This window comes from Solanum dulcamara, chromosome 8 (assembly GCF_947179165.1).
Source record: "Solanum dulcamara chromosome 8, daSolDulc1.2, whole genome shotgun sequence".
Taxonomy (NCBI): Eukaryota; Viridiplantae; Streptophyta; class Magnoliopsida; order Solanales; family Solanaceae; genus Solanum; species Solanum dulcamara.
In genome coordinates this window covers 74,914,892-74,976,775 of record NC_077244.1, presented here as the reverse complement: position 1 = coordinate 74,976,775, position 61,884 = coordinate 74,914,892, and the positions used below count along the sequence as shown (strand labels likewise).

Sequence of the window (61,884 nt, the reverse complement as noted above, 5' to 3'; positions counted from 1 at the left end):
GTATCCAATTAAAACACATACTTCTGTTCTAGATTTCAATTTTTCTGCCTTTCCTTTCAGCACATGTGTTGGACATCCCCAAATTCGAACGTGTTTCAAACTAAGTTTGTGCCCAGTCCACAATTCAATGGGTGTCACAGGTACAAACTTAGAAGGAACTAAGTGCAGAATATAATTTGCAGTTTCTAATGCATATCCCCAAAATGAATAAGGTAAATCAGAGTAACTCATCATAGATCTAACCATTTCTAAAAGAGTCCTGTTTTTTCTTTTTGCTACACTATTTTGTTGTGGCATTCTATGTGCAGACATTTGAGATGTAATTTCTTGTTCTGATAAGTAACTAATGAACTCATTTGAGAGATATTCGCCTCCACGATCAGATCGTAGTGACTTGATAAATTTCCCATGTCGTTTCTCCGTATTCGTCTTAAACTCTTTGAATTTCTCAAAGCATTCAGACTTACGACGCAACAAATAAATATATCCATACTTTGAGTAGTCATCAATGAAAGTCACGAAATACTTATATCCACCTCTCGCTTGAATGCTCATCAGACCACACAAATCAGAATGAATTAGCTCTAATTTATCATTAGCTCTATTTCCTTTTGAGGGGAAAGGTCTCTTAGTCATTTTTCCTTCTAAACAAGATTCACATGTTGGTAGTGCCTCCACTTTCAATGAACCTTGTTATGTCGGAAAAAGATGGTTTAAAATTAATTTTAACTTTTTAGAGAAAAAATTAATTTTAGAAAAGAGGAACCGCCACTTAATTTTTTAAAGAAATTAAGAAAACTTAATTTAAAAGACCCTAACAGATTTAGGTCTTAAAACTTCAGAAAAAAAGGTACGAGGTTCTTATTTCCACTTTGAGAAGGTGTTAAGCATTCAAAGTGGCCACTAACGCGCGGTTATCCGACGATTTAAAATATTATTTGACTAACTTTTAAAATATTAATTTAAAAGAAAATGAAGACTTTAAAATTATTTTTTAGAAAAAATGATCAACCTTCAACATTGAAAATAATATACATGTACATAATAAAAGTAAAAGTTTATCCAATGACTAAGTAAAGATAGAAAATCATTTAAAAAGTAAATTAACATGAATTGGTTTATTTTTAGGAGAATCTAATTAAGTTAAAATAAATTAAAATTAATATCTAAGCAAGCATAAATAACATGAGTAAATAAATTATTACAACCCGAATCAATTTAAATAAATGGTAAATAATACATAAAAATATGGCCTGACACTTAGTTTATGTATGTCTGGACTAAGTTGTTGGGTCATCTACGTTTTGGACCTTAATCCCAATTCCACTATATATCGAAGTTGTATATATATTGTATATCGAATTATATATACACTGTATATAATATATACAATATTATTTTTGTATATCGAACTATATACATATTGTATATCATCTGTTTGTTTCTTGTACCTGTTGTATATCAATGTATATCAGACTATATATACACTGTATATCAATGTATACCATATTGTTTTCTTATATATCGAACTGTATAGATACTATATATCAGTGTATACGATACTGTTTTCCACCTCTATTCCATGTATACAACCCAATATCAATATATTCAAATCATATATATTAGTTTCCTTGCCATGTATCAACTTTTCAGCAATTCGAGCAAAATGATGAAAGAGAGCAACTCCTTCTCTTTTTTTGAGATGAGAGAGCAAAGTTTATGATTTTCAGAGTAAAGTTAGAATTTTGTTGGGAAATTAAACACTCATGGAGTATTTGGACGCACTTTCGATAGTGACTCGATATTTATGCCTATGAGGCTCTAAAAAAATCTAAAAGAGTGGACTAGCTGCGTCTCCAAATAAAGCAACATATTCACAAAATAGTTATAGCATATAGCATACAAACAATTATTGCGCATTCTAAACAGATATGTGACATTTTTGTGCCAAAGGTAGGCCTAATGATTTGAAGGATGTATTACGTCATTTGAAATATTATATTGCACCAAAACTTATATTTATACAAATATTACGAATGAATTGAATGGGGATACATAAATTGAAAAAAAGGGATACAAATAATCAGTCTCACGCAAGGGAACAATTCTAACTAAGCCTTCGTGGAAAATCCTTCTTTCTTGACATCTCCGAATGCCAACGCCTTTTGGATGAAGTGTCATTTTGTGAAGATCCTTCTTTGACTAGACTAAGCTACAAAATAAACTCCCAGCCCCGAGGGACAATGGTTTGCCAATCCACGTATACAACCTTCAAATTTAAACATATAGGTATGATTGTCCATTTAGGCCGAGGTCCGTTTTGGACTTAAGGTGGTCTTTCTAATGGGCCCACTACGCCTTGGGTATTGGGTCGTCTTAGGCCAATGTACTAAATTAGGATTTTGGTTTCGCTCTATGCTAGGTGGACTAGAATGAGTTTTGAAAAGAGACTGGATACCCGAGTCGGATAAACTGCGGGCTGAATATAATAAACGGCGTTGGACGACCACGAACCAACTACCCGTTTATTAATTCAAGAAGTAATGATTATTTTCTGAAGGAACAGCCGCAGGTGACTACGTAACCGTCCTTAATCCTAATGCAAACTATTTGTCATTTGGCAAAATTTATTGTCATGAAGTGCAATAATTATAATTTGTAAAATTTAAGCAAATAAAAACAAATAAACATTATTACAAACATAGTCAAATAATCAAATCTAATGGTTAGAACCAATTAAATTCCCCAGCGGAGACGCTATTTCTGTTATGTCGGAAATAGACGGTTTAAAATTAATTTCAACTTTTTAGAGAAAAAATCAATTTTAGAAAAGAGGAGTCGCCACTTAATTTTTTTAAAGAAATTAAGAAAACTTAACTTAAAAGACCCTAACAAATTTAAGTCTTAAAAATTCAGAGAAAAAGGTACGAGGTTCTTATTTCCACTTTGAGAAGGTGTTAAGCATTCAAAGTGGCCGCTAACGCGCGGTTATCCAACGATTTGAAAATTTATTTAACTAACTTTTAAAAATATTAATTTAAAAGGAAGCGAAGACTTTAAAATTATTTATTTATTTTTTTAAGAAAAATGATCAAATTTAAACCTTTGAAAATAATATACATGTGTATAAAAAAAACGTAAAAAGTTTATTAAATGACTAAGCAAAGGTAGAAAATCATTTAAAGAGTAAATTAACATGAATTGGTTTATCTTTAGGGGAATCTAATTAAGTTAAAACAAATTAAAATTAATATCTAAGCGAGCTAAATAACATAAGTAAATAAATTATTACAACCCGAATCGATACAAATAAATAATAAATAACACATGAAAATATTGTCCGACACTTAGTTTCTCTACGCCTGAACTAAGTTGTTGGGTCATCTGCATTTTGGGCCTTAAGCACAATTCCATAGTATATCGCAGTTGTATATACACTGTAAATCGAACTGTATATACACTATATTATATATAGTGTATACAATATTATTTTTGTATATCAGACTGTTATACACTGTATACCACCTGTTTGTTCCCTGTATCTACTTTATATCATTGTATATCAGACTGTTATACACTGTATACCATGTTCGTTCCCTGCATCTATTGTATATCATTGTATATCAGACTGTATATACACTGTATATAGTGTTTGTTCCCTGTATCTGCTGTATATCATTGTATATCACTGTATATAAGATTGTATATACACTATATACAGTGTTTACAATATTATTTTCCGCATGTATTCTGTGTATACAACCCAATATTAATATTAAAATCATGAATATTACCTTGCTTTCCATGTATCAACTTTCCAACAATTTGCTCAAGATGATGGGAGACTCAAAACTCAACAATATGCAAGGATGGAGTCCAAATATGGACTCGAATTGATATCACATGCACCAAAATAAAATTACATAAGCATCTACTAATTTTAAACTAAACCAAGGAATATATCATGATACTAACAACATGCTAACTAGCTCAAATTTTTTAAAAAAATTAAATCAATTAGGCCATGAAAGTTCTAATTATATAACAACTTTAGGCATATTTTGTTATCTAAATCATGTTAAAAGAAAAAATTGAAAACATGAAAGTCTATATTGTCAAAGAAAGCTACTTGAAAAAATAATGGACAAAACTAAGAGCTTTCATGAAATAATCCTAACATATGATAGCTAATTAATTCTAACACATGCTAACTATAAGAAATTTCTATCATTAATCTAATTATTCTTAATAAATGCTAACTAAAAAAATGAGACTATAAATCAACTAAACATAAAACATGAAATAATTAAATAAAATAAAGCTAAAAAGAGATTTTACCTCTTTCCGGGCCGAGACTGAAGACGATGAGCGGAAGACAACTTCACCACCACCTAAGAGCTTGATGGAACTCCAATCTACAAAAAAAAAGATTAAAAATTTAGACTCGAACCTTCGTGGGTTCGATTTTATAAGAACAGTGTTCTTAGCCTAAATTTCGACTTCAATCTTCTATTTTCCTTGAAGAAAAATATAGATTGAAAGCTAGAAATTTTCACAACTTTTAGGCTGGGACAAGAGTCCAAAATCCTAGCCAAATTAAGAAAATTTCTAACTTTGGGGTGGTTAAAGAACCTCCCTCTTCTTCTCCTTCTTAATAAGAATATGAGCCTTTATATAGGCTCAAAAAACTTCAAATTTTCATACAATTTTCGATGTGGAGTTTGGAAATTTTTTATTTTTTTTTTAGAAAAAAACTAAAATTTGCAAAAATGTAAACTATAATTAAACTAACCTAACTAACATTATATTTAGTAAAAATAAAATCTTTTGAGGTGATTTTCGAATAACCATATAAATATTAATCAAATATATAGTTATATAGAAATATGTATATTATACTAAAATTTATAAAAAGATAAAAATAGTTAAGAATAATATGAAAAATATTTTTTGTTTTTTATAAGAGCTAATTATTTTAAAATGTTCGAATTCAAAGAAAACTCGATAGCTAATTTGCGTTGTGGATGGTCAAAATTGGGTGTCAACAATTCTCATGTTAAGATTACAGATACTAATCACTAAATTAAATTACTGACGAATTTAATTCAATGATTAATTTCCTTTAAAGTAATACTTAACTTATTTCATGTGCCAAATTCATAAATCTACCGATCGGATTTGCGAAAACTTATAAGCTTCTCATAAAAAGTTAAGGAAAAGACAAACCAGACATAGCAAGCTATGGGCGATACACAAGAAGCTCAAGTTTACCATGCGATAATTATTATACACGAATTAATTATTTCAATGGAATTTTTTTACCTTTCTATACTAATCACATATTATTAATACACATATTATATTTCATATAAAATAATTTTTAAAAATTTTCACAGTGTAATACATTTATTATTTAACATCACCAATCAAATATTATACTCCCCGTTTCATTATAGTTGTCATTTTAACTATTAAAAATCGTCCCCAAAAAATTATTATTTTAGAGATTCAAGACTTGAGCTGACAATTATTTTTAACAATATATACCTTTAACATTAAAGAAGTGGTTCTTTTATAACTTGGTAAACAATACCACATGTGCATTATTTTCCCTAATGGATATGAAAAAAATTAGAGGGATAGTTTAAATGGACGAAGGAAGTTTTAGTAATCGACCCTTAATAATATATGTGTTAAGAATTATTCTATTATATATATTTTCTAAATGTCGTGATCAAGGACAATTGATTTGTAATTCTTTTATAGTTTATATTATTTTATTTTAAAAAAAAATTGACTTATGAAATTTTTGAAAATTGTTATAAATTTATTGAATTGGTGGATAGTCCATTTGCTTGATACATGAACTACTTACATTCATGTATATATATATATTTTTTAGGTTCTATGAATCATTTTGGATAAGAATGTATCTATTAATTATGACATTTAACATAGTGACTTTTGGAGTGATTTCTCAATCTATAAATAGGGTTGTCATTTACCATTGTAAGGTACACTTGAAGACACTTGAATAGAAAAATCTTTTTATGATTTAGAAATAAATTTCAATCGATACCCGACAATAGAATAACGTCCGGTCACTAACACTGACTAGGAACCAAAGGCATATACTCCTACCGATTGAATATTCTCTGCTCCAGAAATCTTCTTAAATGAAAAAAGGTATAAAATTTTGGTAGCATGAGTTTGAGTATTATTTTCATTCTCCAGTGGTGAATGCAATGAGACTTGTTTTGGTTTGGCAATAGATCAAATCTTTGAATATGTCCAATGAATGATTGTCATGTCTAGTTAAATGATGAAGGTTATATGATAATCGTTGAAGAATTTAAAAGGTATTAAAGTGATTCTATTGAGTACCCCAATGATTGTGAGATTGTTTAACACAAAGAAAGATCAATTTTGATCTGATGAAATGATTAAAAAATATCATGTATTAGTGCAGTTGGTGCACATATCATGCAAATGCTAGAAGATTATTACATAATAAAAGCTATGTGAGAAGATTGTCATATTATCGTTCAAAGTTATGACAAGATACTAATAAAGAAAGTAACTCAACACATAAAAGATGTGTGATTTTCTTTGAGAAAAAGATACAAGTTTCAATAAAATTGAAATGTTCAATCTCCGAATTAGAAATTATTGATTATGCAGATGTTGGAATTGCATCAAGGACATATCTTCAGAGAATCATGAACATGACTTTATTTTATTCCAATGAATCCAAGGCAGAAATAATTGATTAAGCAGATGTAGGATATTCATCCGATCTGCATGAAGCTCATTCTTAAATAAGCTATTTGTTTACATGTGGAGGCACAATAATATCTCGACGTTCAATGAAACAAACACTACTAGCCACTTCTTCAAATCATGCATAGAAATAGTCATTCATGAAATAAGTCAAGAGTGTGTTTGGTTGATATTAATGATCTATCATATTCATGAAATCTGTGATTTTCCTTAAAAGGAATATTTCAATCACCATGTACGAAGATAATACAATATATATAACTTAATTGAAGAAGGATACATCAAAGGAGACTAGACAAAGTACATTTCATCAAAATTCTTCTTCACACATGATCTTCAATAAAATAGTGTGATAGAAGTTGAACAGATTTGTTCAAGTGATGATTTTGCAGACTTATTCATTAAGCTGTTGCCAATATAACATTTGAAAAGTTGCGATGTAAGATTGGAATGTATCGCCTCCAAAATATCAAATAAAGTTTTTATTAGGGGGAGTAAAATACGCGTTGTACTATTTTTCTTAATCATGGTTTTGTCCCAATTGAATTTCCTTGATAAGGTTTTTAATGAGGCAACACTTGAAGCGTATTCTGAGATGTGTATACTCTTTTTCCCTCACTAGACTTTTTTCCAATGAATTTTTTCTAGTAAGGTTTTAACGAGATACATTATCTATGGACATTCAAGGGAAAATGTTATAAATTCACTGTGTCCATTTGCTTGATAGATGAACTGCTTGCATTCATGTATACATATTTCATAGGTTCTTTGAATCATTTTGGATAAGAATGTATTATTAACTATGATATTTAACATGGTGACTTTTGGAATGATTTCTCATTCTCTAAATAGGATTGTCATTCTATAAATAGGATTATCATTAACTATTGTAAGATACACTTGAACAGAAGAAAAAATTTCCCTTCATCTATATTTCTTGTCTTATACTCTTTATACTTATATTGTTCTAAGCTTAATTTTTTTAAAAAAAATGCATAAAAAATCCAAAGATTTTTGCAAGAGCCTTTTTTTTTTAAAAAAAAGAAAATAATAATTAAATTTGGACCATCAAAGGTAACTAAGTAATGTCTTTAAAATTGATACTACTAAAACCTCGGATTATTCCAAAACCCAAAACCAGGTCTACTATTTCCTCCGCCGTCGCCGCCGTGCTCTTCCATTACAGCCGAAAAATGGACAAAGCCCAAAAGAAGAAGAAAAACCGAACTCCAGAAGTCCAATTCCGGTTAAACCTAGATAATTGCTCGAAAACCAAAGATCTTTCTACCGCAATCTCCTTATATGAATCTGCTCTTTCACAATCCTCAACGATTCGTTTTTCCAATAACCATTTCAACTCTTTTCTTTACATCTGCTCCAACTCTGTTTCAGACCCATCAACGAAAAATGCCGCTATTGAATTTGGGTTTCGAATCTTTGAACACATGGGTTCGTGTAAAATTACCCCCAATGAGGCAACTGTCACGGCTGTTGCTCGGTTGGCGGCAGCAACTGATGATGGTGATAAAGCATTTGAGTTGGCTAAAGGAGTGGGGAATTGTGGGAAGTTAAGGACTTATGGACCGGCTTTGTTTTGTTTTTGTAAGATGGGTGAGGCTGATCAGGCCTATCAAGTGGAAGAGCACATGAGGTCTCTTGGGTTGCAACTTGAGGAAGCCGAGCTTGCTGGGTTGTTAAAGGTGAGTTCTTTTTGTCTTTGTATTGTCCCAGTTATTGCTAATTAACTTATTGATGAGCACTTAGGTAACTTTTCAGTGCATTCGAGTTGCCAGCACTTTTTGCTGCCTCTGTTGGTTTTGCTATCTGTAAATATATCTGGATTAGGATGTTACTCTGTGCGTGGGGGAGGGGGCAAATTTGTACTACTTCTCAAATAAAATGCACCATGAATTTTGTTTGTGGGGAAGTCCAAATTTGTTAATTGATCAATAGTTCAATGAATTGCAATATATTGATTTTTATTTTATGCTTGTACATTTTTCTTCAAAGTATTCGATATTCGAAGGCATGGGCCCAAACTAGCAATGGTTAAACGTGATTCATATAGCTAATCCTGACTAGTTTTGCTAGTGCTTTGCATTTGTCCTAACTTTTGTTCTGTTGGTTTGCTATCTATTAAATATATCTCTGTGTTAGGTCGCACTTCTGTATGTAATTGGGGTGGACTGGCGTGGGGGTGAGGGTGTCGTTAGGTTGTACTCTACTTGAAGAATTCACCATGTATCGGTTTTGTGGAAGGATGAACCTATACACTGATTGATAGTTCATCAAGTTGTAATGTGCAGTTTTTTGTTTAACTTTTGAACTTTAACCTTCAAATTACTCAGCACAGTTATAAAATGGGCTAAATGGAGCGGAATAGTTATATAGGATTCATTATGATGACCAACTATTTGGGATTGAGGCATAATTGTTAATTGAACTTTTACTTTCTAGGTGAGTGTGGAGAAAGAAAGGGAAGATAAGGTTTATCAGTATTTACATAAACTGAGAATGTCAATCAGGAGCGTAAGTGACTCGACAGCAGAAATCATACAGAGTTGGTTTGGAGGGGAAGTGGCAACTAAGGTAGGGTTATCCAACTGGGATATAGATCAGGTGAAAGAAGCAATTTTACAAAATGGTGGAGGGTGGCATGGTCTTGGATGGCTTGGAAAGGGTAAGTGGCTTGCACAGAGGTCCCAAATAGCTCCAGATGGGAGGTGTCTAACTTGTGGAGAACAGTTAGCTTGTGTTGATATTGACAGAGCAGAGACAGAAAGATTTGCAGAGTCAGTTGCTTCTTTGGCTATGGAAAGGGAAGTCCATTCCAATTTTAAGGAATTTCAGGTGAGGAAGTTGTCTTTAGTTATTTCTTTGTATGTGATTTACCACAACTATTCTATTCAAACGCGACATATATACTGTGTCTCTCAAGTATTTTCTGAGTTTTTCTCCTAACTTCTCCTAGCATTGTTTAGGACTGGCTGGAAAAGCATTCAGATTATGATACTGTAGTGGATGCAGCAAATGTTGGGCTCTATCAGCAGAATTTTGCTGAGGGAGGCTTTAGCATTGACCAGGTTGATAATATTAAGCTTGCTATTTATTGCCTTTCATTTGTTTTTTCCATTTAATTTTGTTAAAGCAGCAATTTGACTCATGTTCCATCCTGTATTGCAATAGAGCAGCTTGTTGCTGTTGTGAATGAATTGCATAGCAGGAGCAACAAGTGGCCACTGGTTATATTACACAAAAAACGTGTTCGTTCACTGTTTGAGAATGCTGGGTACAGAGAGTTGCTTGAAGAGTGGATAAATGAAAATATACTTTATGGAACACCCTTTGGATCCAATGATGACTGGTAAAAACAGAAGACTGTTTTAACTTCTCTCTTTCTCCCTAACACTATTTTTTTTTAAAAATATTCTAATGATGCAAAGAAAAATTGAATATAGCGATGTTATATCAAATTGATTTCCTTTACCTTTATCACTTCACCTTTTACATTGATGAGATCTCTTGTAGTCATCATTTATCTTGCCTTTCTTTTAGCAACTGTGAGAATTTGAATCACTTTATTTCTTTCCTGTGAAGTGATAAAATGCATCTTTTCTTGTCCATGTGACTGGTCATATGATTTGAATGTTATTTTCCTGTAGCATTCCCAGCAACTCTATACTATGTTACATCGTGCAATATGATATAGGTACTGGCTTTATGCAGCAGTAAAACGTAAGTGTTTGCTCGTGACAAATGATGAAATGAGAGATCACATCTTTGAGCTCCTGGGTAGTAGCTTTTTTGCCAGATGGAAAGAAAGACATCAGGTTAAATTGCTTAAAAAGTTTATGCCAGATATCATTCCTCACAGTCAAGTTTTTATGCATTCTTGAAATATACTACTTTTTTGTAACTTCTGTTTTCATATGTTTCCTATGATTGAACTCTATCATTCAGATGATAGATTGATTGTGAAAATTGAAGAGATTTGGATGGTGAATTATATTTTACTTCTTCCTTTTGAACAATTCTATCAATTCATAAGTAATAAACTGTCTTTATAACCCTTGTGTTCTTGGATTGAAAATAATATGAAGATATTAATCTCAAACCACATTCAACGCCAGAAATGATTGGTTGTCTATAATTTCACAGACAAATAAAATGAATTAGAAAATATTTCATGGTTCCTTTCATTTCCTTTCCATCGAAAATGCTAAGTTTATGTAATTCATAATCAAATTAACAGGAATTCTTATGCTCCTCTATGTCCTATTACTAGACTAACTCAGCAAAAGAACTTTATTTGGTGGCATGATTAGGCTATATGAAGACACTCTATTTATTTAGCCAATTAATTTTGATCTATATTTTGCACGTAAAGTTGGCTCCGACACCACCGTTTTAATTTATTTTTTTATTTTTTCATGTAAAGTGGAGTATTAGCTATGGTCTTATGCTAGTCATGCTGCTGAGGTTCTTGTGAGTCACAATCCTCAAGCGTAATACATATAAACAAAATGTAGCATAATTTTACACATGTTTTTATAAAACATAACACATAATCTGAAACTTGCCAATCATGTAATAGTCGATAGTACTTGTTTCATTACTCAAATTTTGGACTCTTTCCTCAAGTTCCAATCAGTAGAAATCATACTCATGAAAAACAATTTACTCATATCTCAAATAATGTTAGACATTTACAAAATCATATTTTATAATCGTAGACATATCGCCCCCGTCTTATGCATGGTTTATACTCATCAAAGCTTTTAAATTCTTAATTCTTCTCACAACATGTATACATCATTTATACATCACACCTTTTAGCGAAAGGTCTAGTAACCAAATACTTGACCTTCAATGCTTGTGAATTTTAACTCCAATCTGACAAGCTATCATCAATTGTCCAACAAATCCAAGAAGAAAGCACAACAATTGGTAATTCATTTATCAAAGTTCATACGTTAATCCATAGAACCCATTCCAATATTGCGAATTAGAACTCAAGGTGTTTCTCAACTCCAAACTCGGATGTATTACTAACCCATGTTTGCAGTTATTTATATCCTTAGCCTTGTGTATTCTTGGAAATTGATATTTGATCTTGTTTGTAGCTCTTCCATGTGTGTTCTTACTGTCTCAATTCTCCATCCAATGCCCTAAAATGAAGAGCTTTAGCATATCATACCAGCTGTAGCAGTCTTAAGCAACTTGTTTGGTCATATTCTTTTCACTGGGTTATACCTCTTTTTCAGTTGGGTTGACCAAACTTTTAACTTTAGGTGAAAATGTCTCCAAGTACTAGGTTAATGTTTTAGCTGAGAGGTGGGATAAATGCTAGCCCACTAAGTTACACAGTTTTTTGATAACTGTAGAACTATAGTGTAGAAAGTTCACTTTAATGGCTGAAACAGGAGCAGTTTCAGAACTATTTTATCCATTTACTAACCAACGAATGACCATATGAATAAATGTTGGATAAGATCTTATCTATGTCATAAATACTTCAAAAATTGTTTCAGGCACTTATTCATCTATGTATTCATTACCTTTTAGGTGGGTGTGTCTCTAGGCTTTCTCTTTCTTTCATAATTTGTCTGCAGACTTTTTATGCACCCACCTCTTATAGTGCTTATAGTTAGTGGTAAATTGTTGCATGGTGTTTCAATTTTGGTAATTTCTTAGATGATGTTTCTTAATGATAAACGCAGAGAAAAGAAACAATTTTGACAAGTTGATGTGTCTTGGTAATATTGTAGGTCAAGTACACTTTTCTTAAAGGGGAGATTAAGCTTCTGATGCCACCCACATATTCTGCTGTCTTTCAGGTATACTCTGTCTTGCTCTCATTCCCTTTTAAACTGTGTTCTTTCCTTTTAAAGATGTTTCTTGTTCATAGTTGTCTATACAAATGACTGTCTATACTAATAATGATATCAGCATCTCGATTATGTCTCCAATTTTTCAGTAAATGTCAATATGCATTTTCTTGGTATTTTGGGAAAGAAAACAAATTGAGCATGCTGGGTTTCATCTAGACCACAACGTGATGGATGCTTGATCGAGTGGTTTGAAAGGGTTGCGTCCTGTAGATGAAGCTATGCAGTTTTATATTGTCTTTTTACCAAAAAAGAAAAAAAAATGATGTATTTTCCTTGTTGCTGATTAGTGAGTTGAAATGATCAAGATGTCTAATTATTGTTACCTCACAGAAGCGCATTAATACTTCTGTCTATTCTTGGGAGTTTGTTCTTTTTCCTCAACTTGCATCTTTTACACCATATTGGGTATCCCTTCACAAGTTTCTGCATGACATAACTTTAAATTGTTGAACTTATATTAAAAAATAGATCTATTATGACCTATTGATTAATTCCTAGTTTCATTTCCATCTGTAGTTTGACTTTTCCGTTAATGTAATAATTTGCTAGTATTGCAGTCTTCGGATATTTACATCTCATAATATTATACGTCTATCTCAGGAATCCAAGAATGGGTCGTGGCATGTGCCCCTGGCAGGCGAGGCGGTTGAGGCGTCTTCAAGGACTTGGCTCTGCATCACCAGACAAGCTTTATATGAATCCGACAACAAACAACATGCAAGCGTAGTAGAAGCTTCTCAAGTTAGTGAGGTTGATCAAATTGCAGCCTCATGCCATTTAGATAGTTTTACAAGTCAGAATGGCGGCTTAAAGACGTGTTCTAGTTTGGCTGGTAAGAGGAAAGTGAGGTCCCCCTCTCCATCTCCATCTCACTCCAGTCTACAATCTTGAAAATTTGAAGGTGATACCTTTTTCAGAACCTTACCAACTGCATGAATTACCCGTCACGTTGCTGAGCTTTTTAATTTTCTTTCTAAATTAATGAAATGGAGGAGATCTACTGGTTGGCGTGCTCCTCAAATGAACACATTAAGATTTGCAATGCTGCATAAGATTTGTGGTTCATTAATTTACTTGAGATGTCAAAGTTGAAACGTTAACAATATAATTGACCGCCACAAGATACATATATCTTCATCACCTGCACTCTTATTTCTTTTTCCCTGTGTTGGCAACTTGACATCCCAAGTTTTTCTATGTTGAAGTTAGTCGTCCGTCCATCGCTAGGTACTGGTGTTTGTGAAAAGGCTGCAGACAGACACATAAAGAAGAATACTGCTCGGAAAAGAATTTCTTGTGTGCTTTCAATTGAAATACAGAGTCTTCTATAGAACAGTTGTTTAATGTGTCCCTTAGGATACAACCAATTATAAGCAACAAAGAAGATTTGGTTTTTAATAACCATCCACATAGAAATGTAAATTGTTTTAATAGGAAATACAAATATCTTTTCTATTTTATTCACTTAAATACATATTTTGCCGCCCCAGGAATGTGAGTGTTGAGAAAATAGTCTCCCCAGTTGATGCTCTTGGGATTAAAATTGAACAAATCTGTTTCAATACCAGACTCCTTCGCTGCTCTGCGTAATTTTTCTGTGTTCATGTCATCATATCTGTGACAAAATTTCCAAAATTATTATACATAGCTTTCAAAATATAAAGGCGAGTTTAACTTGTATATACCAAATGTTGTATATAAATTAGATGTTATAGAGATAAGTAAGTTACTTACACTCCCTTGAAGAATAAATAGGGCCCGTAAAGATCTATCAACCGCATCACAAAATTGATTTTCCGGTGAAGCTCCAAATATTTGTCTTGAAAGAATTGGCAGAGTAGTGTGTTAACTATTTCTAACCCCTGTAAAACACGGGCCACTTCATGTTAATCATGTAATGAAGGAACATAATTCATTTATCGCTGTGTTTCGAACAAACCTTTAAAGGAAGCGTGTAACGAAGGGCCATGTATCTGTGAAAGCTATCCATGCTACTCAAAACATTAACTTTTCCAACAATGACTGGTTTTCCTTGCTTGTCAATCCATGGATGCTCTTTGAAGTAACGGAAGGCGCTATCCTGAGGACATGTGAATTTTACTGGATTTGAGACTGATGTTCCAACATGGTATATTATTTGACTCCCTCTTTGGTTTGCATGAGCCATCATTGTTACTATCATCGCATTCACCACCATATCTGCTGGAATCTGTGCATGCACATAAGCTTGCTTTACGATTTAAGATTTCATTGATACTACAACCATTGAACGTTGATGAGAAAATCGTTACTACTTACTACGTCAATAATGGATTCAGGATCGCCGGGGAAGCATGTGATTTTTCCTTTACCATATCCAAGGCATAAACTATCAATGGTTCTGTAGAATTAAGAACCATTTTTTGTGTAAATGTAAGAAACATTCAACAATATGCAATTCTTTTTAGTTATTATCCTATGTATGTATGTATGTATACCTTATGCCTTCAACCCAACCTGGGAAAGGTTCTTGAAAAGTACTAGTAACAATAGTAGGACGAACGATGACAAGAGGCACATCTTCTTTCAAGTCTATCAATATCATCTCTGCCAATGCCTTTGTGAATACATAGGGGTTTGGCCATCCATACTTCCTTGCTCTTCATATATAAATCTCACAATATATATTAGTAGTGGAAAATTCTCTTCTTGTCAGTATCATCAACACAAATTTACATATTTCTCATGTTGTGTCACCAGATTTAAAGTTTCTATAAAAATCTCATGTTAATACTGCAATAATAACTGTGTACATTTTATTTTAAAGTATATATATACAAAATTAAATATGTTGGGTTCACATGAACCTGTAACCAGGCCTTTACATCCCTCCTGTGTCTGTTATTTGGGGGAGGTGGGGATAAGGAGGAAGAATACGATAAAAATTATTTATATAAGGTGTTTATAATACCAAATCATACTAATTTACATGATATTAAGTCGTAAATTAATGTGAGAATGTGTAATATATAGCTATGGTTTAGTGACAAGACTGATATGTGTGAAGACGTGTGTCTTGTATTCGTTGGATTAATATAAATACGGGGTGCAAGTAAATTTATACCTTTGAAGGCCAAGCTTCTTCATGGCTGATGTTATAGATTTTTCAGAAGAACCCTCAAGTCTGAGCTGTTTCAATGTTTCCTCCATAACTTTCTTCTCTGTATCAATATCTAGTCCTAATGTACCATTCAAAGTCTCACCTAAATTATAGGGTGTTTCCAATATCAACCCTGTCTTTTCCCCTGATACATATGCTAAACAAATACAAAAAATGTCATTTTTGAAATCAACCATCAAGTTTAGTAATTAGAATTTAAAGATTTGGTAAAAAAAAAGAAAAAAGTAAATAATAATAATAATTAGAAGTGGAAGGTACCAATTACCAGTTGACACGTGAAGAAGAACCTTCAATTTACTACACTTTTTGGCAAAGTTGAGAACGTTTATAACTCCAAATGTATTGATTCCCAAGGCCACATCATATCTTTAAATTGAAACATTTGAAGAACAAATAAAACACACATCAATTCACATGTAATTTGCATTGGATTTAACTTATAATATATATATACATATATTTTAATGCATTATCAGACAAGTTGTACATCTTATTTAACTAATTTCACTTATTATGAACAACTATTCGTATCGTATTTGAATTTGGTAGTACAAACCTTTCATCGAAATTGGTAGTTGCAGCTATGTTAACAACAACATCTACTTCCCTCCACATTTCTTCCAGCAAATTAGAATCTCTGACCCCCAAGTTTTCAAGTGTTATATCACCAGGTAAAATCGTGGTCCTTTGTGAGATGAAAGTGTTCAGATTTGACCCATATTTTTCCCTTAGGAGCTTGAATAAGTCCTTTGATACAGCCTGTGAATTAAAAGATGTACATATAGGTAGTTTGTAAAAAATAAAATCTCCAAATTACTAGAGATATTACTATACCATTTGCCTTTAGTAATTGTACCATGTACAGTATACTAATGGACTTCATTACCTTTTTCATCTGTTTTTAATTGTATTTCTATTTTTCCGATTATTTCCAAAGACAAAGGAAGTAAAAATATATATATAAGGAACTGTGGGGACACAAATATCCTTCTCATATGACTTCAGTTTTTAAAAAATACATGCCTCGCTATACAGTACTTCAATTATTAAAGGGAAAAAAATTCCAAAAAAACTATTATATGTACGAAACAGTAGTTAAAAATAGATCTATTTTAAGGACAATTCATGCAATTTTTTTTGGGAAATTGACCTAAGGAATAACCAGGGTATTCCTTCTTATATTACTTTAGACAAAATCGTCTATTCACTATTTTTCTCAATTATTAATTAATTATTTTTCTAATATTTAAATTAACGAGTTCTAAAATATATCATAAAATAAAAATATACAATATTGCAAATTGATCCTAAAAGATATAGGACTCATATCACGTTTGATTACAAATTGATATTGTAATGTAATATGACTCTTCTTCAAAGTTCACAAGTTTTAATCTCTTGAAAATCGATCAGTATATAAATAGGTTAGCTAAAAATCATAAAAAGCAGAATCATAGAAAAAAATAAAGAGAATCAATTGGTTGGAGAGTTATAATTTCTAACCAAGAGTGTTCGAAGATAAAATAAATCTTCCTACTTATATTTTCATCAAGGAAAATTTCTTTGTTTTTCAGTATAAAGTAATCTATTAATAATATATCGCTGCAATTTTTTCATACAAATTATGTAATTATAATAATGTTTTGGTTTCATATTAATAACTACGTTTAGAAGTTTGGGACGTTAGTACTTGGTACTCTAAATTTGTTATATGTTCTTTAGAATTAGTTTTGTATGGAAAGTGACAAATAATTTTTGTAAAACCGATGTTAACTTTTTTTAAGAACAATTTTTTTTAGACTTAATATGTTCACCAAATTACATTTATTTATTATATTTAAGCGGTGTGAGGCTGAAATTTAAAATTACTAAAATATATATAGAAAAATAATATTTTGGTTAGTTTTTAAAACTGAAGTCCTCATATTTAGAGAGGAGCTAGAAGTTAATATACGTAATAAAATTAGAAAGTTTCCACATTTTACTTTATTCTTTAAATGGGAAAGGGCCTAAAATATCTTTGAACTATTGAAAATGGTACACAAATGTCTTCATCCATATATTGAGCCTAAAATGTCTTTGACATTCACCTTTAGATCTAAAAATAACCTTTTCTTTAACAAAAAAAGAGTATTTTAGGTCCAATAGATGAATGAGAGTATTTTTGTACTATTTTCAATAGTTCGAAGGCATTTTAGGCCCTTTTCCGTAATTAAAATTCTGTTAAATAAATTTTGATTTATAATTAATTTTAAATAATTAAATTATAACCAATAGATGGCCGACAGGTGTTTAAAAAAAATCAAATTATTTAATTAAAAAATTTTTAAGTAAATTTTGATTTATAATTAATTTTCAATAATTAAATTATAACCAATAGATGACCGATACGTTTAAAATAATTATTTAAATTATTTAATTAAAATTCTTTAAATAAATTTTAATTTATAATTAATTTTAAATAATTAAATTGTAACCAATAGATGGCCACCACATGTTTAGAAAAATTATTTAATTAAAAAAAATTTAAATAAATTTTGATTTATAATTAATTTTGAATAATTAAATTATAACCAATAGATGGTCGCCACGTGTTAAAAAAATTATTCAAATTATTTAATTAAAATTCTGTTAAATAAATTTTAATTTTTAAATAATTAAATTGTAACCAATAGATGGCTGTCACGTGTTTTAAAAAATTGTTCAAATTAATTAATTAAAATTTTGTTAAATAAATTTTAATTTATAATTAATTTTAAATAATTAAATTGTAACCAATAGATGGCAGCCACGTGTTTTAAAAAATTATTCAAATTAATTAATTAAAATTTTGTTAAATAAATTTTAATTTATAATTAATTTTAAATAATTAAATTGTAACCAATAGATGACCACCATGTGTTTAAAATACTATTCAAATTATTTAATTAAAATTCTGTTAAAAGAGCCTAAAATGCCTCTCATTCATCTATTGGGCCTAAAATACCCTTTTCTATTAAAGGAAAAGGTCAATTTTGGATCTAAAGATGGATGTTAAGGACATTTTAGGCCCAATGAATGAATGAAGGACATTTTTGTACCTTTTCCAATATTTCAAGAGCATTTTAGGCTCCTAATATCTAGAAAGGGGTTTTGTAGAGGTTAATATACTTAATGTTGTTTGTCTCTTTTACCTTTTGAAAATAGTTTTCACTTCTGCCATGTATTTCCTTATTTGAACTATATTGGAAGTTTAAATATTTAAGATTTTAAAATTACTATTTTTACCTTGTATAAATTTTACTTAAATTATGATAAATAAATAAAAGAATTTAAAAATAAAGAGGTTCTTGTTTTTAATAACTTTTTAACTTTCATATATGAAATTCTTATCTTTTAGATAGGTATAGCATTTATTTTTACTGTCAAGTTATCAATTGTTATTTTCTAATAATTTTGTTTTTCTTATACATAAATTTATTGATTGACGTGAGACATACGTACAAAGCACGTAGACTAAACACACACACACACATACACACACACACACATATATATATATATATATATATATATATATATATATATATATATTTATGTCATAGTAAATCATCTCATCAAGTGTAAACTGAATATCTGATAAATATTATTAATAAATTTTAAATGGTGTTAATTTAATGATTTTGAAATTATGTTATACAATAAATTGTTACATTTGTATGGTCGTAAATTATTTCATCTTTATTTTTTCGAAAACCTAATGTGAGGGGGCTCATTGGGATGTCCATAATTGAAGTGTTTTTCTTCATCTATCATGTTTTCTTTACTCTAAAAAGTTATAACATTTGCAAATATCAACGACATTCAAAGTAATAAAGCTATAACAAAAGGGTATGGATTTTAGACTAAAAAATACAGCTAAATAGGGTTTCATTATTTCAAAAAAATTATACACTAATTAAATAAAAATGGAACAAAGAAAAAACTTCTTTTCCCCCAAAAAAGTGAGTTGAGGCCGAAGCAAACACATGAACGAAAATTGTACTCACAAGGTAATTATAAGTGAACCTTATCGTAATTATTGTTCAATAACCTAATAATAAATTAATTATAGTAATAATTTCAAAATAAGAGTTGTATTACTGTCATTGCTTGTGTGGTTGTGTACACTGTACTCTCTCCAAGCAGGGGTGTTCGAACGAGACCGAAAAACTGATCCGAACCGATAAATCAAGTCAAATCGATTTAATAAACCAAAAACTGGCTCGGTTTGGTTTGATTTGGTTTAAGATTTTTAAAAATCGATAACATTTGATTTGGTTTGGTTTGGTGTTACCCATAAAGAAAATCGAACTAAACCCAACCGAACCGATTAATATATACACATTTAAAATATTATATATGTTTATTAAACTTTATCTATTTTTAATTTCTTCATAATTTAGGAGCATTCCAAGAAAAAAGTCTAGCCCATGTTCCTCAAGTCCATTTACGTTTAAAGTAAAATAAAAAAAACCTTACTAAGTAGTTAGCATAAATAATTTTTTCTCTCGTTAAATTTTCAGTTCCCTCTTATTTCCTCCCAAACCCTGTAGACCTATATTCTGCTCTCAGTCTCTCACGATAACAATTGAGTGCAAGCAGTTTTAATTCCTGTAAGTCTGTAACTTTTTCTTTCTTTTACTTTTTTGGTTACTTTTTGTATGTTTCCTACTCTTTGTTTGTGTAATTATTTTTGTATCTTTGAAGTTTTTACTTGAATGAATTGCTTCTCTAGTCTTCATCTTGTATGTGTTTTTTATTTTATTTCTCTGTTATTTTAAATTTTCTCCACTAATTTAGGCTTTTTCTGTTGATTTAGTTTCTATCTAATGATTTTGGATTTCTCTATTTATTTAAATTTTCGGATACTTTTTTTCAAATGAAAACTACAACTACTCAAAAAGAGGTGGAGCCAGTGGAGGTAACCAACAAAGTATCTCCAACTACTTTGCTGGAACCTGAGCTTGACGGTGATAAAACTCGTGATATTACTCCCAATCATGCTAAAAAGCGGAAACAAACAACTCTTTGCGACCCTGATCGTAGCCTTGTGAGTAGTGACAGGAGAACATCCGGCGTTTGGAAATACTACATTGAATATCTTGATAAATGGGTAAGAAAAGGGCGAAATGTAACTACTGTACTAGTAACTTTGCTTCTGAAAGTACGAATGGGACCTCAATGCTATGGAGACATTTAAATGAGGTTTGTCCTAATTTCCCTCTTAGAATTATTGACAGAAATCAATCAAGAATCAAGGTAGTTAAAAAAGGGGAACAAGCATATAGTACATGTACTGTAGAAAAGGTTGTGATTAACGTCAATGAGATTAGGAGAGCCATTGTTGAGTTTGTCATTATTAACGAACAACCTTTTAAAGTTGTTGACGGAAAAGGTTTTAGGAGATTAATGGCAGTTGTTTTGCCTAATTTTCAATTACCTTCTCGCTTGACTGTTGCTAGACAATGTTTGAAAATATATCAAGAAGAGAAAGAAAAGCTTAAAAAGCTTATTCATAATGATCGTGTATGTGTTACTAGTGATACGTAGACATCACTTCAAAATCTAACTTATATGGTTGTCACTGCCCATTGGATCGATGATAAGTGGAATTTGAAAAAAAAAAATCTCAACTTTTTCCAAACATCATATCATAAGGGTGAAACAATTCCTAAGGGGATTGAGGCGTGCTTATTTGATTGGGAAATTGATAACATATTCACAGTAACCTTAGATAATGGAACTGCTAATGATTCTGCAATTAAACACTTGAAAAGAAGAATTGAGGATTGGAAAGGAGGCATCTTAGGAAACGAGTTCTTACATGTTAGATGTAATGCTCATATTCTAAATTTGATCGTGAAAGAAGGACTCGGTGAACAAAATGAGTCTATTTCTCTAGAAGAAATGCTATCAAATATGTTAAGTCCTCAGCTGGAAGGTTTGATTCCTTTAAGTCATTTGTCGAGAAGGTTAAGATTGACACTCATGATCTTCTGACTTTAGATATTGAGATTAGGTAGAACACCACATATATGATGCTAGATACAGCTGTAAAATTTGAAAGGGCATTTTTCAGAATGTATGATGATGATCACAAGTACCTCAAGTATTGTTTAGAAATAAATAATGTGGGAGGTGATCCATCGATAGATGGTTGGAAGAATGTTAAAGTTTTCATTAAGTTCCTTGAGATTTTCTACCAGGTAACTTTGAAATTCTCAGGAACTTCATATGTTACTTCCAATTCTTTCTTCCATGAGATCTTTAATCTTCAAAAGATAATTTGCAAATATGTTCGTAGTGAAGATTCTATTTTGAGTGGCATGGCTAAAAAGATAGAGATTAAATTTAAAAAATACTGGGTACTTTTGAAAGTATGAAAAAATTATTATTCATTGCTGTTGTTTTGGATCCTCGATACAAGTTGAAATATGTGGAATATCTGTTTAAAAACTCTTATGGTTGTTTGGTGGGAGCCAAAAAATCGAAAAAGGTGATGGATACTTTGAGTCGCTTGTATGATTACTACATGAGTTCTTTTTGTGGGACAACATACCGATAAAATTGGTGGTCAAACAAGCTTGAATGATGAAATTGATACCATGCATGGTGACAAGATGTGGCAATCATAATGGGTTAAATATTTGGCAGATGAAGACAATACTGAAAATAAATCAGAACTAGAGAAGTACTTGGAAGATGATTTGGAAAAGACCAAAGAGTTAGATATTTTGGCTTGGTAGAAAGTTTCTTCGGCTAGATATCCAATTATTTCTAGGATGGCAAGAGATGTTCTTTCTATTCCTATTTCTACTATTGCTTCTGAATCAGCTTTTAGCACCGGTGGTCGGATTCTTGACTCTTATTGAAGTTCTTTATTTCCAAAGACAGTAGAAGCTCTTATTTGCACTCAACAATGGTTAAGATCAACTTTCAAAGAATGCAAGCTTGAAGATCTTTTAGAAGAAATTCGGAAACTTGAGATAGTTGAAAATGGTAAATTTACACATTTAACTCTTTATGAATATGTCTTTTATGTTTTAAAAAGTTTTAACGCCTACTTTGTTAAACTTTCTTCTTTATTTTTTCAGAATATGCTGGCACAACCTTGAGCATTGATTATTTTGGATGTTGCAATTGAAATTCGTAGTGCAACTGTTTTGCTCTTTGGTAGTTAATTTTCAGATTTTTGTTGCTGCTTCACCTGAAGTACTTTTGGATTATACTATTGACTTATTTTTTGTATTTAATCACACTTTTATGCAAGCAATTAAGTGATCTTTCTATGGTGACAGTTGGGTATATGATTCTTTGTGTTGAATGTTGATCATTCAGAGGACTGTTTTAAAGACCTTGTTATTTTTCTCAACTTGATTAATGAAAAAGTAATGTTTCTAATTAACCTTTTATAGACTAGCCTTCTTATTTTATTGTTGTGGAGGTTGTACTACTATGCAGTAGTTGCTATCTTTCTCGTGGTGGGAATTGTATAATTTTTTTCGAGGCTATTTTTGCATATGCTGTTGTGCTAATCCGTGCTTTCAGTTTTCTTTGAAATAGTTTCATCTTGATAAAAGGTAAAGTAGCAAGTTTTCTATTGGGCACAGGTGGAATGCTTCAATTACTTCATGCAATAGTGAAAAAAATGATCTTCTTGAAGGACTTCTTTTTGTTCTGGTGGTTCCTCTTCTCAGATTCGGTATCGAACTTGGATAGTCAAAATAGACTGTCAATTCTTTATTTTTGAAGTCATTTTCTTCATGGATCGTAGGAGTTGAACAATCCACCAACTTATGGATTTATGTTGCTGATATTTTGCCCTTTTTAGAGCTTATCATTTTAGCTTATATACTTTACAAGAACATCAGATATAGTTCCAGTCGGGACATATTCAAGTTTGTTATTATTGGAACCATAGTTGTTTCTCTCTTATAGTTCTAGCTTGGACTTTAGATGGTAACTTATTTAGCTTATATATTTTTCTTCTGTCCTTACTATCTCTGAACGAATTCAGGCATTTTTGAAGATTAATGACAGTTGTTTTGAAATTCTATTGATTTGCAGTATGAAGGTAGTAAATAAGTTTGTCAATTTTTTTGCATTATAAAATATCTTATTTCAACCCGTAAAAAATGAACCAAACCGATAAAACCGACAAAATCGATAAAATCGAAACCGATAGAATTTATACTATAATGATTTGGTTTGATTTGAATATTAAAAAAAATTGCCTTAATTGATTTGATTTAGTTTTAACCAAAAACCGAATTAAATCGGACCAGGAACACCCCTATCTACAAGTTGGCCTCATAACCCGATTCAACGCACTTTATCTCTTGTTACAGTTATTCACTCTTCAACAATCATTTTACAACTTAAGTTCTATACCAGCTGCACTTGACTTTAGGCAAGAGGAAGGTATAATTTGATTCTTTACTTTTTCTTGCTCCCTCGTTAAATTTATCCGTATCAAATATTTATACCAAGTTAATATTAAAAGTAAGTTATGACAAGTGTTTATATAAAAAAACTTAAACATTTAATCATGGTTATAACATGAATTGTTACCTCATTAAATTATTAATTAAATATAAATTCCGCATACGAATAAATATTTACCAAATAATACTATAGTTTCCAACTTTTTGGTTTTCATGTAGCAACGATCATGAATTTCCGATTAAAAAACGAAATTGTATGTTGGAAAACAAAATGATAAAAAAAAATTGTGAAAACTTTTCAACTATCTGAACATATTTTTATTTATTTTTTTGCAGAGAAAAAAATAAATTAGCTCGTTTTGGTTGGTGCCATATTCTTATCCTTATAATTTATATACGGAAAAGGTTCAAAAATGTCCTTAATGTATTAGAAATGGTTTAGAAATGCCCTCCTTCTACCTATTGGATCAACAATGTCCTTAACATATAGAAATGGTTCAAAAATGTCCTACTTCCACCTATTGAATCAAGAATATCCTTAACCTATTAGAAATGGTTCAAATTTGTCCTTCTTCTACCTAAAAGTATGTTTATCAATATTAAATACTATTTAATATACTTGCATTTCGTGCGATCTCAATATATTTATCAATAAATATAATATTTTTATAACATCAAAATATTTTTAAAAATTCTTTTAAATTTTAATAAATTGACACAAATTTTTAATTCATTTTACTTCTATTAGCATCTTAGTTATATATTTTTACCATTGTCTAACAATTTTAGTCTTTTAGCACTACTGAAATTTTTGTATAAATTATGTTAAATGATTGTGTATTTACATTCAGAAAAAAATTCAACAAAAATTATTTTTTTATGGGCATACATAATGAAATTCCTCTTCTTTGTGACTAAGACAATGTTTTTATACAACATACATTTATGTTAATTCACACGTTTGTTTATAGATTTTATTTAAAGCAAATACTTCTATTATGTAAGACAAACAGGCAAGAATATTTTTTTTAAAAAATACAAATAAAAAAATAAATAATTGTCAAAATACAATTAAAAAAATTATTGACATATATAATTAGAATTAGTAAATTTTTGAGTCATTTCTAATATGTTAAGGGAATTTTTTTATCTAATAGATAGAGAGAGGACAGATTTGAACCATTTCTAATAGGTTAAGGATATTTTTGATCCAATAGGTGGAAGAAGGATATTTTTGAACCATTTCTAATACATTAAGGACATTTTTGACCCAATAAATAGAAGAAGAACATTTCTGAACCATTTCTAATACGTTAAGGACATTTTTGAACCTTTTCTCATTTATATAATTGAACCAAATATCTGTATTAAAACTAGTAGAGGGAGGAAGAGGACAGGACGAAGTGAATGGCTAATTGGTTCAATCACAACATTTTCAATATAAAGTGTAGATAATATATGTGAGAAACTACTAAAAAAATTTAAAGGAAAATTAATTTTGAACTTATAATTTCAAATGTTCTCATATTTAGCTTAGTTACGAGCAATCTATATTTGTGATCTTGTATATTTCGCTTCTCCGATATTTTACTGAATTTCCCCCTTATCTTTTTGCAAAAATCCACTCCACCGTGGTAGTAATGGGCTCAAAGGTAAGAATTCAAAAGTTAATATGTCAAATTTAGATTCTGAATCCACCTATTCATAATATAAAAGTACATCTTATATATCTTCTTGAAATTCTGCATCCAATGGTTTCATTGTCCTTTAAATGATGTTGGATAATTATCATCTCATGAACCATATTTTTGGGTTGAATTAAGTGCACCGTTCAATTCTAAATTGTCAAGAATAATATCTTGTAACGTTTTCCAATTTTTTTCATGAAAAGTTGAAAATAAAATTGAAAGAGATGAAACTTTAACTTTTTCTTTTAGTAAGTTCTCTAACTTTAAAGTGAAATTTTCGTACATGAATTTAAATTAGTCAAATTTCAGATAATGCATCAATCGAAAACCACACACACAAAAAAAAAGACGATAGCCATGTACCTCATTGTTGAAACGGTGCAAGGCTGCGTTGTTATCTTGAGCTCTTAAAAGCAAATATAGCTTCTTCACATTTGGCTGTACTCTAAGTATCTTCTCCACAAAAACTAGAATTAAAAAATTTAAACACCCCATTAATCAATTAAGATTAAGAGATCAATCATAAAAGATGAAGAGAATAAAGTACTTTTTGCAAGAAATCCAGTAGCACCAGTAACAAGAATGGCTCTATTCTCAAGAAACTTGAGAACACTTGTCAACTCCATTATAGTATGATGAAATTAGAGTCTAGAAATACAAGAGAGAACGACAAGAAATAACTTTTCTATTAGTAAGGAAATAGAAGTTGCCAGGAGAAAGCACAACAGAGTAAATTTAGAAATTGGGTGCATTTATTTTATTTTATAGAGATACACACTCATAGATGACACAAATAGAATTGAGTGCACGAAACTAAAGTTGTTGATACTTTCTTTGGTAGTAGATTGGAAAAAATGATGCTACAGCTATTATTATTAGTATTTATTTTATAGGGATAAATGTTCCGTTCAATAATAGTTGTTAATTATTAACGAGATTAAAAAACAATAAATGATAGGGTTAATTTTATCAAATCACATTTATTAAATAAGGGTCATCTAAATACCGAAAAATGAATAGTACTACTCCCCCTTGTCCAACAATAATTGTCAACTATTGACTTCACGCAGGAATTAAGCAACGGTAAATGATAGAATAATTTTACCAAACCGCCTTTATTAAATACAAGTCATCAAAATATTGAAAAATGAATAGTTTTTAACAACAAGGATGAAATAGACACATCATGATAAATTATTTATTGATTTTATAAACTGAACAAGTATTGTTCGATATCCCAAAATAATATAGTGTACAAATAAAGATGAATGAAGGAAATATTTAATAGCAAAGATAAAATAAACACATCATAATAAATTATTTATTAATTTTATAAATTATATAAATATTATTAAACATCTCAAATGATAGAATAATTTTACCAAACCACCTTTATTAAATACAAGTCATCAAAATATTGAAAAATGAATAGTATTTAACAACAAGGATGAAATAGACACATCATGATAAATTATTTATTAATTTTATAAACTGAACAAGTATTGTTCGATATCCCAAAATAATATAGTGTACAAATAAAGATAAATGAAGGAAATATTTAATAGAAAGATAAAATAAACACATCATAATAAATTATTTATTAATTTTATAAATTATATAAATATTATTAAATATCTCAAATGATAGAATAATTTTACCAAACCACCTTTATTAAATACAAGTCATCAAAATATTGAAAAATGAATAGTATTTAACAACAAGGGTGAAATAGACACGTCATAATAAATTATTTAATGATTTTATAAACTGAACAAGTATTGTTCGATATCCCAAAATAATATAGTGTACAAATAAAGATGAATAAAAGAAATATTTAATAGCAAAAATAAAATAAATACATCATAATTAATTATTTATTAATTTTCTAAATTATATAAATATTATTTAATATCTCAAATGATAGAATAATTTTACCAAACCACCTTTATTAAATACAAGTCATCAAAATATTGAAAAATGAATAGTTTTTAACAACAAGGATGAAATAGACACATCATGATAAATTATTTATTGATTTTATAAACTGAACAAGTATTGTTCGATATCCCAAAATAATATAGTGTACAAATAAAGATGAATGAAGGAAATATTTAATAGCAAAGATAAAATAAACACATCATAATAAATTATTTATTAATTTTATAAATTATATAAATATTATTAAACATCTCAAATGATATAATAAACAAATAAAAATTAACGGAACGAGTATATCAAGATACGGTCCAGGGAAACATCATAATAATTTATGCAAACTATCATAATATTTTTAGCTTTTATATAATTTTACTACATGAGCAAATCATAATTTATAAATATCAGAATATTCATATCTCTATGTTTCTTATATAAATAAATATTTGTGATTATAAGCTATTACAAACTATCAAATACACAGTTTGAAAAGATTCACAGATTCAAAAAAATCAATGATAGTAGTAATTAATTATTTTTTTCATACAATCGTTGAGCATGAGTCCTTTTTTTATATATAAAATTTAAAATAATGAATTTCTTTTGTTTGTAAATATAAACTTATGAGTCAAGTTTTACATTTTAAAAAAATTGAAATCACTACTTGAAATTTAAAATCCTACTTTCTAGAAAATTTGTAATTTCAAATCATGAGTTAGAATTAAAATTGAAGTTTTATCTATATTTCATAAATAAATACTGATTTCAAATTAAAACTTCGAATTTGAGCCCCAAATCCTATAGTCAAGCACGCACTTAGTCTAACCTACAGTATAAAAACTTTAAAAAAAATTAAAGGAAAAATATACCCAACTTCTGTTATTTTGGGGTAAGATATACTCCATCCGTTGACATATTAGTTATTTTCTTATTTTTATCCTTATTTTAATGAACATGAAGAGAGATTATATGTTCAAAAGTAAAGTATTAGACAAATATGATAAGTAAAATAAATCGCCGGAAATAAATATTTTCAGATAACACATAACATTTTTGTTAATTAGATATTCTTACCTTTCTCTTACAAGTTTAATTTGATTAAATGAAAATAGTACATTTGAAGTTTCTCACACATATGGTTCAATTAATAATTTTTGCCGACCAAACATGCCCTGTAAAATGCGTAATTATAAATTGGACGGCAGTAATTGATTTTGTTGATTGAAACTTTAATTTGATTTGGGAAAGTGGAAATCAAGAGATAATTTTAACTCAGTTTCTAATTTATTTTTATACTTTTTTTATTTTATATTAACTGAATTTCTAGAATTTTTATTATTATTCAAAATACTTGAATTGTTTAAAATTCAAAATAAATGTTTGAATCTTTTTTCATGTTTACCCTTTGCATTAATGAAGCTTTGTAATTTTCTAGGAGTTAAACTATACTACTTACGAGGTTATACTCTAATAAAGGAATTATTTGTATTTATGATTTCACATTTAATCATCGTTATGAGACTGATTAAACAAAAAGATAATAGAGAAAAATATAGTTCAAATTTTGTCCTTGAATGCTTTTCTTAATATGTGTGCATTACCTTAGAAATTTAGTTAATATGAAATAGAGAAAGTAATTAATTAGTAGTCATTATTTTTACATTTTTTAAAATATTGTAAAAGAGTGATATAATAAAATTACCCTTATATATATATATATATATATATATATATATATATATATATATATATATATATATATATATATATATATAATTTCTTGAGAATTATTCAAAGTTAATAACAGACAAATATTATTGAACCGAAGGAGTAATAAAATCTCGTCTGACACATATTTACTTTGAGGGTCATTGTGGTAGTTGCTCCAATTTAATTACTCGTCTATTAACCAAAAAAAAAATACTTGTCAAGTCAATAGCAAGGGGTGGGATAGTTTGGTCCAATTCGATTTTATTTTTTTTGGCTTCTTGATTGAATTTTAGTTTTTATTTTTTAAATTTGTGAATTTTGAATTTAGTTATGAATATTTATTTTTTAATATCTATCCAAAAATCTAAAATTCTTATGTCTTATATTCACTCCTATTCATATTGTGTCAAATGCGAAAAAGTGCAATTTTCAAAGGTCCAATAGATTAGTATTCTATAGTCCCTATCAATTATAGTATTAAGTTTAATATGGAGTTACATGATATAAGCGATATTTAATTATACAATTTATCCTTTAAATGAGTTGGTTTGAAATTTTGCCCCTCAAATGAATTGATTTTTAATTTTTGCCCTTAGCAATCAAACAGCGCGAGACATAACTTGTGGGAAATCACGATGCGAAAATATAAATTTATGTTCCCGTCAAAAAGTTATTTGCTTGAAGGACAAAACTTAATGGAGAAAACGATCAAAATGGTCCTTAATATATATGTATTGCTTTAATTTAGTTCATAATATATCTCGATTGAAATGATCTTTAATATATAACAAGAGATGTACATTTTGATCATTTACCATAAACTTAACAAGTTTGTCAAAAAAGGGTGTTAAGTTTAATTGTGAGCTCCTCGTAATTAACAAATTCTACCATTATTGTCTTTTTTTGTCAGCTCCAAAAAAAAAAAACTCCATAAAATTTGACACTACTATTTTCACTACTTTCTGTAATAAAATTCACTATTTTCTTTTTTCTAAAACATTATTTTCTCAAGTCTATTTTTTCCTCCAAAATTCAGATCCAAATTTTCAGACCAGTAGGGCGAGATCATAACTCTTGGACTATTATTTTTCTGGTCCTACATTCATGTGACGAATATTAGTCGGGTAAGGCATAAATTTCCTCCTGAAGTTGTACCGAAAAGTCAGCTACACACTTAAACTATCGTGGTGATCTATTACATACCTAAACTACTTAAAAGTGAAACTATTACACACCTGAACGCATAACATCATATTACACTCGCTGCCACGTAGCGCCACGTCATCTTCATGTCATCGCCACGTCAGAAATTATAATTTTTTATATAGTTTTTCTTTTCTTTTCTTTATTAATTAACTATATTTTATACTAATTAAATTCTAATTAATTATTAACTATACATCCAATTTTTTATATTCTTTTCTTTTCTTTTCTTTTCTTTGTTAATTAACTTTTTTTATTAACTATATTTTATACTAATTAACTCCTAATTAATTATTAACTACCCATCCGATTTTTTATATTTCTATTCTTTTCTTTTCTTTATTAATTAACTTTTTTTTATTAACTATATTTTATACTAACTAAATCCTAATTAATTATTAACTACCCATCAATTATTAACCACTCATCCGATTTTTTATATTTCTTTTCTTTTCTTTACTAATTAACTTTTCTTTTATTAACTATATTTTATACTAATTAACTCCGAATTAGTTATTAACTACCCATCCGATTTTTTTTATTTTTTCTTTTCTTTTCTTTATTAATTAACTTTTCTTTTATTAACTATATTTTATACTAATTAACTCTTAATTAATTATTAACCATCCATCTGACTCCACCCACCAAACCCCAATCGTCTTCTCCACCAAAATGAGGAGAAGAATTCTTCTTCTTCTTAATGGATTTTGAAAGAAAAAAAAATCAAGATTCAAAATGGGAAGTAAATAGAGGTGGTGTGAAGAAGAAGAGGGTAGGTGGGTATGAAGAAGAAATGATGTGGGGGTGGGGTGATTTTTTTTCTCACTTTAATGGATTTTGAAAGAAAAAAATCAAGATTCAAAATGGTAGTAAATGGAGGTGAGCATGAAGAAGAAGAGGGTAGGTGGGTGTGAAGAAGAAAGGGTGTGAGTGTGGGGTGATTTTTTATTTTTTTTTTACCTTACAGAAAATCTGACGTTTTTTTTTGCCACGTTAATTGTAGGGGGTTAATAGTTTCACTTTTAGGTAGTTTAAGTGTGTAATAAATTGCCATGATAGTTTAAGTATGTAACTAACTTTTCGGTATAACTCGGAAATTTATGCATTTTCCCAACATTAATTTGATGTACATCCTAAGAATAATCCTTGTGGTCCTATATTTTTCTGTCTATCATGTACATGATTGTATGCTTGTACGTAATGACAAAATAAATTATTTTTTTCAAATTTACTCTTAAAATTTTTAATATTAATTATTTTAGAATTAAAAAAACATATTTGATGTAACTAATAAAAAATAAAGTATTAAAATGAAATAGATAAGTCAAATTACTCTTCTTATTAATGAATATATAAAAATTTTATCACGACAAGTTGATAACTAAATGAGAACCGGGGGAGCAGTATATAGTACTTCATTCGTGTTTCTATTTTTTGATATTATTTAATTAGGCATAAAATTTTAAAAATAATGATCTTTTTTGAAATTTATGATTTAGAACAAGTCTTAAATATTTATTAGGTTATATATAATAAAATTATTTAAAATATAAAAAAAATAAGTTCTTTTTTTTTGAGATCGAACATTGAGAAAAATACTTCACTTCATAATCGTATGAATTAAATTAATTGATAGTATCACAATATGTCTCTGTCTACGTCCATACAAAATTAAAGAGTCGGAATAATAGCTTAAAAGAAATCAAAAACAATTACGTATGTATATTATATATATATACCTGAACCAACATTTAAAGTTTCAACACAATTTATCCACGTTACACATAGTACAAGGTGAAAGTGAGATTACAGAGTGGTGGTGTTAGTAGAATACTAGAATATATATATATGTTGGAGCAGAATTCAAGATTTAAATTTTATAAATTCATAAATCTTAAAGTTTTTTAAGATTAAATTTATTATATTTTTAAAATTATGACTTTGTATGTTGTTCTTGTAATTTTAATCAACTTCTACATATAAATTTATGCTTCGTGTCGAAAGTATTGAGTTCATGAATGAGTCGGAATCATGATTTATATTTATAAGTTTTAAATTCTAAAATAGTGATATCAAGTGTTAATTATTGAATTCTAAATTTAATTTTTATACCAATTCGGTGAATTTTTTAATACACATACTTCATCCGTCCTAACTTATATAATGGTGTTCAGATTTTGATAGTCCAAACAAATTATGCTTTGACTATAATTTCCACGAATGTAAATTATATTTCAAAAATTCTATATCCAAACACAATCAAATTAAAAAGTTTAAATCTAAAAAAAAAATTATTATATAAATTAAAATATAAAAAATATAAAATTTGAACTAATGTTATTAAATTCGACTGAATTCATGGTTGGCTTCTGACTTCCTCCCTCACTGTAATGTTGTATTCCTTCTGGACGTAGTAATTGCTATATAGTACCAAGTTGGTGAAGGTGGTTCAACAAATAAAGGAAAATGCCTCGATCCTAATACATGTGATTTTATTAAGGGATGATTATACCATATGGCCATCCGGCAAAAGTAATTATCAAAAAATTGATTATCCGTTGTATAAACATGTATAGTCAGTGTATATTTCATGTATAGTTATTTTTTGAGTGTATCATAATGTATATTCAGTGTATAGCTCATGTATAAATAATCTATATGTTGGGTTTGATTGATAGGTTGAATGGAAAATGGAGGGAAAAGAAGTGGAGGGAAAAATGATTTGTTCTCTCTTGGTTTATGAAATAAGCATTAGTCCCACATAGGTGGTGGAAAGAAAAAGTTTCTTACTTAAAAGTAAAAGCACTTCTTCATGTCGCCAAAGGGTCAAGAAGAGGGTCTCCCCTCACGCCGTCGTCTTCGTCGCTCGCTCGGCTTCGGCTACGGCTACGGATTTGGTCAATTGATATGTTTTTTTGGACCAAATTTCCTTTATTTTTTTAATTAATTAATATTATTTATTTATTTAATTAATTAAGTGAAAAATCCTGACCCGTGATCAGACCCGTTTCTTTTCCGGATTAATTTAAAAATATTTCCCTCCATTTTTTCCAACCGATTTTTTGAAAGGTTGCAACCTTGTCCGAAAAGTTGCAAACCTTTTCTCAATAGACAAACTTTTCCCCAACAGGTGCTTTTTCTTAAAAGGTGCAAACAAGCTATATATATCTGTTAATCCTCAGAATGCTCCATACGAAAAATTCTGAAAGACATCTTCTTCTTCTTCTTTTCTGCATTTCTTAAAACCCGTGTGATATACTACTTTCGAGTGGTTCGCAGACACCAGAATTTGCAGTACCTCTATTTTGGTGAGTAAATCTTTCTATCCTAGGAGGAAAGATTTCAAAACCTCGGGTACGTTGAGGGGAATAATTTCCTTAAGGACACACTGTGTATTCAGTGGGCTCGATTTTTTGTTCTGACATTAATTTTTCAGATACTGTTATTACTTTCAGTTTCAGTCCAGATTCTGTCTTTTGTTACTTTCAGTAGTTATTGTTACTGTTTTAATATTTACAATACAGTTTACTAACACTATATTGTATAGTGAATGTATACTTTCTATGATTTTTGGCAAACTATATTGTATAGTTACTGTATATTTCCTACGATTTTGACTATTTTTTTATGTAAATAAACATAGCTATATTAATTGTAAACTAATTAGTTTATTATATATATTTGAAAGTATCACTTTTATTAATATACGATCCACGTTCAATAAGACCACATACATTGGCAGTACTACTTTACTTTCTTCTTATATCAAATACACTAATAATATATATGACGTTGTTCCTTGGTTGGTTATAACTTCGGAGATCGAATTTAATTCTCTTCCGTCTTGAAAGGAATTCTTGTGCCAATCATAGAAGAAAAAAGAGATCTCAATTACTCAATTTGGACTGAATTGAATAAATAGCCGTGTACAATTTTAGATCTAATAAAACGTTATGATTTGATCGGTTATTTTCTAAAATTAATAAGGGATAATGCCTAGACGATAATTTTGATTCAACGTCAAATTGTCCAAAGGCTTAGAATAAGACGAGTTAGGGATTTAGAATGACTTCATTAACTGATCACAGCGTGAAAGACACTTTTGAGTTTTTTTTATAATTAAAATGACTTTTTAAAATAGTCACATCATTTCGATTTTAATTTTTTTTGATATCGGTAAGATTCAGTTAATTTGATATCTTTCTAGAAAATGGCATATAAGAATCACAAGTAGAAGTTAGAACACGATATCTTTCATACTTTCGTAGAACTTTGGCTAAAACTATCAAGACATTTTTATTGTTTAACATGTGACGAAACAAAGAAAATAAATGATGACAGAATAATAGAGATGCATCTCACCAACATGGATTGTGGTGCAGTGATAGAACTGCTTCACCCTTAACCAGAGGTCTCGCATTCGAATAACTGCCTTTTGTGTTTTTTATTTTTGATTTCTCAATCAATGTTTGGAATCTGCATTGAAGTTCAATTAATTTGGATTTATGTAGGGCTTCATTCGGGCGGGCTTCCTACCAAGAATTTTTTTATACCCATGGCTCAAATCCGACACCTCTGATTAAAGAAGAAACAACTTCATCCACTGCACTACATTCTTTAGCGGTATTTTATTTTACGACTTCAAGGTGCACCTTAAGTCTGCAAGCAAAGAGCAGCGAGATAAATTCATAGACTCCTCTTCTTGAATGAATTTTATCAAAAAATACCGGAATATAAATTTTGAAAACTTTGGGATAAGATTTTCAGTATTATGTAGTTATATCATATCTTTTGCCTATTTTGATAATGATTTATTTGGGATGGACATTATTAATTCGGAAAAGATAAGTGCGTAGTAAAAAGCAGTTCATTTTGAACATTAAATGTCTGATTTTTTGATTTCTAAATAATAATATTCCCAAACAAAGCACTTCAAATATAAATTAATGTCAAGCTTCAATCAAGCAATTAAATCTAGAAGAAGACTGATGTTATGTAAAGTAATGGGAACATAGAATATTTTAGATAAGATGTATTTGTTGATAATTCAGAGGGTTGGACAGTTGCTCATATAAAGCACCCAAATTATTAAATGTCAATCTACCTTGGGTTTGTGATATACTTTTTCTTAAATATGCTACTTAGCAATTCACATCGAGGGCGGGGCAGAGTTTTACATTTTCATGAGGTGATTCACTTAAAATATATTTTTTTATAGAAATAAATATACTTTTTGAATTAAAACTATTAAATTCTTCTAAACCTGCACTATAAACGATGTCCACATAAACATTATTTGGTTTCCAACATCATGAAGTAAGCCGGAGTTAATCAAATCTTTTATTTCTCAATGAAATCAAGAGCCCGTTTGGATGAGCTTAAAAAAATAACTTTTATGTATGAAGTACTTTTAGAATTTTGAAATGCTGAAAGTTATTTTCATAAATAAGCAGTTGAGTGTTTGAATAAAAGTGCTTAAATGAGAAAAATGATGTGAATTTTAGGGTTAAAAGAATAAAAAGGGTAGTTTGAGAATTTAGTTAAAATATAAGAGATATAAAGGTAATTTCCATGGTCAAAGAAAATGACTTTAAGCACTTAGAAAAAAAAAGTTAGGAATCCTAATTTTTCATTTTTGACGGACTTTAAGAACTTTATGACTTAAAGTTAACATTAAGCAAACACGTCCAAAAACTAAAAAAGAATTTTAAATTAATTTTGACCAACTTAAAGCACATCCAAACGGTTCTAACCGAAAAAGTAAGGTTGACGATTGAGACAAGACGGGGATAGAATAGGTCAAAGACAACTGATAGAATGGGAATTATACGATACAATTAACTACCTTTTCTATTTTTATATAATAACAATAAAAATAACAATAATATAATTAGTTACTCTTTTTATTTTATATTAACTGAATTTGTGAATCAATGCACATATATTAAGAAAAACATTCAAGGACATAATTTGAATCATACTTTTCACTATTGCCTTTTGTAAAATTATAAATATAACTTTTTCAGTAGTGTGATTTATCTCCTAGAATATATAAAACTTCAATAAATGAAAGGGAAAATATGAAAAAAGTTTCAAACATCCATCTTGAACTTTGAACAATTCAATTATTTTGAACAATAAAAATTTTCTTAAAAATTTAATTAATATGAAATAGAGAAAGTATCTCAAAAATAGAATTTGTGAAGCATAGAGTGTAAGCAGATCATATTTTGTCTTGGAAGGCGAAGAGCTTATTTTTTCGATAGGCTCATGGGAAAAAACACGAATGAAGAAGTCATGACAAAATATTTTAAAAATATATGATAAAATTAAATAATAATTTATAACTTATTTAAGTTTGACCACATTAAAATTAAAAATCATGTGCTCTAATATAATGAAACAATAAAAAATAGTACAAAAGATAAAATTTAAGACAATTTATTGGCAGTTGAGTATCATTCATTAATAAAAACTCAGGAAACATTTATCTATTATAACATATTATCTGTCTTAATTTTAAAATTATAATTTTTATAAGGCTTAGATATAATTTTTTTTCTGTAACATAGAGTTGAGAAAATTTATACCGATAATATATATATTATTTAAATTAAATTTTCACAAGTAGTATATACTAGAAGGTGTTTGCTTGTACATTATCTTTAATAATCAGAGTATTCTTTGAACCAATATACAGAGTATTCTTTGAACCAATATATTTAGGACTGAAGCCTCTCCTTTTCATTTATTTATAATATATATTCATTGAAGGTGTATACATTGCCTCTCCTTTTCATTTATTTATAATATATATTCATTGAAGGTGTACACATGGCTCTCCTTTTCATTTATTTATAACCATTGAAAGGTGTACACAAATGAATGTTTTCACTGCTACATGTTCACACAAACACTAGATTTTTTTCTTAGGTGTAAAAGTTCTTTTATTGCGAGAGTGTTATGTACGTAGCCTTGATAAACCACTCAATTAATACATAATAAAATTAAGTAGGAAAGGAAATACAATAGTAGATTAGTTATGCTTAATCTCCATTTTGAAGTGACAATTTCTAATTCAAATTAATTGTTTTATCTTGGAGTCTCTTTGACCTCCGGTTTTATTATTTGAGGATTGATTTGATATTTGATGTCCGGTATCTATATTGAAGTTCGACTAATTTTGATTCGTGCCACATTAGGCTCCATTTGAGGGAAGCACGCCCTATCAAGAATTTTTCCATACTCAAGGCTTAAATATGAAACTTCTGGTTAAGGAAAGAACAACACCATCCACTCCACCATATTCTTTAATGATCCTTTAAAATTATTGATAAATATTCCGTATAAAGTAACACCAAATTTGATTTGCTAATTTTTTTAATAATTAAATTATAACATTGCGAACTTAGGAGTAAATGTTGAGTTTTTTTCTCCTATTCAGCTCTTTTATTTGGAAGTCAGACAATGACTTTCCAAAATCATTTGTACTATACATGCAGAAAGTAAATTATGAATTCCTCCCACATATTTTTTCAAATATTATAGATTTCAATGCATCAGTTAATTTTGTCATCACTCATGAAATCTCAATGTATCAAATGTTAACCATCTTGAACTTCCTCATTAATTTACAGTATCAAACCTTAATAGGGCATTTACAAAAATTTCAAAAGTTAGGTGGTCGAAACCTCATATTGAAGAGTTTAAGGGGTCTATGCAACATGTTACAAAGGTTTTACATCCTTGTGGCAGTGTAACTACAAAGTTCGTCGGCGGCAGAAAAAGAGGGCGGCCGTGAAAAATGGGGAAGAATGGGAAGCAGAAAAGCCACCAACAGAACCGTAGAGATAGAGCTTACTATCTTGAACAGGAAGAACCAGAATACGCAGCTGCCCCACCTATTGAGTCCACTCAAGAAGACGAAGAAAATGAAGAAGAGAGTCATGATGATCTCAGTTCTTCATTTACAACCAATGATATCCCCTCAAAGTTTTCGTTATACCAACAATCTGTGCAGGCAAGAATACCCATTTGCCAAAATCTTTTCTTTTTAATTATTGAGTAGCTAATTGGACAAACTTGGTTTGTATCTTTTTATTTGTTGCAGTCACCAAAAGGGGATATAAGTTATCTGCAGAAATTCTTCTTGATGTACGTAGGTGGGAGGGTGCCCCTTCATTTTCAGGAAGATTTCTGCGGCACTGCTCTTTTGAGGTATACTTTGAACTACCCTGTGTACTTGGAAAACTGACAATTTTAGCTTATTTGCTGCTCATATGCTCTTTATGTTTAAAAGTCTTGACCATCAATTTGTACATTGCTTGAATCTATAAGGAACCGGAAATTGAGCGGATTTTGGCAAGTAAATCATTGCTGAAGATTCAGTTAAAGCTAATGTATATTACATCCTAATATCTTCAGCAATGATTTACTTGCCAAAATCCGCTCAGCTAATGTATATTACATCCTAATATCTTCAGACCACAAGAGCATAAATCAGGCCATTCTGTTATGCATTTCTTGGAAATGGTTAATGTAGCTTAGTGCGTTAAATTGGGTTTTGGTATACTTTGCACCACTTAACTTAGCTCCTGGATGGTAGGCATTGAAGGATATGTAACTATTAGTGGTCATCCTGTTAAAGTCCATATGGGACTTGATTTCATTTAGATATTTGAGCAATTATAAAGCTGCAAGTCCAGGGAGATCATGGCTGCTGCTGTCCAAAAGCTGGTTAGATTTATGTCCAAGATTTTGAGGTGATGCAGCAGCAGAAGACTCGTTAGTTTAGTTTATCTGCTTTAATTAGTTCTTCTCTGTAGCTGTCTGTTTTATAATATTATTTTACTTTTAGAGTGGCAATTTCTTGTAGCTTGATAATGTTGCCTTCTTGCAAATGGTGTTAAGTTGCCTTTTTGCAAATAGAGTTAAACTTTACCTATCAAAAAACACATGCTACCCGAAAATTGGATTTGAAACTTTTGGTACTAATGATGTTGACAGTCAACATTTATTCCTACCGAATATGGTCCTATATTCTCTTGATTGATGCCTTTTTTCTTGAAATAGAGTATTCTTGCAATTGTTATTTCTTTCAAACTTATATTTAAGCTGACTCCTCAAATTGCATATCAGTTTGTCTCCATGTTGAACTAATGATAGTTTGATACTTATTATCCATACGTGTCACACTTGCCGGTCGAGGCTTGGCCTTTGGTCTCTTGGCCTCTACTTTTTGTCAAGACTAAAGTGTAGTTAGTGGGATTGACCACTAGAACTAAATTGATGCATAGTCCCGACTCATTCCTTTGCAAGCTTGTAAGCTAACTCAACTGTTTCCCTCTTCTTTCTTGTTTGGTATCACCACTTATCTGATGTCGATTTATTAATGCATTGTTTCACCAATAAAAATAAAATAAAATTAATGCACCCTAGTGGTTAATGAGGTGGGTTGATAATCATGAAGTCTCATGTTCAATAACCAATGGAGACAAAAAACACTAGGTGGTCTGTTCTCATCTATCCAAGTCTTGGTGGATAGTGGTAAGCACATATATCTTGTGGAATTAGTCGAGGTGTGCCGCAAGCTGGCCCGGATGCAACAGTTATCAAAAAGAAAAATTAATGCATAGTTACAACTCATTTCCTGTGAAAGTTCATAAGCTAACTCAACTGTTGTTGTGTAACACCACCTATCCTGATGCATTTTGGCAGTACCGAATGGCTCCATAGTGATGCTAGGCGCACTGCTATTGGATTAGATTTAGACATTGAGGCACTTGATTGGTGCATGGAGAACAATGTGAACAAAGTGGGTGCTGATGTCTCTTCCAGAATATTTCTGTTTCATGGTAATGTATTGCAACCTCTTGAGGCCAAATTGGTTAATGCCACTACTCAAAATCTCATGCAAAATGTAACACTAGGAGATAGTGAAGATGATTCTCCCGATCACAAATTGATGAAGGATTTTCAATTTCCTGCAAGAGATATAGTTTGTGCTTTTAACTACAGTTGTTGCTGCCTTCATACTCGCCAAGAACTAGTTTCATACTTCAAACATGCCTTAAGTGCTCTGAACAAGAAGGGTGGTATATTTGTGATGGATCTATATGGAGGCACATCAGCAGAGCATGAGTTGAGGATGCAGAGAAAATTTCCGAACTTCACAGTATGTCTATCCAAACTAAAGATGATCTTTGTCTTATTTCATTGGATTACGTGTACTAGAATCTGGATTTTCACTTTCTTGCCATATTCTTTGTTATTCGATTTCAGCATATAAGTTTTTTCTTGTCACTTCCTTTTCAGGACAATTTGGAAAAGTGCTATAATGAATTTTTTTCAATGTGGACATGTCAATTCTGGGGATGCTGATGCTTTTATGCATTTTTCGTCATTAAATTTTTGGGATGTTCCTGCTTATGATCCATTTCTTTCACTATTTATTGCATTAGAACTCCAATTATTCAATGACATAGTTAAGTCAACTTGCTAACAGAGCCAACAATTCCAAAAAGGAAAAGCCCCTCCATTTATCATCCTCTACTGCCATCACCAACCTGTTCCCCCGACTATGCAACCCTACAGCTCCTCCTCTATTGCCTTACCTCCTTCAAATTTTACAACTTGTTCAATTAACATAGCCATGCAAAACTTCTTTATTATAGAACACGTAAAACATTACATGTACATGAAATTTAATATCATAATCTTTACAAAGAAAAAAAATTTGTATAATCTTTGTTGTCTGACATTTATTTTAAGGTAAAGACAATATATTAAATAAACGAGTTTTGTCTTAGTTACTTTGTATTGTATCCCATCTAACAAAAACTTTATGCTACTCGGAAGGAGAGATAATATAATAAAATTAGTGTCACCATTATTTATTTAGTCATGACAGGCAAGAGAATGATAATGTGAAGTAGGATTTAATCAAGAAAATTAGGGGTCTTGTTAGGGGGGTGATTATGTGGTTGAAAAAATATATCAAACCTTCGAGACAGATTCTAGTGGTACTTACTGAGGGATTGTATGTCATTGATTGAGTATTCAGCTTGAGCATTTTCTCTTTTCCCTTTTGGGTTAATGGGGTAAGTGACCATGGAAGGCCAGAAGAGCTGTTGAATACTGTTTGATTTGATTCAGCAGTTTTTTCTTTTAGCTGAAGTGGCTCACTAGAAGATCGAGATCAACTGACTTGGTGTATTAGACAAAACTGAACCAAAAAAGCCCAAAACTTGGACAAAAGTGCAAGAAGCCATGTTGATGCAGATGGATTCATGTCACGATGATTGTGTGTTCCAATTTACATCTAAATAGCTTACTGCTTGTTGACAACTGGCCTAATATATTAATTGCAACTGGTCATGGAATGGGGACAGGAAGGATATCCTTACTAATGTTGATGTGCTAGAGCTTAGTTCCTTTTGGTTAATTACTTCACTTAGAAAAGAACATGCGCACCCAGAAGGAAACTTTTGTAGCGAATCACTGGCTTTAGGTTTCTTTATGGCATAAATTTATATATTATGATGCATTTGGATGAATGGGGTCTTTTCCTGAAAATACAGATGGTAAGCCATAACCAGGCCTCTGGGGTGGACATCCTATGTAATAAGTAACTCTTTTTATTTGTAAGAACTGTTACTTCCAAACAACTTGTGTTTCAAAGAACAAAAAAGAAGTCGTCTTTCCTGATTCATTCACTAAATGATCGAATTGTAAACTGTGCTGTCCGTTTCACAGTATGTTTGGGAGCAAGCTGAATTCGACATCATTAAGCGGAAAACAAGGATCAGCCTCCATTTTAATATGCACAAGCCGCAAAGAAAAATTCGCCATGCATTTTCTTATAGCTGGAGACTGTAAGTTACTTCCTCATTCTATTATGGTACCTTTTCAATTGCTATTGTTCATCTAATACCGTGTAATGTAATTCTTGCGTATAGGTGGTCATTGCCTGAAATCAAAGACTGCTTGGAAGAAGCTGGATTTCAGTCAGTCCACTTCTGGATCAGACATATGCCTGACAGCGAAGAAATTAGAAGCACATATGGGCTAACTGCTGGACGAGACATAAAATATGAAGAGGTTACGAGTTTTCAACAACAAGATTCGTGGAACGCATACATTGTAGGTGTTACATAACTGCTACATCTACCTTGTTTTCATGAAAGTGAGTTTCGGTAAGAAGTTATTCTTCATTTCATCTGAAGCTAGATCAGCGGATTAAATTGCTTGTGTTTTTTTGGATACCTTTTAGTGCACAAAAAATGTTGTACCCTCATCTGTTACTTTCCTTACCAGGAATTAATTCAGTTAAGCCCGTGTGATCTCTGAATATAGTGCCTCAGTTCTTGATTGAGAAGTAAGCTTATAATCTTCTTAGAATTATAAAAATCTTTCAATTTACTCAGATAATTAGATAGTGAGGCCCCAACAATCAACATCATAGGGGAGCAAAACTGTTAACAACAACAACATACCCAGTGAAATCCCACAAGTGATGTCTAGGGAGGGTAGAATGTACATAGACGTTACCGCTACCTCGTGGAGACAAATTTTGTAGCTAAACAACAAAATCTGTCACTAATCCTATTTAGCTACGAATTTCTTGTTAGCTACAAGCAAAATAGTGACGGATTAGCGACAAAGTTTATAGCTAATTCCATTTTTTTAAGAAAGTAATTAGAGGCATACTTTGAGATAAAGGAATAACAGTGAGTGGGTAAGAGATAACCATATTCACACCATATGTAGCTTGTTGATTAACTTGATTCCAGAATGATGAACTGCACTTTCAAATGACTATGATTTCATTTCGGATAGGAACAACAACAACGACCCAGTGCAGTCCCACAACGTGGGGTCTGGGGAGGGTAGAGTGTACGCAGACCTGACTCCTATTAAGGTAGGACGACTGTTTTCGAAAGACCCTCGGCTCAGTAAAATAAAAAAGGAAGTCAGATAAGAATAAGAAGTTCAAAGAGATAAGGAATAGGAAGTAACGAAAGCAAGCCAGATAAGATAGAACATTCAAAGTACAGAAAGTAATAAATAATAATAGACATCAGACCACATGGAATGAAATCATATCATATACTACTAAACAGTTTAATTATTTGCTTAAACATACTTTTCGTTGGTTTTGATATGAGGAAAATTCTAACTTCCAGTATATTTTGGTATAGGTTCGAGACATTTAGTTTTGAAGAAAAAAATAATTTAATCTTATTTGACTCTAAAAATTGAAATTGTCAAACAAATTGAACGAGACAAGCACGGTCATTGATATTGATACCTTTGGGCCCTGGCAATGACATCCTTTTTTTAAAAAAAAAATAAAAAAATAAAAAAATATTAGTATTATTTCTTCAATGATAAATCATGATGGTTTCAACCTGGATTAAATTTTGACTGCATCATTGTAGTAATTATCCATTTGTTCCAAAGGCGTGCAAGTTGACTGAAAAGTTATTTTTGTATGATAAGGATGGGTAGAAGGATAAAAAATTATCATTAGATTCTTGCTGCTTCTCCAAAAGAAAAAAAGAAAAAAGCGTGCTCGATAAAAGTTAAAATGAAAACAGAAGTTCCTTTTGAAAATCAAAGATCGAATCGTTTGTTGCCAAAAAGCAAAAAATCAGAAGAACAGTATTGCTAATGCTCAAAATTTCAAGACGTTTAAAGTTCGCTATTAGCAAGTTGACTAAAGATTGTGGTAAAATGGTAAATTCTTCTTCCTCATTGTCTAAAATTTTGAATTTGAGCTTTACGAATAAATTCGTTTTGATAAAAAAGCATTTTATCATTAAAAATTATATTTTTCCCGGTGAATATGCGGATAAGTTGAGTCCAAAATATTATGTCGCTTGTTGACTTTGTGAGTGTCCAATGGTGTTATACATAAAGTAAAAGATCTCTTGGTTATAATGAAGGGAGATCATAGTTTATAAGTGGACCTCGGGATTATCAAAATTGATCCTCATTCATAAGTGGATTAATTAATTAATGCCTAAATTAGCTTAAAAGCCATGTATTTTACGATGGGTTTTGCAATTTCAACTGAACTGTTGTTTTTAGTTTGAACTTTGAATTATGTGCGTATATATATATATATATATATATATATATTAGACTTATTTTAACTCATAATTATAAGTTAGTCTCTTCCATCTTATTCAAACCGTAGGTCTATTCACAACATTCTCCTATTCCAGTACAATAGTCGAAACTATACCTAAAAAATGCACTAAAATAACTTAGCTAAATCTTTTATTTTCTTGTCGCACTGTCCCAACAAAAGGTTGTCGCCAATAACCACAAGCACATGGCTATGGATCTAGCATCTATAGCTCATTGAATTATTGAACTTCTCTTAAAAAAGAAAAAAATAGTATGATTTATACTACTTTGTACGTCTATTAAATTGCCAGTACACATTTTCTATCTAGAATCTTTCAATTTTTATAACCGAAATGAGATATTTAATTAAGAGGTAATTTTTTTATATAAAAAATCTGTTTCATCATGTTCTTGATGTTAACTAAGTTTTCATTTTACAACTTCACACTATTTTAACACGAAACATGACGATCACCTTAACCATGTGATTACCTACCCAAACAAAACATAATTAATATTGTTGTGATATAAAGATGTTATTAAGAGTTAGTTAGAGTGTGAGGGTAGAATGATCAGTTGTGATAGTTAGTTATAATAACTTTCAGTTAGTTAGTTAGAAAGAATTAGTTACTAACTAAGAAGGAAGATATGCAGCATATCTTCTCTTGTACAAGCTAACTCATTCAATCAATGAAGGATGAAAGTTCTCTAAGAATAGTTTTCTCTTCTTCTTCATTTCATTGTTTGTGGTTTTCTGCATTTACCTTCATGGTATCAGAGCCATCACAATGATTACTGTGAAAGACAATTTGGTTAAAGGATCAAAGAATCAAGTCATGCATATGCCTTGATAGTAGGAGATGAAAGTCAGAAGGCTATTGTCACTTAGCTCTAACAGTCTAAGAATGACTAGTGTGAGTAATAGTATTGGGTTGAACTCAGGAAGTATGAATCCTCTTGCTATGTACTCAAACATTAGTAATAGCTTAGGAGTTGATAGCAGTTCAGGGGTATCTCAAAGGTTCAAAAGAAACTCTATATTGGTGTGTGACTTTTGTAAATGCAAAGGACACAACAAGAAATTCTGTTACAAGATAGTAGGATATCCTCAAGATTTTAAGTCTAAAAAAAAAATCTAATGGAAACCCAGCCTACAATGCAAATGACACTAGCTATCATAGTCAAACTCAATCTGGACAAGCTAACTTTTCTTATGGCATGAGCACTAATGTTCTTGTACCTGAAGGAAAAGGTAAACATTCTTATCATACTAATGCAGTTGAGACAACTGAGGCATTCAGAAACAAGCAGGTGAGTCAAGCTAAAAGGGAGGTGAAACAACTGTTGCAGGGATGCACATTCTCAGAAGAGCAATATGATCATATTGTTAAAATGCTTAATCAAAAGACAGAATCATCTATAAATACAACATGTAAAGCTCTATTTGTATCTGAAAATAGTGAGATTTGGATTATAGATACCGAAGCAACAAATCATAGGGTGTCTAGACTAGATATATTGGCCAAAAATTCTGTAACAAAACTTGATATTCCCAAAGATGTATTCTAACCAAATGGTGGTACTACTCAAGTCACTCATATTGGTTCTTGTAATTTGTCAGCAGAAAGTGTCATTACAAATGTATTTCATTTACTAGATTTTAAGCATAACTTGATGTCTGTAAGCAAGATCACAAAGAAATTAGGATGCTCAGTTTTTGTGTTTTCCAGGAGCTTTACAGTGGGAGGTGGCCTGTATCTGCTGTTGAAAAGGTTGATTCATAAGGCTGATTTTGATGAAGAGAAGTCTACAGTAGTTGTTAATTAAGTACATTCAGGTGTTAAAGAACAAGATATGAAATTATGGCATCAAAGATTAGGCCATGTGTTTCCTATAATACTCACTAGGATATTTGCTATGAACAAACAAAGTATGTGTAAGGTTTCTAAGTGTTTAGTCTGTCCCTAGGCTAAACAGACAAGACTTGTATTTTCTTCTAGTAGCATAAAAAATTGTGAATGCCTTGATTTGATACATGTTGATTTATGGGGTCCTTATCATACTACCACTTTTGATGGCAACAAATACTTTCTTACAGTTGTGGATGATTTTTCAAGAATGACTTGGTTGTTTTTGCTGAAAAATAAGTCTGATATGTGTGTCTCTCTTAAAGTATTTCTTCAATATGTCAAAACTCAATTTGAGAAGTCTATTAAGGTAATTAGGTCTGATAATAGTATAGAATTTGTCAATTCAGTGTGTGATACTATGTTCAAGGAGTTGAGAATCATTCATCAAAGAACTTGTCCATACACTTCATAACAGAATGGAGTGACAGAGAGAAAACATAGACATTTGCTTGAGGTGACAAGAGCACTAAAGTTTCAGGCTAAAATTTCTTTAAAGTTTTAGGGTCATTGTGTACTTGCAGCAGCCTACCTCATTAATAGATTACCTAGTCGTGTACTTAATTATCAAACTCCTTATAAGAAACTTTATGGTTCCAAACCTGTTCTGACTCACTTAAGAACTATTGAATGTTTGTTCTTTGCCACAAATCTTACTGAGCATAATAAACTGATGCCCAGATCCAGGTCAACACTCCATATGGGATACTCAGAGGTGCAGAAGGGTTATGTTTTGTTTGATCTATCTACTAGATCATTTTTTATTAGTAGAGATATTATATTGAGAGAGAATTTATTCCCTTTCTCTCAGTTACATAGTTCTAAGCCACAACCAGTGTTTACAGACACATTGCTTGGGTTAGAGGTACTGTTTCCAAAATTTACTCAATCAGTTTCTGAGTCTAACATTCCTGCCCAAGCACCAAATGTATAAGTGGATCCTACATCAGTTGAGCCTACTGGTGTTGAACTGGAGAATAACTGAATTGAGGATGATTATGAGCCTACTCATTCAGCTGTTGAATCTCTGACTGAAGCTTTAGTTCCCACTACTCAAGAAGGTTCAAGTCCATCTCCTATCTATCAGGACAAAGCACACTCCTACTTGGTTGAAATACTTTGTGTCTCTTCACATTAATAAGAAAGTTCAATATCCAATGACAAATTACATGAGATATGCACACTTATCTCCTACTTATCAATGTTATATTGCAGCAACTTCCATCATTAAGGAACCTACCACTTATTCAGAGGCAGTGAAGGACAAAAGATGGGTGGATACTATGCAAGCTAAAATTGAGGCCCTTGAAAACAATAAGACATGGGAGGTTACTGAGTTACCACAGGGTAAGGAACCCATTGGTTGTAGATGGATCTATAAGGTTAAGTATAAGTCAACAGGGGAAATAGAGAGATTCCAGGCTAGATTAGTTGTTAAAGGCTATAGTCAACAAGAAGGCATAGATTATAAAGAAACATTCTCACCCGTGTTTAAGATGATTACAATGAGATCTATTGTGGCATTTGCGGCCTCTAGAAAATGGCATATTCATCAGAAGGATGTGTTTAATGCCTTTCTACAAGGTGATCTAGAGGATGAAATCTACATGCAACTGCCTCAAGGCTTTGTCAGTCAAGGAAAGAAGGTATGTAGATTGACAAAGTCCTTATATGGACTGAAACAGGAACTAAGACAATGGAATCATAAACTTGCTGAAGCTCTCATCAAACTGAAGTTTAGGTAAAATCAATATGATTATTCTTTATTCATCAACAAGTCAGAGGAAGGGATCATCATTGTACTTGTATATGTAGATGATATGTTAGTGACTAGTAGCAGTTTGAAGTTAATAGAAGAAACAAAGAAGGCCCTACAACAATTATTTAAGATGAAAGATTTAGGTGACTTAAAGTACTTCTTAGGTATTGAGTTCACTAGATTATCAGAAGGTATACTGATGCACCAAAGAAAATACACTCTTGAACTTATAGCTGAAGCTGGAATGTCAGCAGCCAAGCCTGTAGGAACTCCCATTGATATCAATATCAAATTAACCTCTAAGAAGTATGATGAGCAAGTGAACAGAATCAAGAAAGTCTCAGATGATCCTTTGGTGGATCAAACAATGTATCAAAGGTTGATAGAAAAGCTATTGTATCTACAAATGACAAAACCTGATATATCCTTTAGTACTCAAACATTGAGTCAGTTCTTACAGCAGGCTAAAAAGTCTCATATGGATCCTGCATTAAGAATCGTTAGATACCTAAAGAGACAACCTAGACAAGGGCTGTCACTATCAAGTGGTTTAGATAATTTGGTTACTATATTTTATGATGCTGACTGGCCTTCATGTCCACTTACCAGGAGATTTGTAACGGGTTACATGATAAAGCTTGGTGGTTCTATGGTGTCTTGGAAAGCAAGAAAAAAATCACTGTGTCAAGGAGTTCAACAGAGGTTGAATATAGAAGTCTTGCCTCGACTGTATCTGAATTAGTGTGGCTTATAGGGATGTTAAAAGAGGTTGATGTTGAAATACAAGTACCAGTTCAAGTGTATTGCGGTAGCAAGGCTGTCATCTAGATTGCAACAAATTCAGTGTTCCATGAGAGGACCAAACACATAGAAATAAATTGTCATTTTATAAGAGAAAGAATACAATAAGGGCTAATCAAAGTGAACTATCTTTCTACTACAGAACAACTGTCTGACATACTGACAAAAAGGCTGTCTAGACCACAACATGAACATCTTCTATCAAGGCTAGGAGTTTTAAGCATTTTTGCACCTCCTAGCTTGAAGGGGAGTGTTGTGATATGAAGATGTTATTAAGAGTTAGTTAGAATGTGAGGGTATAATGGTCAGTTGTGATAGTTAGTTATAACAACTTGTAACAACCTTTAGTTAGTTTGTTAGAAAGAATTAGTTACTAACTAAGAAGGAAGAGCTATATATGCAACATATCTTCTTTTGTACAAGCTAACTCATTCAATCAATGAAGGATGAAAGTTCTCTAAGAATAATTTTCTCTTCTTCTTCATTTCATTGTTTCTGGTTTTCTGCATTTACCTTCAAATATGAGCTTTTTACTTATGCCTAATGTTTTGAAAAAGTAAGTTGAAGGCGTGCTGCTACATTACAGATGTATATTCAAACTATAAGAAAAACTTAGAAGGGGGTTGAATATGCAATTTGGAGTTTAAATTAGATTTTTTTTTTTTTATGAAATATGATTTGCTTATTTTGTAAGATTATATAAGGGCAGAAAACAGTTTTTCACAAATTGTAAGATGTTCATGTATTATGAGAAAAAAATTATAACTTATATGTCCAAACAAAACTTTTTCAACTTCAAATTAACATGACTTCAAATCACGATTTGATTTAACGACCAAACATGCATAATAGTACAAAAGCAAATTATTTCAATTCCTTTCTCAAATTCTCGACAATGGAAAATTGCACACAAGGGTTAATAAGAACTGTAAGGTAAATATAATGAAACGCCTGTGATTTCCTAAATGATAAAAAAATATTTAAATTATGCATATTTTTTGGATATAAAATTCAATTATATATTCCTCGAAAGAAACAAGAAATTGATTTCAGCATATCATGTTGTTGACGGCAAATCCATAGGCACTCCCGGCCACAACTTGCCGTCTTCAATTTATTTAATTTTATATCATTTATTTTAATCATAAATATTACAACATAATTTAATTTTATTAATTAATCACACGATAAATATGAATTGTTGAACGTTACTCCATTGAAATGCACAAAGTAATATTTTTTTTTATAATAGAATAGGGGATTCTTCTCAAAATAAAAAGAAAATTCTAAAATATGACTGAAGGATTTATTTTTCTATTTATTTATTTTTTGTTTGGTACTACTGGACTAGTAGTTGAATTAAAGCAGGTGCACTTAACGTCTTAATTAAGTGAAATTAAAGTTAATTAATTACTAGCAACAAATTAAAACCCCCAGAAGAAACCCATAAACAGTTGACACCCAAACCCCATTGTCACTAAAAAATTTCAGTTTCCCAAAGTATATGAGATTCTTGGCTTCTTCTGTCTTCTTCCTCAGCTCACTCCTCCTCCACCATTAGAGTTCACCCCCACCCCCACCCCCACCCCACCCCAACCACTGAAATCTCTTGGAAGTCACAGATCTATCATTTTATTTAAGCCCCACCCAATAACTCATAAATCCTCATTAACATACTAGTTAACTCATATTCTTGATTTTTCTTTCACTTACCAATATGAACAAGAATCGTACTCGTTTAATTTCTTCTAGATCTTTACACATCATTTGCACCTACAATCTCTAGCATTCATAAAAATCTTGTCTTTTTTTTATTGTTTTTTGTATTCATAAAAATCTTGTCTTTTTTTTTATTGTTTTTTTTATTTTGTTTTGTTTGCTGCAATTAAATTTGATTATGCTATATGGGTATGATGAAACGGACAATGCGGCCATTGTTCAGTGTATTACTGCTGATTGCAGTGGCGGCTACACTTGCTGTTCGAATTACCCTTCGTTACAGCTCTATTGAGCTGAAAAATGAATACCCATTTGCTGGGAAGGTTAAAAAACCAGTACTGAATGAGACACTTTTGAAATATGCATCTATTGATATTGGGGAACCCCGGTTGAAGAAAGAGGTTGAGGAGTTATTGGAAGGGAATTTCAGAGGACACAATCGTCATAGATCATTTCTGTCTTCTGGGAAATATCGCATGGATACTAGGCCGAGGACAGCTAGAGGGGTATCGGTGCAGCTCCGGTCACCGGAGTTTTATCGCCTTTGGCAGAGGTTTAGGAGGAATTTGCAAGATTGGTTCAGAAATAGGAAGCTTCCTAAGGATGTGATGGTTGATTTGGTGAGTACAGTTAAGGTTCCAATTGATAGACATAATGGTAAAGTGGGATCAGAGGAGAGGTATAAATCATGCGCTGTTGTAGGAAATAGTGGGATTTTGTTGAAGAGTGTGTATGGAGAGTTAATTGATAGTCATGAAGCTGTAATTCGATTGAACAATGCAAGAACTGGGGGGTTTGAACATAGAGTAGGTTCAAAGACTACTCTTTCATTTGTGAATAGTAACATTCTGCATCTTTGTGCAAGGAGGGAAGGTTGTTTTTGCCATCCATATGGACTGAATGTGGCTTTAGTAATGTATATATGTCAGCCTGTGCATTTCTTGGATTACATGGTGTGTAATTCTTCACACAAAGCACCATTAATTGTCACTGATACGCGTTTTGACATGTTGTGTGCTAGGATTGTGAAGTATTATTCGTCGAAACGGTTTGTGGAGGGAACTGGGAAGCCTCTTCAAGAATGGGCTCCTGCTCATGATGGAGCTAATTTCCATTACTCTTCTGGTTTGCAAGCTATCATGCTTGCTTTAGGTGTTTGCGAGAATGTTAGTATTTTTGGATTCGGGAAATCTGCTTCAGCTAAGCATCATTATCATACAAATCAGAGGGCTGAGCTGAAGTTACATGACTACGAGGCAGAGTATGATTTCTACCGCGATTTGGTGGAGAGACCTCAGGTAATACCATTCATCTCGGAGAAGTTCAAGTTTCCTCTTGTTTCTATATACCAGTGACCTTTCCACTCCTTTATAGTGAGAGATTGATAGATTATATGTTGAGTACACTCTTTTCTGTTATCTTGTATCAGTATTCTTCCACGGGTAAGACAAGGAGGAAATGTTGTCAAATTGTAATTGTAGGTTATGCAGGTTGTTTGGGATACAACTCAATTGTATAATTAAATCACAAACATGAATGAAATCTTTGTTATATTTCTTGCTATTTAAGTAAATTGTTCAATGAGTTGCACCATTTGGTCTTTACTACTACAGGATTTTCAAAAACCATATTGGCAGACAAATAAAAGCGGACTTAGCTTCAATATGAAATGCCAAACAATGGCATTGTTGTGTACTCTATACAACTTGTTCTTGGGACACTGTTATGTACAAACTAGACTCAAGTTATATGTCTCCTTATTCATGTTGGCTGGAAAAAAACTGTGGTATGAAGGTTTATTTCTACCAATTGATTGATAATTTATGTACTCAGCACTGAAATCTATCAGTAGCACGTTTCTTAGATCCATGTGCTGCAAAGCTCCCATAGAGACAAGGGCAAGATTGATTAAAGCTTTCATGAAGACCAACCATATATTGCTGGATTTTTCTTGAGAAGGTAAGTGACTGTTTTATTGCAGAAGTTAGACCAGCTCTAAGATAGTAGAGATCTGTTAAAGAAGTTGGATTCCATGTATCTAAAAGATATGAGCTGATAAGCTAATAAAATCTACCATTTACTCTTCTCTGTATAACCATATCATGCTGGATTTTGATACTATCTACCTATGTTTGGGTGTGCATTGTTCTCTTGGAGGTTGCCTATTTGTCTTTTCTTTCCCTGTTGTCGTTAAGTTGGCTGTTAACTATGTCTTTTGTACCGAGTAGGTGCTTTACATTTTGATGGGAATTGTCTATTCTCTGTTTTGTTAGTTGTATATGGAATGTCACCACAAAAAGATTGCTTTATTAGAATATCTCTTGTTCCGAAAGTATCTACAACTGATATCAATCCAAGAAGTGGATGTTTCGTATTGCATTGTTCTCTGTTCCTCTGTTATATACTGCTCAGTGTAGAGTGTCAGCCCCCACAAAAAAAGGGGAAAAAGAAAGAGAAAGAACTCAAGACAGATGAGAGAGTATTTGCTCTCCCACGGGCCTCCTCAAGTGTTGAGACAAAGCATGAAAGGGTTTTACTTATGTTTCTCTGTTTTAGCATCTAGTCGCTCTTTCTATTTATTTACTTCTCGAGCAAACAGGTTTTGTCAGCCATGAAAACACTGCGGTACAGATACCCTAGTCGCATTCCTACAAATTTGACTATTATTTTGGACGGTCATAGTTGAAGCAAAGAAACACCCCACTACATAACACTAAACACTTGCAATTGTTTGTTCAGCTTTACACGAGAACTTTAACAGATTCACATTAGCCTCATTTAAGTATGATACCAAGCAAAAACATGTAGCATCCTTTAACCAAACAAAGCTACTATAATCCCTTTAGAACCCTGATAAGTGAAGGCCGAATATCTATGTAAACACTATTCTGGTTTTGAAATTAGTTGTCCTTTTGCATTTTGTCCTGAATGCTTGGGCTCAGCTGTATTGTACTTTACGTCCTGTTCCTCAAACTTCACTGCCATCTAGAACCTTATGCTCACCTATAGAAAACAGAATATGGAAAAGGTCAATGAACCAATTTAGAATCTTTAAATCTCAAGACAATTTTGTTTGTCCTTAACATTGTTAAGAAATATTTTTTAGATCACAAACTGCATATTCGTTGTATTCAAGTGGAGTATCTTTGTGCACGGCCGGAATCAGCCAACTATGTGGTACTATGGTATCATCATTATAGACAAAATGCCCCGAGTCGATGATATCATTTAACCCTTCCTAGACCCTTTGCTCCATTTGTCTTCTCTTCTGAGTATTTGGTGTTATCTATCCAATCTTAGGTACAAATAAGGTATTTCTTGTGAAACCTATGCTCAAAGTTGTGATAACTCTTTGATTTCTTCTCCAATTGAAGCAATAGCCAAAACAAAGAAACATTTCTAGCCAATTAATAGTTGTGAGACGTATCTAGCAGCTTCCGTTAGACCATCCAAAAGACCACAAATATTCCAAACTGAATGCATACTAAAAAACATAACAATGCTCTGTACTACTGTTAGACTTGTTTCATCCTCATGCAGGTCATGGGCAGACAAGTGTATTAGATGGAGCTTACATAGATCTCATCACAAGGAAAGACGATGATTGTAGCAGCTGAAGTATGTGCGGAAAATCATTTGGTCGAAGTTAGTTAGGACTTGTGCCAGCTGAGGTGTAAGTTTGTATATATGAATTGAGTGCTTGCAACTATGGTAGTTAGAAGCAATTTTGCCTTGTATATACATGATGGTTGTTGTACACAAAATATGAGGAGAATGAAGTTGCAATCACAACATATTACTCTTTTCTCTTGCTATTTGCTTTTGATTGCAGTTTTTTTGTGAGAATTTCACATGGTTACAGACTCTATAGAATCAACCAATGCATCTTCGTGTGATAGCGATTCATATGTACTGGTATCTTCACTCAAAATGTGTGGAAAAGATTTATGCTGTAGCTATACATTATATAGAATTACAAAGATATGGTAGATATTTATAATCCCAAAGATGCTACTACAATCCCACAAGATATTCTAATTGATTTACAATAATTAAGAACAAATCTAATCATTAAAGAAGGCTAACTAATCTTCCTAACTCATGCTAACATCTTCTTGTTCTCTCTCGGTTTTGCTTACGATTCAGTTTCTGAGTTTGAATGATTGAATTTAAGTTCTCCAAGTTTAGACAATCAGATTCGTTAATTGTATATCTCATTTCTGTATAATCAAATAACGTGGCTTCACTTTAGTTTCATTATCAATTTTCAATTGCTGTTCCAGATAGAATCTGAGCATTTCTTCTGAAATTTTTTGATAAGCTATGGCTTTAAACAGTGAAACAAGCACTGATCCATCAAAAACTTTTCCCTACATTCTGATAACCCAAAAATTGTATAGAATCAGTGTTTGATGAAAGTGGCTATGGTTGCTGGAAAAAGGTTGATCATAATTGCTTTATCTGCTAAGAACAGAGGATAAGGGCGGGGAGCAAAAAGAGACCAGGAGAATGATACATTTGAATCAACGAGCAGACCAGAAGAATGAAACATTTGGATCAACGAGTAGATCAGAAGAATGATACATTTGGATGAACAAGCTTTTTCAGCCCAAAAATCCATGAACATCTACTCTATATGTATATTTAAGGGATCTCCTTATACATATAAAAACTTTTTATGGAATAATATGGTCGGCTAGCCGTAGCCGCATGTATCAACTATACTCAATGCTGGAATTCTGTTGGATTAGATCATTGGAAAACTTTTGGACCTCACGAAAAGGGCTCTAAGCTCTTCTCATGAAGCTACCGCTCTCCACACCGACCAAAATACAACCTACTTTGATTCGAAAGAAAGGCGAACGATTTGGTAACAAGCAAATGGTTTGTTCCCATCAGCAATTGAATCTTCTCGAGTCAGAAGTAAATTAATCTACTTGTCGAACACTTAATAAGCAAAAGAAATTTTAAAAATTCCCAGAAAGCTTCCAAATTTTAGCTAAGTATAACATAGAGTAATTTTAAAAGAAAAAAAATAATAAAATAAAGGGGCAAATTTGGACCTTTTGCTGACGTCCTTTACACAAAAATTGAAATATCCGTTATGACAAGTTTTGGATTGGATCAGAACACACTGCGATCTACATTGGAGCTCCATTAGAATCAAGATCAAACAGGAGACTACTTAATAATAAGAAAGATATCAATAGCTCAAAAGTATAACAAATGATAATTTTAAAACATTTCTAATAGTAAAGGAATAAATTTCCAATGTTAATTTGTTCAGCAAAAGTCATTTAAAAAATAAATTAAGCGGAACTAAAAGTTAAAATATCATGTCTCATCGTTACATGCCACACAATTTCTTGAAGAAAAGTAAAGTCAAGCGACTCCATCATATGTTTTAAGGAAATGTACATATACTTGTAGTATCAAGTATACAAAAACCCAACGCAAACTAAATATTAATTAATATCCAATAAGCTCGAGCCAAGATATTAAACTAGAGAAATGGGAACCAGGTTCTTTTATATTTCTTCCGACAAAACATAGTGGAGAATTACCCCTTCTTCTTGACCAATATTTTCAAATTTAGAGAAAAAGAGAACCAAAAATAAATTTTAAAAACTTTTATATTTAGCAATTTTGTTTAGTTTCATTAGATTCAGATTTAGTCAAGCCCACTCCAATACAAATTAAAATCTTCTCATTCCAATTGAACATAATATTACTTTGTTAATTTGGACATGGTGTGAATATCTGGTCGGATTCACTGTTTGTTTTTCCTAGTTGGTATATATATGCACAGATTATAAACTACTGACCATGCACAATGGTTATATATATATAATTACATATTATACATGGACGTATTATATATATGCTCTAACTATCTTTAATTTAAACAATTGGGTAAACGACTATTTAAATTAATTCTTCCTAATTTAATTTTTAAAATTTCGTTGATGTTAATATTGAGAATCAAAGTCTTGTATGCAAAGACTGTATCATCAACATTCAACGTTGAGTCGTTAGTCTCTTTAGGGTAATCATGCTCTTGCAAATTAGAAGTTGTGGTCCAGCAATTAATGATATGATTCAACCCCTAACATAGGGTTAAAATTACACACAAGAAGAGAATACATTTCTTTAGTTGAGACCTCCAAATTGGACTAGGAAATGTATTACTATATATATAATCTGTTCAACTTCCCCAACTAAGGTGTGAAAATTCTGAAAAAATAAAAAGTAAGTACACACTAGCTAGTGGCTGACATATATATATATATATATATATATATATATATATATATGTTGGGACTTAATTGGTAGTATCCCAAACTCCTAATATGCAGGCAAAAGTTTCCCACTTTGACAGATTTTCGTTGATACCACTAGATTGTAAGTTTTGATTCGCGAGAAAAATGAGCATCAAAAGCTAATTAGTTTGCTTAGTCATTTTATGTACGTTCATAAATCATCAAATAAATCTACGAAAAATGGAAAAAGAAACCTGGAGTGGTGGCCGATGGGGGTTATGGAGCTGTCCATTTTTACCCCTGGCTCTACTCTACCGTTTAAATCTAGATTTTTTTTTTGAAGACGCGATTCATTAAAAGAAAAGTATGTCTCATCTAATAGCTAGATAAGACATCAGATAAAGAAAATAAAAATTCCCCATGCAAAAGGGCATGTGAGAGCAACATAATTTATGAATGTATTTTTCGAACACTTTATACTTTTAGATGAGATAAATCTGTTACACAATTAAACAGAATTAATTAAGGTCCAAATCATTCTGCATTATGATAGTCATTACCAATATTATTATATGTGTACTATCTACTCTTCGAATTTCTTCTGAGTCCCAAGTTTGTTTTTTTGGTTGGGGGGTATAATTGAAACTGAGGCACAAGCAATATAATTGAACTCAACTCATTATACTATGGAACACTACAAGTTAGCAATGAAGCTGATAAATTTTCTCCAATAAACCTATTAGCTAAGTAGCACAGCCAAGGAGAAAATTCACCTGCTTCATGTACTTTAATGTTTTATAAGGTCATCACCCTTATTGTTACAATACACAAAATTAGTAAAACAAATAATATAAAACCATATATATCTAAGTAATACTACTTATTAATGATCACCACCATGCTAATGCTCCTCAACATACCCCTCCCTTCCTGAGAATTTTTTGTTGTTGAGCAATTGCCAGGGCTGCACCATCCATCAAACACACACACCCACACACACAAAAAAAGAAGAAGTAATATACACTCTCAGTATAAACAATTTTCACACAATCAGGTCATGTTTACCACTTGTACGTAGCAAACTTATCTTACTTCTAGATTTGAATGACCGGATGGTGTGAAGCAGTATTTATACTGACGATGTATAAAACTCAAACTCCCTAGCATAAACTCCAAGAGTAGTCAAGAATTTCATTTGAATTAGCAAGGGAGAAATTCTTGATTACTCTTGAAGAATAATTTTGAAATTTCCTCAATTAATGTCGTCGTCATCATCATCACTAGAACCACCAGTACTACTATTAATGCAATACTCCTTATAATTATCTTCAAATCCATCAAGAGAAGGGTGAGGAGAATGGCCTTTACCAAATGACCTAATATGATCTTTAAGTGACCTCTTGTGCTTAAAATCAGAACCACAAGTGCAATACCATAATTTCCCACAATTCTTCTCATGTGTCCTCCAATCTCCTTTCACTGCAAATGTCTTTCCACATTTCCTACAACTAAATGATTTTGTACCATGTTTCCTCTTGTAGTGTGTTTGAAGGGTTCTAAAATCCTTCAATGGCTTTGCCCTTGGATGGTTGATGTTGTTCTTGCAACCTTGAGCACAACAATAGCATGGTAGCCTTAGCATTGCTGCTGGTTGTGTTCCTCTAAGTGATTCTGGTCCTTTTCTGTATTCAGAACCATGCCCCCACATGTGCATCTGCAAATGTAGACGTTTTTCTAAAACTATCAGGTCACTTAAAAAATAATTTATAAATAATTGTTCATAAACATTGAGATTAGTAACATAGAAAATTGACCAATTAAAATGTATATATTAATGGACACAATCAATGTATATAAGTTAAACTCAGCTAGAAGAGTAAAACTCATGCTAGCTAATTAATGCACTTAATTCTCAATTTCTTTTCGAGTTTAAACTTCTATGAACTCAACATTGGAAATGAATATTAGATTTTATATTATCAGATCATCCAAAAGACAATTATAGATAATTGTTCATAATAAATGAAATGGAAAACTAAGTAACTTGCTATAATGGAATAAAAGCTATACACATTGATAGACACCATCAACGCATATAAGTTAAATCGTTTCCTATTCACTTTATTTTGTTGGAGTTGTTCTTTGGCACGTTAAAACCCTGTAATTGTATTAAAATTTTTTGTTAAATATGTATAAACATTTTGTTACAAACCCAATAACTAAAACGAGTTATGAGTTCGCTGACAAATTCAGAAGTGTTTTGGAATTACTTTCTCCATCCAACAATACTTGTTCATTATTGACTTTGCACAGTTCTTAAAAAACTATAAATAGAAGGATAATTTTACTACATGATCCTTCGAATATAATAAATACAATGTCTTGAAAAATGTAATAGAGAAATGACTACTAATTAATGATAAGGGTTAATTAGGAACTAAGTTAAAATTATCTCTTGATTTCATAAATTGGACAAGTATTGTTGGACATCTATTTTTAGTATAGTGGACAAGTAAAGATGGACGTAGAGAGAGTAGTAAAGAATTGCTAACGACAATGAGCATTTTTAAGAGTCCCACAAGAACAAATTAAAAGGACAAGTAAACAGGGATAAATAAAAGGAGAAAGAGATGAGACAACAGATCCATTTTCATTGATTTTATTCAGATTATGGGAATTAAAACAAATTCATATTATTACGTATGGAAAGAAAAAGAAGGAAAAAAGAGTTGTGGAGATGGATATATTCATTACTTTTTTACTTCTTTTTTTTTTGACAAAAGAAGATCCTTAACTTGGAAAAGTGATACTGTGCCACTGTGGTAGCTTGATTTTTATTATTATTTGCATTTAAGGTAACATTTAATTGTTTATGGAAACTCCAGCAATCAAATAAGAGCAATCTTAATGATTTTTCTTTATTAGAAAGAGTAATGATAAAATGTTTCACCTTCAAGAGCTTAGCTATCCAATTCAACACTATTTAACAAATGATAAAACGAGGAGCACTAAGAAGTAGGAATGATCATATATTTGACTAATAGGAGGTGCATGTGCTTGTCTAATACTTATGTTACAAAGTATTGGATATAATTAATGAGATGTGTGAAATTTCTGGGATGGACAACAACTATATACTCGGTGGATTTGAAAATAATAGTGTATATGCATACCTTATTCTTACTTAAAAATTAAAAAGTGCTAATATATTAAAAATATACAGAAAATAAAAGTCGACACACAAGATTGAAGAATTAATCACTTAGTTCAAGCATACTACGACAAAAAAAAAATTAACAAAAGATTTATAATCCTTCTCATGTATGGTTAGTTTTCATATTTGTTTTTTGGCATAGAGCTGTTTCTGATCCATTAAGTAGTTAGTATAAAGAAAATTGAAAGTGATTTTAGAATCTAGAGCCAATAGGTTCAAATGAAGACTAATGTTATTATATATATGTATATATAATTCCAACCGAAAGCAAAGAGTTCAGTTGATTCAACTGTATCCGCCCATCCTAATTAACTTCCCCTAAATGAAAGATGAGAAGAGAATTAAAAAAAATTGAGAAGCATGATGAAAAATTCATGAGACTAACCTGCATGTTGTTGTACCTATTAAAGGTCTTGTTACATATATTACAAGCAAATTGCATGGGACCAACAAGAATTTGAGCTGGTGTTGGGATCCAAAACCTACTCTCACTGTTGAAATTGCAACCCTTATTAATAATAGTACTACTATTTTTCTCCTTATTTTTTTCTTCCTTCTTGTAGCTAAAAGGCTTTGCTTCATCAACATCAGGAAGCCCTATATGCAAAGACACTCTAACTTTCTCCATATTTTCTTCCTTCATTTCATAATCTTCCTCCTTCTTCTCTTTTTTCAGATCGGTTAATTTGCTAAGAAGAGGCAAACATTGAATTTCTTGTGGATTGTAAAGGAGAGGAAGTTTCAAGAAAGTACTCATGGGATTTGTTGTCTCATGACTAATCAATATTTTTGATTGAGTGATGGTGGAGGAAGATGAAGAGGAGGGAGATGAAGAAGAAGTATTAGATGATGGTTTTAACCATTCAATGAAATTTGGAGTTTGAAAGCAAACATCCATGTCTTGATGAACATGAAAGTTAATATTTTTTATTCCCATCTTGAGAGAAAGAGAGAATTAATATGAACTCTCTCTTCAATTTGAGAGTTCTTCTCTTTGATGGTTAATTATGGTGACTTTTTATTTGGACTCTTATGTGGGAAAAGCTCCACTTTAAGGTTGATTTATGAAAAGTGGTTTGGTTTGTCTTTTAAGAACTTTTTGTTTTGTTTTCCTCTATTTTCTTCATTCATGAGGTTTTGGTCTCACATAGAAACGGTTGAAATGGGGGAAGGAGATGTTGGTTAGTGGTGGGGTTAGATAATGACATACAAATATGTGGCTCCCTATTGAAGGAGAATCCTATAATAGTTACTACGAT

At 31.1% G+C, this 61,884-nt stretch overlaps 5 protein-coding genes across 10 annotated transcripts; 3 read left to right on the top strand and 2 right to left on the bottom strand.

Moving 5' to 3' along the window:
• Positions 1-7,879: 7,879 nt before the first annotated feature.
• Positions 7,880-13,811, top strand: LOC129898942 (proteinaceous RNase P 2). The gene is made up of 7 exons (XM_055973656.1): positions 7,880-8,480; positions 9,238-9,630; positions 9,762-9,863; positions 9,972-10,144; positions 10,490-10,610; positions 12,549-12,617; positions 13,272-13,811. The coding sequence occupies exons 1-7, from the start codon at positions 7,974-7,976 to the stop codon at positions 13,560-13,562; spliced, it is 1,656 nt and encodes a 551-aa protein (XP_055829631.1). The 5' UTR covers positions 7,880-7,973; the 3' UTR covers positions 13,563-13,811.
• A 141-nt stretch (positions 13,812-13,952) lies between these two features.
• Positions 13,953-26,747, bottom strand: LOC129898943 (fatty acyl-CoA reductase 3-like). Its single transcript, XM_055973657.1, has 10 exons — positions 26,532-26,747; positions 26,348-26,451; positions 16,388-16,590; positions 16,097-16,197; positions 15,775-15,967; positions 15,149-15,310; positions 14,970-15,051; positions 14,611-14,880; positions 14,406-14,533; positions 13,953-14,286 (listed from the first exon to the last, which is right to left on the bottom strand). The coding sequence occupies exons 1-10, from the start codon at positions 26,608-26,610 to the stop codon at positions 14,133-14,135; spliced, it is 1,476 nt and encodes a 491-aa protein (XP_055829632.1). The 5' UTR covers positions 26,611-26,747; the 3' UTR covers positions 13,953-14,132.
• Positions 26,748-38,451: 11,704 nt separating this feature from the next.
• Positions 38,452-43,181, top strand: LOC129900647 (uncharacterized). Of its 2 annotated transcripts, XM_055975662.1 has the most exons (6): positions 38,452-38,852; positions 38,943-39,049; positions 40,550-40,686; positions 40,762-41,006; positions 42,587-42,705; positions 42,790-43,181. In XM_055975662.1, the coding sequence occupies exons 1-6, from the start codon at positions 38,637-38,639 to the stop codon at positions 42,986-42,988; spliced, it is 1,023 nt and encodes a 340-aa protein (XP_055831637.1). In that variant the 5' UTR covers positions 38,452-38,636; the 3' UTR covers positions 42,989-43,181. The 2 variants fall into 2 exon arrangements, with proteins under 2 accessions (XP_055831637.1, XP_055831635.1); XM_055975660.1 differs by having other exon boundaries at positions 40,550-41,006.
• A 7,674-nt stretch (positions 43,182-50,855) lies between these two features.
• Positions 50,856-54,943, top strand: LOC129901230 (beta-1,6-galactosyltransferase GALT29A). Of its 5 annotated transcripts, none has more exons than XM_055976356.1 (3): positions 50,858-52,449; positions 53,016-53,110; positions 54,692-54,943. In XM_055976356.1, the coding sequence occupies exons 1-2, from the start codon at positions 51,337-51,339 to the stop codon at positions 53,061-53,063; spliced, it is 1,161 nt and encodes a 386-aa protein (XP_055832331.1). In that variant the 5' UTR covers positions 50,858-51,336; the 3' UTR covers positions 53,064-53,110; positions 54,692-54,943. The 5 variants fall into 5 exon arrangements, 4 of the variants coding, with proteins under 4 accessions (XP_055832329.1, XP_055832331.1, XP_055832332.1 ...); XR_008769794.1 differs by having other exon boundaries at positions 50,859-52,449; positions 52,985-53,110; XM_055976354.1 differs by lacking the exons at positions 53,016-53,110; positions 54,692-54,943 and adding an exon at positions 52,765-52,978 and having other exon boundaries at positions 50,856-52,449.
• A 3,128-nt stretch (positions 54,944-58,071) lies between these two features.
• LOC129899489 (zinc finger protein WIP3-like) lies at positions 58,072-61,678 on the bottom strand. The gene is made up of 2 exons (XM_055974475.1): positions 61,011-61,678; positions 58,072-59,125 (listed from the first exon to the last, which is right to left on the bottom strand). Exons 1-2 carry the CDS (start codon positions 61,560-61,562, stop codon positions 58,664-58,666), a joined length of 1,014 nt encoding a protein of 337 aa, XP_055830450.1. The 5' UTR covers positions 61,563-61,678; the 3' UTR covers positions 58,072-58,663.
• Positions 61,679-61,884: the final 206 nt, after the last annotated feature.

Excerpts from the sequence above, each read along its gene's own strand:
- LOC129898942 (XM_055973656.1), top strand. The coding sequence starts at position 7,974 with ATGGACAAAGCCCAAAAGAAGAAGAAAAACCGAACTCCAGAAGTCCAA. Across the intron at positions 8,481-9,237 it reads AGCTTGCTGGGTTGTTAAAG|GTGAGTGTGGAGAAAGAAAG; the intron begins GTGAGTTCTTTT and ends TTTACTTTCTAG. Across the intron at positions 12,618-13,271 it reads CATATTCTGCTGTCTTTCAG|GAATCCAAGAATGGGTCGTG; the intron begins GTATACTCTGTC and ends CGTCTATCTCAG.
- LOC129898943 (XM_055973657.1), bottom strand. The coding sequence starts at position 26,610 with ATGGAGTTGACAAGTGTTCTCAAGTTTCTTGAGAATAGAGCCATTCTT. Across the intron at positions 15,968-16,096 it reads TCTTCTTCACGTGTCAACTG|CATATGTATCAGGGGAAAAG; the intron begins GTAATTGGTACC and ends GTATTTGTTTAG. Across the intron at positions 14,881-14,969 it reads CTGAATCCATTATTGACGTA|ATTCCAGCAGATATGGTGGT; the intron begins GTAAGTAGTAAC and ends GTGCATGCACAG.
- LOC129900647 (XM_055975660.1), top strand. The coding sequence starts at position 38,637 with ATGGGGAAGAATGGGAAGCAGAAAAGCCACCAACAGAACCGTAGAGAT. Across the intron at positions 39,050-40,549 it reads TGCGGCACTGCTCTTTTGAG|TACCGAATGGCTCCATAGTG; the intron begins GTATACTTTGAA and ends GCATTTTGGCAG. Across the intron at positions 41,007-42,586 it reads GAAAATTTCCGAACTTCACA|TATGTTTGGGAGCAAGCTGA; the intron begins GTATGTCTATCC and ends TCCGTTTCACAG.
- LOC129901230 (XM_055976354.1), top strand. The coding sequence starts at position 51,337 with ATGGGTATGATGAAACGGACAATGCGGCCATTGTTCAGTGTATTACTG. Across the intron at positions 52,450-52,764 it reads ATTTGGTGGAGAGACCTCAG|GATTTTCAAAAACCATATTG; the intron begins GTAATACCATTC and ends TTACTACTACAG.
- LOC129899489 (XM_055974475.1), bottom strand. The coding sequence starts at position 61,562 with ATGGGAATAAAAAATATTAACTTTCATGTTCATCAAGACATGGATGTT. Across the intron at positions 59,126-61,010 it reads ATAGGTACAACAACATGCAG|ATGCACATGTGGGGGCATGG; the intron begins GTTAGTCTCATG and ends CTACATTTGCAG.